This window comes from Varanus komodoensis, unplaced genomic scaffold (assembly GCF_004798865.1).
Source record: "Varanus komodoensis strain SLA01 unplaced genomic scaffold, ASM479886v1 scaffold40, whole genome shotgun sequence".
Taxonomy (NCBI): domain Eukaryota; kingdom Metazoa; phylum Chordata; class Lepidosauria; order Squamata; family Varanidae; genus Varanus; species Varanus komodoensis.
This window is the reverse complement of record NW_025335942.1, coordinates 5882981-5955069: the sequence shown is the minus strand read 5'-3', so window position 1 is coordinate 5955069 and position 72089 is coordinate 5882981.

The window sequence follows — 72089 nt, the reverse complement described above, 5'->3', positions numbered from 1 at the left end:
GGAGGGGTGGGGCGGGCGAGGGTCGCCCGTGTCCGTCCGGGGAGGCGAGCGGCCGAGCAGCCACCGGACCCCAAAACCGCCGCCGCCGCCCGGAGTGCCGCTCGCTCCACGCTCCCTGCGCGGCCGCCCTCCCTCCGGCGCGGTCTGGGCGCGCCACCGCTCCGCCGGCCGACGGGCGGGCTTGGAGCCTGCGCGCTCCGCCTCGGGAGAGCCTTCCGTGCCCCGGGGAGGGCGGCGCGCCTCTCCGCATCGGCGGAGCCCGGCGGGAACTGGCGAGCCGCGAGTTGGCACCGCCGCCACGACGGGCAGGAGGGGGGCGCCCGTCACACGGGCCGCCCCGCCCCCGGGATGTGCGCGGGCGAAGGTTTCTCTGAGCGTGGCAGAGTGCCGCTGCCGGCGCGCTCCGGAAACGCCGGCGAGCGCTCCCGGCTGTGCTCCATGGCCGTTTTGGGGCGATCGCATAACGGACTCCGCGCCGCGGGTCAAGCCTGGCCACTTGCCCGGGCGACGCGCGTGACACCCGTGGACACCCGTGTCACACCGGATCGAATGAACCTATTCAGCCTCCCCTGCCCCCTCCGTCAAAACTCCTCTTTTTCTGAGATCTCCCAAAGAGGACCGCCTAAAAGCGGCGCGCGCGCCTGCTCGCCGCTGAACTTCATTTTGGCGGATCCCTTGCGAGAGGACAGCCTTGCAGGTGCGCCCCGGGCGCGCAGCCCTGCGTAAAATGCCCGGCGGGGCTCGACTCGGATTACCCGCGAGGAGGAGAGTCGGGGCCACGGGTAGCCTTCGGGGGATGGAATCAGGCCCCCGAGCGGCGCGCGCTCCCTCCGCGCCTTGGGCCCCGGGGCCCCGACTCTCCAGGACGCGCGCACACCCTGCGCGCGTTCCGCCACCCGGAGGCTTCCCGAGCGCGGCGAAGAGCCGTGAAGCTGCCGCCCGCCTGGGGTGGCTGCAGAGGGGGGAGCGACCCTCATGGGTGGGCGGCGGGTCCCGGTTCCGCGTGGTGCTCCTTTGGCCAAGCTGCGCTTCTGGAACGGAAGCTCAGCCAGTCCTGTGGGTCGGATGCCATAATGTTCCACGATGCCCGCCCAGGATCGTACCCTGGTTTTAATTTCCACGCCGTAATTCGGTGATAAGAGTACATAATAATTCACTCTAGCTGAGTGGAATTAATACAGTTGTGTTCTGTATCAACAGATTTTCTGACATCATATCAGATATTCCATTCGGACATAATAGATATTCAACATAATTTGGTGTTTGGGTTTATAATTAAATTAGAAGTTATGAAAAGTGCCTTTCATTCAGGCAACTGAATTGGAGGGCAGATGTAAGGTTGCCCCCACCATCCCGTTCAGAATTTCATTTTTTGGAAAAGGGAGCAGGAGGTGCCGATGAGGAGTGCCGTGAGCTTCTGGCCACTGGAAAGCTATCATTTATTGCCTTTGACATCCTTCCTTTCTTCAAGGAACTCAGTATTTATCCTCACAACAACCCTGCAAGGTAGGTTAGGCTGACTGACTAAGGTGAACTTCTTAACTGAGAGGGAATTTTAATTATCTGGTATCCCCAACTTGTAGTGAAACACAGTACATACTACACCACATTATGTTACCCTCCAGGGATGGAAAATGCTTTCCCAACAAGAGTGAGCTTTTAACCCTAAGAGGCTGTTAATCAGCTTTTAATCCTATGACTCTACTTCAGTTTTTATTATGGAATTGAGATCCCTGGCCTACCTTGAGTGTTTCCTGTTTTTCCACTATATGACCTCTAGGTGGCACTATGATATAGCCGACTAGTGCAAATGCACAAAACAAAATCATACTTTCTTTTGGTTTTATAATTAAATAATTCCCTACATTAATAATAATTTCCAAAAACGTTGTATATCTTGCTGTGGAACAAATTCTAAAAAGGGGGTTTAGGGTGTTCCTGGCCATAGGAACTACCTTTGCATGCCCCGGGCTCACCTTCAGGAACCTGACCTAGGTTGCAGAAAAGCAAGAGGCCTCGGGTCGATATTCCCAGCCACTGGCACAGCTGGAGGGATCTTCCCTCCAGTGAGTGTCCATGTTGCTGTTGCATTACCTTCTTCAGGTCGTTACCGAGTGCCACCAAACCTCACTGGATCAAGTCAGTGTTCTCATATATTGCCAGCTACACTGGCTCCCGATTGAAGTCCGGGCCCAATTTAAGGTGCTGGTATTGACCTATAAAGCCCTAAACAGGTTGGAACCAGGATAGCTAAAGGAACATCTTTTTCCCGACATGCCCTCCCACCCCCTAAGATCTGCAGCAGAGACCCTGCTCGGGGAATCCTCCCTGAAGGAGGTTAGGAGAGTGAACACCCGGAGGAGGGCCTTCTCTGTGGTGATGCCCCGACCGTGGAATGTGCTCCCCAGAGAGGTTCGTCTGGTGCCGACTTTATCTGCTGTTCTGGACCAGGTAAATAACGTTTTATTTGCCCAACATTTTATGGTTTAAATCATTTTAATCTGGTTTTATTATATTCTCAGTCACATTTTGTTATTTTCTAATTGTATTTTGTTATTGTATTTTTGATTCTTGTGTATTCATTGCCTATTTATTGTAAGCTGTCCTGGGACAACTGGATTATGTAGGACAGGATAAAAATACTCTAAATAAATACCAATCAATCAATCAATAACAGTGGGCCACATCCCAGCCAGCCTGTGCACCATGTGAGGAGTACTCTGGGAACCCATCGTCTGACCTTCAGCAGAAACACTTGCTTCGGGAGCAGAGCAAGGAGCTTGCAAAAGGAAGCAAGTGCTTTTGCTTCAGACGGTTTCGGAACCCCCAGTTCCTGCCAGTGATATCATCTAGGTCCCACTTCTGTCAGACAGAGCAGTGCTGTTTTGCTTATTTTCTTTTTTAGTAAAGTTCACATTTGTTTGAAACCTCATGAAATAAGGGTCCTCCACACACAAAGACATCAGATCTCCTCTGTTCAACCCATCATTTCCAACGGCTGCAGCAAAAACCTCGCTCAGTGAAGCCACCCCTTCACCAGGAGCATCTACCAGAAGTCCATCCCACAGTGGTGATAAACTGGGCCATTGAGGCTTTGCTATGGCAGTGAGTAGAAAGGGCATCCTCGTGGGATACGGGGCTGGGAGTGCACCTCATAAAATCCAAATGAAGGGCCTCTGCCGCCGATCTCAAGGGGCGGGAGGGCAGATATGGATTGCCTGGGAGCAGAGCAGCCAGAGGAGGGAGGAGATCCTGGTCCTTGCCTGAGCATTCCAGTTGCCAGACCCACTGCTGAAGAAACCCCATGTCTAGACCCAGAGGGCCTGCCCCACCAGGCTGCAGTCCTTCCTCGCCCTTCCACTTTCTCAATCCATGGCTGACTGAGCCAAATCAATGGGAGCATCTTAGCAGGCTCCATCTTCCACACCTGGATCTGAGCCTAAAAGACCGAGGAAAAGCGGCGGGCACAAGTTGTAAATAAACCCTGCTTTTGGCATTGCTCATCCCTCTGTTAAGAGATCTCCCTTTGCTTCTGATTTCCTGGCTTTGGGAAGATTGGTCCAGCATGAGAGAACCTCAACTCTGCCCTTCTTAAACCAGCAGGGCCTTTTTAAAATGAGTAAACTCTATTGAATGTTCACAAAATAACAGTTCCTCTTACACCACAGCGGTGAAAAATAGTTCCCTGCATTTTTCTTTTGAACAACTGGGCACAGTCCAAGCTTGAAAACGATAAGTGGAAGTTATACCTCTCACATGTATAAAACAAGGTTATATCTATAGTGAACACATTCATTTAATATATAGAAATGTGTGGATTTCTACCATCGGAAAGAAGATGAAACACCTGATTTGGTTTCACAGAACCCCTGTCAGTTGCAGCCAGGTTTGCCAAGGAGTAGAAACCTGCTGATCGCCTTCCAACCTTGCACACGGTCAGTGCTTTTAATGATAGGAAGACTGCTTAGAGATGTTTTCTAGCAGAATAGAACCATCTGCTGTCTCAGTCTATATTTACTGAAAAATTCTACATAACAAGGTCGATGCATTAGGAAAGGTCTTCTATAGGTCTACAACTACTGAAAGACCTTTCCAGGAGCTGTGTAAAAGGGCCATGGGTTGGGCATCATGATGGTCTTGGATGCAGCAAAAGGCTTTGGGTTCACCGAAGACCCCACCCCGTTAGGTACGCAGGAGCGTGTGCTCAGGTGTGTCCAGAACAGGCTGCCCCCTTCTAAAAGGCTGCAATGCCTCTCCTAAGGCGTAGGTGGTAGGAGCTTTAACCTGAACAGGCTGGCACTTTGGCACTGCCCCTTTACATTTGGCCACGCCCCATTTGCCTCTGGCTCCACCCACCTTTGGAATGCGGCCCCAGGCAGAAAGAAGTTCTGTTCCCCAGCAGTTCCCTTGCTCTTCTTCTGCCAAACTGTAACTCCACCCCAACATTCTGGCTCTGCCATGCTGGTGGAGGCAGGTGGCTGACTAATCAGGTCTCCTTTCTGTATTCATAGATGCTGAAATGGAATTTGCATCCTCTCCTCTTGACCTCTGCCAGCGAGCTCGTTTTTCCATGTTGCCAGGCTGCAATGTAAAATCCACCCTGTATACACCATGCCCTTTTACAAAGAACCTGATATTTCTTAGCACATCAGCTGCCCGGTGAGTTTGAATGCATGCATATACAAAAAAGTTTCAGGAATGAGAGGAGCTGATGCTACTTTAAAGGCTTCTGTACCAGATTTGTTCTTTCTGTATATATGTGAACAAAAACTGTAGGAAGAACAGAAGTTTCTGATATACTCCCCAGAAAAGGAAGCAGACACCCTGAAACCACCTTCCAGGAGGGTAGAAGGCATGAAACAATACTATTTATTTATAATTTCTATACCAGCAACAGCCAAACTGCTGTCCAAGCAGTTCACAAAGCACATTTTAAAAACCAGTAAATGATCCACTGTATTATATTGTTTTATATTGTATGTTTTATATTATATATTTGTATTTTACTGTTTATATTTTAAAATGTTATTTTAACTTTTTGTTGTAAGCCACCCCGAGGCTTCAGCGAATGGGGCGGCATAAAAATGTTTTAATAAATAAATAAATAAATAAATAAATAATATTAAAAAAATTAAACCATCATTGAAAGCTTGTAATACAAAATTTAAAACTACATATTAAAACAGGTTAAATATATATAAAATAATAACCTGAAGAGAAGAAGAAGACTATTCAGACTACTTAGCGGCTAGCAGGCCCCAGCTGGGTGCAGTGGGATCTTTAAGATCCCCTGGAAGACTGATGCATCTGGAAAATAATTGTAAGTGATGTCTGACAACAGGATTAATCTTTCTTCTTTAAGCACTCTCATCCTTGCTCTGTCTGCCAAGCGAGCTGACGATCTTGTCTGCCTTCGGCTTTCTATTACAGCTGAAAGGCTGACAATTGAAAGAAGGGGGGAAGAAAAGCTAAGCTCCGACTGCACTTATTCGTGAAGGTGCTGGGAAATGGCGGATGGAGTCCAAGGTTCATTCTTCCTGTCCAACAGGTGTAGGGTAAGGGATGCCACAGAGTGCGAAACCACATTTTTTCCCCCCAGACACCAAGCGTTCTCTATAAAAATGTCATTGGGAAAGCAAAAGGAAAGAAAGAAGAGACAAGAACAGGGTAAAAGCCAAAAACACAAGCTGTTACCCTGTTGTGTTTGCTGCAGTGCAAACCGGCCAGGCATATAATCAGGAAAATAACAGAGAAAATAGAGGTTAGGTGACATCATTCGTGATGGAGGAGGCAGACCTGGTTTAACGGCTGTCTTGAGAAGTTTTTGTATGAAAAGGAAAATGGAACAACAGGGACAAACCCTGAAAGGAAGGGGGAATGGCCTAGTGGAAAACCCCTCGGGTTGGGACCTTGCGCCTTCTTCCTGAAGGTCCCAGCGTCCGGTAGAAAAGGATCTAAGATGCCAGGGATGGGAAAGAGCGCGTGAGTGAGAACATGAAGGGCTGCTTCTGAAGAGACGATACTGCCTTGTGCAAGGACAGGGCTTCCCTGCAGGTGTAGCCAGAGACCGGCCCTTACCCAGTTGAGCATCATCTGCCCCAGAACCTCCGGGGACTGCAGCTGTCCTTGCCTAGTCTCAGATCCTGGCTGTAAACCAGTATGAAGCCACCGCTCCCAGTTTTAGACAGAATGGGAACCTGTGTTGAAGGAAACCACAGCTCAAGCCAGCAAACCAAGGAAAAGGGGGCGGCGAGGGGAAGGTGTGTGGTCCAACATCATTTCTCACCTGGTTCGCCATTGTTGATGCAGCTGGGACGTTGTGTCCAAACAGGCCCATTTGTGCCAGTACCCAAGGACTGGTCCTACTGTGTCCAGAAGCTTCTCTGCAGTGTGAAGCAGCATTTCTCAATGCTGCCCTGAAAAGAGGGCGCGATCCACCATCATCGGGTTGTCCTGCAATGCAATCCACCTACCTTTGCAGGCCCCGTTCATTTAAACGGGAGGATGCTATGGTGAATTGCATCTGAAATCAGACTTTCTCGGTATAAGCAAACATTAAGTCAGGGTACAGCAGAACTAAATCCGCATGGCCTCTAAAATTAGCCAATTCTTGGTATTTTTTCATCAGAGTGTCTCACCTAATCCACGCAGATCAATAGGGGGTAGTTTTCAGCTCTTACCTCAGTCCTGAGCAGAGAAAAGGGTTTATCTCCACTCAGCTGCTGATAGGAGATAAGAGCTTTCCCTGCTCAAAACTGAGAAAAACTCCCTATACACAGGTTCCCAGGAGCACGACTGATCAAATCCAAAGGGACCTAATTCTGAATGAGCTGAGCAGTGTCCAGCTAAAGCCATCACAGATGGTTGCCCTGGCTTGGACCCTCTGGGCTACTAGGGTGGTCTATAAATGCAAATAATAAATAAATAATAAGGTCTTTTAGCGCATCTTTCTGGAGAAGTAAACATTCCACCCCTTTCATGGGTGAAAGAACACCTTCCTGAATTGTGGAAGAAGGCATATTTAGGACCAGAGGGTAAATGAGTGAAGATCAGGGGTTACTTTGTTCCAGTTTACTGACTGTAACGTCTTTCTTGTGTATTGTTGACATTGGTACAGTTTCGAGTGGAAACCTGGACCGAGAGAACACAAGCAGTCAAAAATATTGGGCTGGTTACAGTTACTTGTGAATAAAAGGAAAGAACGTCTCCTGTTGTTTGGAAAAAGTTTGTGCAGAAGCTCTAGGAAGAATTTGTTGGTGGTATAAAAGTATTTTTGGCAGGTATGTGCAAACTGTTGTGTGAGCAGAACATGTTCCTCATGTGGCTGCAGCCCTTGAAGCCTAGTGTGAAACAGAGTTTCTGTGAGTGGGAGACGCGATCCACACACGGCAAGACACCTTTGCATTTAACCCATTAAGGGTGCCTCCCTATGCTTGCTTAGACAGAAGAAAGGCCTACAATCCCGGCAGGCTGGAAAATGTGACTTTTTTCTGTCCAAACATACACAGGACGGTACCTTCCTTGACATCCAAGTTATCTGGATTTGGTCTCCAGATATTGCCTGCAAGACATCATAAATAGATGGAACACGTTTTGAGAGAGGTAACTGCTTGATGAAACCTGAAATGGAAAGTGTCCAACAGGCTGAATAAAAGGAAGCCATTTTCCACACGCTGTCTTACCATCCCTGCTTCTTCTGCATTTTCCATGCTGCTCAACTGCTCGTGGAAAAGGCAAGCTTTCACTGAGTCCTTTCCTGTGTTGCTTCTTTCCTAAATGAAACACAATTTTGTTCTCGCTTCAAATTAGAATCCGCAATGACATTCACTCTGTAAAGGCAGATCCCAGCTGGCTGTAGGCATGCAGGAGAAATGAGGTGGGAGCAGAGGGGAAGAGTCTGCGAGTGGCAAAATGAGCTTCCAAATTCAGGATGCACTGTAGGAGAAAAGTCAGGCCAGCTGCAAGGCAACTGCGGCCTTTCTCCCCAGGTTTTTCCAAGGGTTATTTTGAACAAAGAGAAGCTTTCAAAAGCAGCACACAGCCAGAGTCCGTGAAATGCCAGAGTCCTTCCCCACTTTGTAGCTCTCTCACCTTGTTCGGCTGCATGTCTAATGGGTGCATGCAGAGCTTTCTTCATTTACAGGAGGGCGAATAATTTCTCAGTATCGTTTACATGCACAAGAGAAATCAATAGAAATAACTAAGTGTTGGAGTGTAAGGATTCATGGTCCGGCTCAGTAGAACCAGTTTCCGAATCCATGTGGGATGCATTCAGCCCAACTGGCCCTGCATGGAACTCCATGACATGGAAGTTTTGCAGCCTGGTCATTCCTGGGCGTCAGCCAGGACTTTCTGCTTAAAAACAGATCTTGAGCCATTCCATAGAAAGGACTACTGAGCTGCATGCAGGAGAAGCCTACTGAGAAAATAGTCTTTTTCGGAGAAGGCTCTCCTGTACATGCCCCACTGGAATGACAGGGAATCATGCAGGAGAATTCGTAACATTTGGTTCTATGGTGGTCAATATCAAAATGTGGCACCTGCCAGGTGTGCAGGACCTGCCAGGTGTGCTCCCATAATCTGCCAGGCAGCATGGCTTGGGGAGCTGTAGCCCAACATCTCCAGGGGGTGCCAAGTTGAGGAAAGTTGCAATAAAGCAAGCTAGATACAGAAGCCCCAGTCAGAGACCTCAGTCGTCCACATCGGACACCCCTTTTTCCTGCTGCCCAGGCCTTGGCAAGAAGTGAATTGGTGACTTGCAAGAAGAGGAAGCTACACGAGTGAACTTATACACTTATATTGTTTTATATGGTTAATTGTGTATTTATTTATTGTTGTGAGCTGCCCTGAGGCTTCGGCGAATGGGGCGGCACAGAAGCTTGCTAAATAAATAAATACAAGCCCGGCTGGCAGAACGTATCTTGGCTAGAGAAGGTTTTCATGTGCACGTGCAGGAGATACGAGGCCATTCTGCTGAGCTGCACCATGCTGCCTTCTGGATGCATCGAACTCATGCAGCACCACAAGTCCCACCAAATGCAGAATCTGCAAAGTCCTTTCTCTCCAGCTGTACAGAGAACGGCTGCTGCTCATTCCCCATTCTTGTTGCTTCCCTTGAAGCCCTCATACAATTTACTTGAAGATAAAGTGCAAGAGGAAAAGGGTTTGCTTTAGAAGAAAATTGGTTGCTAGATGATAATTGAGTGTAATATTAGGTATGCCCACCATGTTGAGCATATTATTTGTCCAGGCCATGCTTGACCTTATTTGGGGAAAGGAGAAGTTTTCCTGTCTGCCCCATTATGGCTGGCCTTAGTACTGAGGGAGGACATGATCTCCCTCTAGAAGGACCTCCAAGGCTGCCACAAAGAGGAAGGTCAATGCTGATGCCAGAGTGCAGGACACGGAATAGCCAGTTCTAGTTGCAACAACCCAGTTTCAGGCTGGTTATCAGGAAGAGCTTCCTCACTGTCAGAGCAATACGGCAGTGGGACCAGCTGCCTGGAGAGGTGGGGGGCTCTCCCACACTGGGGACATTGAAGAAGAAACTGGGCAGCCCTCTGAGTGGGATGGTGTGACTTGGTGTCCTGCAACAGCAGGGGTGGGCCTGATGGCCTTCATGGCCCCTTCCAACTCTACCATTCTATGATTCTAGTAGGGCATTTAAAACTCCAACTAAAGATGACATCAGACTAAACTCAGCACCTGTGCTTTGTTGAAATGCCCTTGTCTGCAGAGAGCTAGGAGGGGCAGAAAAGCAGGTATCCGTCACTCTCCCTCTCAGGTTTTACAGGTTAATTGGGTACTAACTGCAAAACCGATATTCTTTCTTTTGGCTTTCAGCATGTTTCTTTTTCAATTTCTTCTTTGATGTAATTTACATGAGGTGAAAATCAATGCCTTTACTGGAAGACAACATTAGCAGACGCTTAGCACCAAGAACTCTGTACTCCATGAGGACTGTGTAAAGAACAATAAAATAGCTGTCTAAGAGGTCAGCTAGATACCGTTTTTATTGATCTCTTTTCTCTATTATTTTAAAGATAAAGATCATGGATATTCTAGCATAATGAATGCTTAGCAACAGATAGGAACCGCTACAAAACAAGAATATTAAAGGGAAACCTGCAACGCTTTGTTGCGTTTCGGAATACGGGACTCTGTTACTGCCCAGAATGGATTGTATAAACTTCGGCTTGTGCAGACTTTAGGACAGTGGTGAAAAGATCGAGGTGGAGCATAACTGAATCATTCTTAGTACCAGTTTTATTATGGTTTAGTTGAGAACATGGGGTTAACTTTCATATCAGACTAGCAGAGGGACTTTCTCCCTGTCTCCTCCCCATGGCAACCCGCACCACCCAAATTTTCTCTCTGCTGGGTTTCCCAGGCTCTGGACCTGATTTCCAGGGGATGTGGGAGGCTGCATATTTAGCTTGGCCCATTTAAATGGATCTGTCATAAGGCTGTTTACACTCAATTCCATCCCAGCAGGAGCAACGTGTCTTTGGAGGAACAATGCAATCGCTTTTTAAAAAGAATCTGGTAATTTTTCAAGTGGTTTTGGCTGCAAGCGGCACTTCAGCATCGGAGAAAATGTAGGATAGGGACCAGGTTTTTATGAGGGCATTTTGCCATTTATGATCCAAGGGAAGAGTTTAAATCTTTTGCACCCTGAACTTAAGTTATCTGCAGATGGGGAGATGATACAGTGATAATTTCCTTTTCCATTGTCTACAGAACACAATGTTAGGTTTGATGCTCAGTTCATCAGGCCCATGTGGGACGAGGCAGAGAAAGACGAGGTGCTCCTCTCCTTCAGAGTTGTGTTCTGCACCGTATTTTTTATTTATTTATTTAAAACATTTCTATGCTGCCCCATTCACAAAGAGCCTCGGGGCGGCTTACAAAACAAACAACAATACACACAATTAACTTTAAAAATCCAGAAACATCTCGGTACAATATTAAAACCCAATAAATAATCAACAATTAACAATTAAAATAACTTTTAAGTAAAAAGGTCTTGGCCTGGCGCCGAAAAACAAATAACGATGGCGCCAGGCGGACCTCTCTTTTAGCAGCTTGTAACACAGCATGTGGGTTTTGGGGTGAAAAAGGCTGCAGTCTGTTGCCATTCCATGCTATGGGCACCAAATGGCCCCCCACAAGTTGCTACAACAGGTGTTAAAATTGGCTCTTGCTTCTTTCAGCCAGACCCCTGGGGGTCCTAGCCAATGTGCCCCCGCAGTGGAACCAAAGGCTGTATTTTTAATTTCCAAATATAGTTACCCACCAGAGTAAGATAATCTCCACATGGAAATATGTGCTTTTAGCTTGCCACTTCAGCCATTCTGACGCGACAGAATGAAATCTTTCCCTGTCAAAAAATCAACAGGTCATTTAAAGCCCTGACAATTAAATTGCCAGTTCAACCATTTATACTTCACAGCCCTGGTAAGGTGCTAAAATAGTGAGAGCAGCGGGAAAGAAGAGCGGAAAGGGGGCCTCTGAAATGTAGCCCTCAGAGGCTGACCTATCGTCCTGGTTGCTGTATGAATTGGTTGTTACTAAGAGATGGTTGCTACTTGGAAACTCAAGGAGGACCAGTGGATGAAGGAGCAGACAAGAGGGAGGGAGAGATGCTTACGTGAAGCTGGGAGAGTAAGCAAGAGTCTTCCCTTTCCATCTGGAAGAGATACAAACCAGTGCCTTGCCCATCATCCAGTAATAGGGACAACCTAAAAGGAAAATAACGACAGTCCAATGTCTTTACTCACACGTGCCAACAAGGAGAGACTCCATATACATCCCTCCTCTAACTCCTTATCTTGCTCTTGTTTTAATGCACCCATAAAACCTCCTCCTTGCGGCTTGCCATATTTTGATGTCACTTTCTGCTCTCTCTTTTGTAAACAAATAAACGAAATATCCGATAAAACTATTAGCCCATAGAAAATTGCTGTTCCTGAGTACAGAAGGTGATGTTCCTGGTGCAGAAGTGGCTTTTTCCGACAGCACCCCAGCGTCGCTGGTTTCTACTGTAATTTTGCAATTTAGCAAGAGATGGTTTTCTTTTCCTGGCTGCAGAAAGATTTTAAAGGGATGATGAAAGCGCTGTACTAATGTGTGAAGTGCAAAAGCTATTTCGATATCCTAATCTACATGCATCCCTGGAAGATTTGCCATCTGCTCTTTAAATCATTATTCCTTCTCCTCCTTTGCACCGAGCCTGAAGATGTTCTATAAATGTCAGCGTGCATTTGTGCAATTACCCCACAAAGTATTTTTTCCTACCTCAAAAAAGATTTCTGGACCCTTTGCTAGCGCATCCCTGAAAATCTTTCCGTTGGAGTTATTTTGCCCCCACTGTAAGCCATGAAGCCTGGATTCTTCTTCCTGCAGAAATGGGGCTGCCAAGAACAGGAATCCAGATTTGCAGAAGTAATCCATGGGTTACGGAAAAGCAGACTAATTGAGTGGCAGGACCAATTGACTGGCAGAGAAATGGAGACGGGGGCAGTGTCTGTGGGACTGCAGGGTCAGAGCAATCCCACTAAGAACTAAAATACTCGGCACCTGCCAAGGGGCTCTTTGGAAAGAAGGTGGTAGCAAACTTTGGCTCTCTGGAGAGTGTACTTCTCCAGAGCAGGCTTCCAACTGCATGTTTGTCTCATGAGATGTTACATGTTTAGGCAGAATGCACTTGAAAAAAAGCCACCTAACAAGGCATTGTGCAAAACTTCCCACCAGTAAGTTTGGCCTGTACTCTGTGTCATGTAAGCAAACATTTTGTTGTCCAGTTTAATGAATGAGGAGGAACTTTGCAGGGACGAAAAGATTTAAGAGCAGGAAAGATCTTAACCTTCCCCTGGGCAAGTGCCACTGCTCCCCACCAGTCAGGCGAGAAATCCAGGAAGAAGTCGGGATGTTACAGCCTCCTAGATTCGGGTTGACTACTGGCTTGTGTGGTTCCCTAACGCTCTAGCCCTGCTTGGGGCTCAGAACCATGTGATAACTTGTTTGAGAATGCCCGCTTTGAGATAAAATATCCTGAAAATGTGGATCTAAATATAATTCTAAAAATGAGTTTGGGGCAAATTAAAGGGGGTTAAAAGTTAAAAGGGATTCTCCATTAAGTGCTGAAACTCAGATTAATTGGTGAATGTAGGCTGCACAGAGAGGAAGTAAACTTGATTTGCAGTTATAGCAAAAAAGACTCTCAGGGAAAGGGTGGCTGGGGGAAAGCTGCGAGCGGGCAAGAGCACACAGCTGTTGCTGGCACTTCGTTTTTCTTAAGAGCTGCCATTGTTCTTATGATGTTCCCAATATGCCACTGCAGAAAATGGTTTAGAAGGGCAGGGCCGAAGTGGTGGCGGAATTCATTCATTTGGTATTGTCTGTGGTTAATCCAGATAAGATGGAAGTCTTGTTGGTGGGCAGTTCAGCCTTCCAGGCAAGGGATTTTGGCCCTGTCCTGGCTGGGGTTGCACTCCTGCTAAAGGATAGGATACGCAGCTTGGGAGTGCTCCTCAACCCAGAGCTGTCCCTGGAGTTCCCGGTGGCGAGGAGTGCTTTCCTCCAGCTCCGGCTGATCCACCAACTGCGTCCTTACCTGGGTGAGCATCACCTTGCAACAGTGACTCATGCCCTGGTCACTTCCCGGTTGGATTTCTGCAACGTGCTCTGTGTGGGGCTGCCCTTGAAGACGGCCCAGATACCTCAATTGGTTCAGAATAGAGCTGCCAGGGTACTAATGGGGACCGGCAGGTATTCACATATAGCACCAGTCCTCTGCTGGTTACACTGGCTGCCAGTTGAAGTCCAGGCCCAATTTCAGGTGCTGCTGATGACCGATAAAGCCCTAAACGGCTTGGGTCCTGGATACCGGAAGGAGCGTCTTCTCCCCTATGTGCCCCCCTCCCCTTGAGATCTGAGGTGGAGGTCCTGCTCCGGGGCTCCTCCTCAAAGGAGATCAGGAGGGGGCTACCTGGAGTAAGGGCTTCTCTGCGGTGGCACCCCAACTATGGAATACACTCCCCAGAGAGGTTCGCCTGGCACTGACCTTATATTCTTTTTGGCATCAGGCAAACCCCTTTTTATTTTCCTGCTATTTTAACATTTAATTTATTCTAACTGGGGTTTAGTATATTAATGGTTGGGTAGTGTGGGGTTTGTTTTATTCTGCTCATTTATTACAAGCCATCCCAAGATGTTTGCAGAAACGCTTTTAATGAATAAATAAATATGGTAGCATGCTGTTCTCCTGGCCATTGGCCTTCGGTCCGTTGCATATGCTGCCACAGCAAAGTTCCATTCTTAAGACTGTCCAACTGCATCGCTTCTATATTGGAGGATAACCATGGGGAAAGTCCAAGGGAGATGCCCCTTTCCCCAAATAACCGAAACATAGCCTGTGATGCCCACGCAGAGCAATCCGGAGCACCTCCAGCAGGATAACAAGCGCTCTGCCGTCAGCAGCCACGCCAAGCAGACATGACTCAGAGGCGATGATGCTAGAGCAGGACAAACGGAGGCGAACAAGCTCGCCTGGAGGTTGCCCATGACATGGTGCTTCAGTCTGGATTTGAATGTATTTATGCGGAGGCCCCCTTGATCCTTGACGGGAGCAGCGGTATGGGTGTGGGGCACTCCTGGTCCCAGCCGCGCTTCACAAACTGTGCTCATAGCTGTCTCTCTCAACCATTCACAGAGGAGACAGGAAGGTAGGGGAAGAGAAGGCACAAGGAGAGCCCTGGGTGCCAAGGAACTGGCTAACCAAGCCTGGAGGCTTGGGATGCATGTCCAAGACCTGCTGAGAAAGTCGGGAGCTCCCAGAACCCCAGGCTGAACGGGGGCCCATGACCCTCTGAAGAGCTCTTCATAGAATAGGAGAGCTGGAAGGGGCCATGAAGACCATCAGGTCCAACCCCCTGCTGTTCAACTTGACCCAAACATACTACGGACTGATTAAACATGGAAAGCCAGTGCACATGCAACATGGAGAACAGCATGGAAAGCACCTCCTTTTCACACACAATGTGGTGCTGGATAAATGGGCCCATTTCATCAGCCGCATCGTTGACTCGAGTCGCAATGCTGCCAAAATGCGAGGGATCGGGGCCGAGGGCCGGTACCAGTGCAGTGTTATGGTGTGCTGTGGGATATCTTAGTGTGCGAAAAGGGCCAACGCACTTTTAGGTTGTGTTCATGGAAGGATCACTTCCGAACCCCATGAAGTGCTAGTTCCCCTTTACTCAATGCTGGTTAGGCGCCGTCTCAAGTCCCGTGTCCAGCTCTGGGCACTGCAGTTTAAGAAGGTGGCAGACAAGCTGGGAAGGGTTCCCAGGAGGGCAACGAGGCTGATCCAGGGACTGGAAGCAAAGCCCTGTGAGGAGAGGCTGGAAGAAGATACAGGCACGCTCCAAGTACTTGAAAGGCTGCCACAAAGAGGAAGGACTGTGTCCCTTCTTGATCATTCCAGAGGGTGGGACATGGAATACTGGGCTCAAGGTGCAGGAATCCAGGTTCTGGCTGGACATCAGGAAGAGCTTCCAGGCTGTCAGAGCAGTAAGATGATGGGTCCCATGACCGAGGGAGGCGGTGGGCTCTCCCACACCGGGGGCACTCCAGATGCAACTGGGCAGCCACCTGAGAGGGACGGTTTCACTGGGACTCCTGCCCTGAGCAGGGGGTTGGATCCAATGGCCCTCTGGCCCCTTCCAACTCCAGCAGTCTATGATTCTGTGGTATTCCTCATTTTACAATTTATAATTGCAGTTCAGCCAGCCTGGATGCCTTACTCTCTGGGAGGTCAGGACAGGCTGCAGGCAAAAGAACTAGTTTTTAATCCTGTTGTATTTAGTGGGACTTACTCCCAGGAAAAAAAGTACATGGTTAGGAATCCATTTTTGTGTTAAAGGATAGAAGAATCGATTTGTTATTTCTAATATGAGTTAAAATAAACCTTTTTTATTGTCAGAGGGAAATGGATGGATGGGTTTGATAACTGATTTAAAACAACTCTTGAGATACTGCAGGAAATAGATTATATTGATCCAGAACAATTGACTAAAATATAATTGCTTTGTGTGCATGCAAGCAATAGACGCCAATTCAAAGTGGCAGAGAAAGCTACTTAAGTATAAAATGGGCTGTGCAAAGATCAATGGTTCTGTCTGAGCTTTGTTGGCCAACTTTTGCAGAAGCTTTCTTGCTTAAGCTACAGAGCTTTTCTTGCCACTAGAGATTGGAGTTCCTAATATGGCTGCCAATTGGGAATCTGATGAGAAAACCACCCCGCATTTTCGAGTGTTAATCGAAACAGGAGACTGAAGTATGAGGGCATGAGCCTGCTATCCTGCTTCATGAGAAGGCAAACATTCCAGGAGAAGACAAGCCTGCTGGCAGAAGAAGAGGAGGAAGAGGTGGATCAATCCCATCAAGGAAGCCACAGTCTTGAGTTTGCTGTAACCAGGCAGGCTGACAAAAGCAGGACATCTTGGAGGACGTTTATTCATAGGGTGGCCATAGGTCAGAGATGATGAGACGAGGCAACAGCAACAGCTGAGGCTGCTCCGAAGCCTCAGTGAATCCATGCTGTCCATTGCTGCCAGAGCCAACAGCTGCAGAAGCAAGCTCAGCCTTGTTACCTGGTGAGGCTTTCCTCCAACTTGGTCTGAAGAGGCTTCCCCTTGAGCTTTCTGTTTGCATCCAGAGTCTGGCCCTGACTCTACTCTGCAAGGAGCCGGAGCTCTCATCCCACCATGTCCATCACCACCCACTCCTTGACCCAGCAAGGAGGCACCAGGAGAAGCAAGCAGCCCAGTTAGAGGGCCTCCAACATCCCCGCCATCTTGCTCTCTGGTAGCAAGCGCCACCCTGAGGAGCTAGCTCCACTGAAGGGGAGCGACGGAGGGGAAGGTTCAACGCTTTCCATGGGCAGGCGCTTCTCTCCCAACTTGAGCAGTTCATACTGTTCTGATACCAGTGAAGTTTCAATAAAAAAAATCACTTCAAGGAAGAGTCTTGAGCTTGATCATCAGAAGGAAAGAGGGAAAGGACCAGCTCAGAAGAGTCACCATTGACAGTCACCTCAAGCTCCTGCCTAGTCACCAAAAATGCTGCTTTGCACATTAAAAATAAAAAGTGTGTGTGTGTGTGTGGGGGGGGGGGGATAACAGACCCTGCACAGGGACTCTGAGGAGCGATGGGCAAGTTGCAGCATCAACCCTTGTCCACCTGTGCGGTTGTTCCATCGGACAAAGCATTCTATTTTAAAATCGGTATGAAATTATTCTGATGCACAAAAACAATAGGCTATTTTAAAACACAAGCACCGTGGACTAGCCAGAAATAGCTAATTGCAGCTCGTGTGTGTGTGTGCATGCTTTAAGAAAAGGCCAGCCTTGACTGAGATCCAGTTCATTGCTCTTGGGTCCCATTGGAATCACAACAACAAGCCAAGCAAGACTAACGCAAGTCCCATAAATTTCAGTGGGAAACACATGCAGCTCACTTAGGTTGTGTATATTCTATTGGAAAAATAAATGATTAATCAGACTCAGGACGTTAAAAATGCACGGCATTCTCCTTCTGGTGTCCCCGCAAAACATTTTCCAGAATGGTGTGCCTTAGAAAACCCCCATTACTGCATTTTTTTAAACAGAAGGCCAAGAGTTTCATGAGCTGGAGGCACAGCACGTCTTGGTTCAAACGGTGGGGCTTTGGGATAATCAACCTTTGTGGAGGATGGAGGAAGATGAGCCGGGGGGAATGATTTCTCCGAGGCAGCTCCTCCTTCATTCCGTGGCGGATGCTGGACTGAGTCCCAGGACGTGTTACAGGTGAAGCCGTTGCAGTTAAATGGCGAATTAAGCTATTCTGTAGGTCTCCAGTTTGTGTAATCAAACACTCCGGTGCACGAGCTGGGCCCGGATTGCCATACTGTCTTTTGTGACAGCATAGCATTAGCGAGGCGATAAAATCAGTATTAGGATATGAAATGGCCTGATTTTCAAAGGTGCCAAATAGCAGCACAAATCAGCAGATGTGTGGTTAGAAGCACAGGCTTAAACGAAAGAGAAATCTCCTCACACAGGAGGCCTTCTGTTCTCTCTTGCGGTTCTTTGTGCACCTCCCACAACTGTTATGGAGGGTCCCTCAACCTTCTGGAGAAGATATTGGAGCACACCACGAGGGCATGGAAAATGGATCCCCCAGCAAATTTGCTGTGCTGTCAGACAATCGGGATTGGATGCAACCCGTAATTAAAACAACAGTAACGACCTACAGACTTTTTGTTCAGGGTGGCAATTTCTTGCTAGCTCACATGGAGATGATCTTATATAGGTTGGAAGAAATGGTTGCTTTTTTGGACTTGAAGATGTTTTGCACGAAGGTGGTTTGAAAGAGGAGTTTAATGCGTTCACTTAAAAGAGGGCTATCTCACCTTTGGCCGGTGGCCTGATGGCAGCTTCCAATGTGGAGCAGTGAACTGAAGCAAAAATGCCAATAAAACAGCGATAAAATGATGAAGCAGCCACTCAACCTTGCGGTGTGTGTGCTCATCAGTCTCCTGCCTCAGAAACACAAGCTTTCCTGGGGCATACGGGTCAAAAGGGAGGTGAAGGCTGCATCAAACAGAAGATGGGGGACTGAATTAAGATTATAGCTTGTCTCTTCTTCCATCCATCTGGGGAAAAGGGCTTTGAGGAGAGGCTCAAGGGAGACAGGCAGCAGGAGGTGTGGGGGCAATACCATGCCTGTGGCATCGAGACACGATGCAACAAGCACCAAAACAAATCCACTAAATTAATGGCTTTAAAAAGAATACAAGCTCACGAGTGCAGTCCGAGCTCACCTCCCAGGGAGTGGGATTTACCCCTGAGTAAATGTATATAAGAAGATGCCCCTGTGTATACACTAGAAATACTGAATGATAATTATATTGGGGGACCACATAAAATGTAGTAGCTAGAAGAGCAGAGAACTGATGGGAGCCAGATGTGAAATGGAAGGGATGCTAAACAACGGAGGAAGGGTTAGCATGTGCCTCTTGCAGTTCTGCTGAGCTCAGATGAGCGCCTTCCCTGTACAAGGCCACCTTCCAATGGACGCTGAGCTCCTCACCGGAGGTGGCCCACTGCCCTCTGAGTTTAGGTTGGCAGTCCTGAGAAGCAGAGGCTTTTCAGTGATGGCACCCGCCATGTGGAACTCTCCACCTTCTCCTTTGGCCAGATCACAGAGTTTGTGCAGGAAAACAGAGAGGAAACCTCTCTGGTTCCCAAAAGCTTCTGGCTGAGGGGCTAATGCTGCTCTTGTGGTTTGCCTTTGCAGTTAGTGATGTTTTTAATCTGCTACTTATTAAAATATATGCATGCATTTTAACTCAGTTGTTCGTCACTTTGCCAATATCTCTTGGATGAAGCCGTTTCATTTAATTAGCAATGGGTAGCCTGTTAAGTCTGTAAATGCCACTCGCTTTGCATCCTTCCTATCAGAATAAATGGATGAAACTGTATGTTGCCTAGAATGGCTGCATTTGTTATGCGATGGTATAAAATGTGGTCTTGTATTTTCAAAGTCAAGGGGACAAATTAGATTAAGCAGCACATCCATCATATCCTTCACAGCTTTGCGAATACCACTCTTTTTCTATGTGTCGCTCAAAGAGAAGCTATCTTCTGACATTCTTGCAGATAGACTATTGCATGAATACAATAGCATCTTTTAAGCCTCCGGAGGGACTCTGAGAAAGTCCTCAAAATCCTCAAGTCAGGAATGCAGGAATAATCCACTTCCTTTAAGGAGAATACTCTAAAATAGGGTGGGGAAAACTTATAGTTCAGAACCATGAGCAGAAGTCTGTCTACAGAAATGCGTTGACAAAGAACTTGGTGCTTCCTGCTTTGGGCTTTCTTGGGAGTCCAGACATTAGATGCTTTTGTTTAGAGTCCTAGCAGTGACCATCTGAAGGTAGCAATTCCATCCTATCTCTTAGTAACTCTCTTTCCTTCCCCCAGAAGAGAAAATACACCAGGCAACAGAGAGTTCTTTTTTTGACACTTTACTGCAATACAGGGAGTCGGAGGGTTTCCTTCCCCTTTCCAACTCCCAAGCACATGTTCACATCCCATATTTATACCCTTTCCCCATCCACCATTTCCCTCCTCCTCTCCCTCATTGGCCAAAGTACTGGGTGGTTGCAATCTCTTCCATCCTCCTATTTGTCCCTCTCAGGTGAATTATAATGAGCTGATTTTCTATGCGGGATGCGTTAGTTAATATTCATGAGGCCATTGAGCAAGGGTGCTGCTATTTTGTCTACTGCCAATCCCTCCTGCTCTCTGATCCCAGTCCCCCTCCCCCTGTGGCTAAGGAATTTTCTTTGTTACATCTTCACTCTTCCTGCTTCCTTGTTTCAAGTCATCCTTTCATCCCTATCACTTTCTCCCAGAATGGATTTTCTGCAATACGAAGGAAAAACCTGTGGGAAGCGTGGGGAAGTTACAGGTAAGGCCAACACAACCTGGACCTTCTGTCGCATTCTGTGAATGGAGGTGCCATCAAAGCTTCGTAGGGATTCTTGCTTTGCACTGGTTACCTTTTCACGCATTCCTACCACTTCTTCCTTCTTTTTCCCCAGCACAGAAAACGTGCTGCAGATGGAACAGAGATGCACGAGGCCTTTGGCAGGTCATCTGAGCAGCCCGCCATCTGATGAGAAAAAGGGATAAGTGAGCCCCTTCGCAGAGGAATCCCAATATCTAAATTTCCTCTGAGAGCCATTCCCCACTTTGGTCCAAGAAACACCTGTTATGGGCAGGTTCTGTGGACCCTGGTGACCTTTCCATCCTGAAGCAGCTTTCTGTAGCTCTCATAAGAGGCCTCACAGACTTGGAACAGAGACAGAGAAAGTGAGATAATTGAGGTAATGCCAGGATGATAAACTTGCTATTCAAACTACTGCAGACTTAAACTTCTCTCTGTTAGTTTCTTGGGTGAACTGGTTCATATTTCTGGTGCATATGAAATGAACCAGAAATTTAAAAAGTTTCTGGTTAATCTAAAAGATCTAAAAAGTTGCCTTGAAGCACAGATAACAGTTTTGAGAATAACTCTTCTCCATGTAAAAGTCTTGAGAAATGAGGCATTTTTATTAGAAAAAGGAGGTCTCTAGCAATATTTATAATTCGTAGGGGAAAGTGATAGCAAATTGAGCATGAAATGTGTGTTATGGCTGCTGTCACCCAACAGATGTAAGTACAGACACCATGGGAAATTATAGAGTTTTAGCCTTAATTGGAGCTTTTTATAAAGCAGGTTTTTATAAAGTAGGTTTGCCAGCTGGCATCTCCACAGAATGACTTTCACACTCTGTATTGAATTTTCCCAGTGTTAGCTTGCTTTCAGAGAAGGACTGTTCAGATCTGGGAACCTATTAACAGACTTGCTGCTTCCATCTCAAATGTGGAAGAGGAGGCCAATATTCACATCTGGTACTCTTGGAGTGTTTGCAAAGTGCTTTGAAGATCTATGAATCTATAATCCTTAAGATAAAAGCAGAACGGGGAAGATGGAAGCTCTTACCTCTCCGTGGGTTTTCCTGTGGCTGCAAAAAGGATTATTAGTTGAGAAAAGTGAAGGACTCCCTTCCTAAAATGCCTTCCTTTTCCAATGCCATGTTTCTTCAAAAATCTTATTACCCTGTTAAATAGGCACAGACAACCAATGAAATGGCCACAAGCAGTTTAAGGGATTAGATAATCCCTTTCCATTTTTGTTCATGCATAGGCTAAAAATGGAAGCGGGGAGGGAAAGACTAGGACTATATTCCCATTATAAGTCCACCACTCTTGTTTCATCCTCTAGTTCACCCCAGAGCCCCGCTCGGAGGAATGATCTAAAAGGGGCACTTTAGACGGAAGATCCAAAAGGGTGCTTTTGTGGATTCTGGAGGAACTGCATCGCTATTCCATGCAATCTGCCAACTTCTCGGCTGCATGCAGGTCCCCTAGTGCATCCATTGTTGAGGATGCTGCCGGGACATGTGGCTAAAGTCCCGTCCTTCTCCACCCAGTTGTGGAGGAAGCAACCCAACTGGGCCAAACGCCAACACTCCTCCAGGCGCTTAACATGGAAACAAAACCAGAGCATAGCATGTCAGAAGGGGCCTTCCTAGCCTGACCCCCAACTCCAGCTGGCTCGGCTCATGAGAAGCCGACATGTGCATGTCAAGATCCTGACTGCAGGATGCAGGGCTCCAATGGGCCTGATTTGCACTTGACACTTGCGTGGGAGACGGAGTCTGCTCCCCATCACATGCTCATTATGTCCGCTTTGCATCGATCTTCTGGAACAACCCGGCAATGCCCCCCAATGCTTGGAGAATGTCAGGGCTGTGCTGTAGGCGGCGGTCGGAGAGGAGAGGAGAGGAGAGGAGAGGAGTGGAGAGGCAGACTGGAGCAGTGCCAGGGAGAGGAAGCCGAGAGCCAGAGCTGAGGGGGGCGGCGTGACAGGTTAGAGGTACAACGGCTTCTTCGCACAGCATCCATGCCTGATATCCGGCAATCCTTCCCTCCAGCACCGCAAAGCAACCTTCTTGCTAAACTTTTCTATTGTGGCTGAAATAAGCTTTCAAGCATTTTTATTGGGGCTGTCAGCTAAAGAATAAGTAGTTGATTAATTATCAATCAATCAACCAAAATAAATTTCCATACTACCAAAACTTTCAGCTTCAACAGAACATTTCACTCCACGTTAAAAGGAAATGCTTCCTTTAATATTTTGTTTGCCGTTTGCTACTGAAATCTGAGTCGGTGTGGTGCTGAGAATGGTGGCCCACAAGGTTGTGGTCCCTGCTCAGCCAGGGGTGATTTTGGGCCAGACATACACCCTCAGCCTGACCTTGCCCACAGCATTGTGGCAGTGAGGATAAAATGGAGCTTTGTAGGCCAACCCACGATCTTCACAAGGGAAAAAAAAGAGGAGTCGTCATCAACATCATCATCATCATCATCATCATCATCATCAAAATAACCTCCACAAAATAGTCACACGTGCCCACAATCGGTAACATCACCACTTATGAAAGCTGCGTTTCCCCGGCCCTGTGATCAATGTCCTTGTTCCATTTCTTACCCGACAGCTAGAAAGCTCACTTGCATTACTCCACAACTTTTAGCTTGTTCAACTCCTATCAAAGGTAGCTCTGCGGGAAAAGGTTTTAAGGAAGGAATAACAATCAAGGGTCAAATGGCAGGTGAGCCTAGAGCTGCAGCTAAGGTGATCTTTACCGTTCTATTTATAAAACAGCTCTTTCACTCAGCGCCCCCTTTTTAGTATAAGCTGCAATTATAATTTCATGATTTTGACACCAGCATCTTTAGTGCCATGCTGAGATAATCAAGTTTTCTGGAGCATTCCAATTGAAGGAATCGGTTGATTGTACATTGCAGAAGCCGTGCAGAATGTTACTTCCATTATTCCCCGGCTCTTGGGGTGGGGCCACTGTTTAGTGTAACACACAGAACTTAGTCATGCTGCTCTAAGTAGCTTTTGCGGGGAGCCCTGTGGCTAAACTCCGATTTGCCACATACAGGGCATATCTCCCCACTCATTAAATACAAGTCGCTCACTCAACGGGCTACGTCTTGGGATGCTATTCTGGAATTATTATCCGCATCCCGGCTGCATGTGACTGTGGGATAATAAGCGAGCACTGCTTGGCACACTACTGAGATGGTGTTGGGCATCCCTCTGTCAAGCCACGGGGTTATCAGTCGGGATCAAAATCCAGGGGTCAAAAACCTTTGGCTGAAGGCCCGGGAAGCTCAATCCTGGACAAGAACGAAAAGGCGCGGATGGTGGCAGAACCTGACTTCCGGGCAACAGGACTAGGAAGCATGTTCTGTAGGGTATTTCCAAAGTAGTGTAGCCACACGTTCCTTGCTTCTTTGAGAAGCAGTCCTTTAAAGAAGCCCTTCCTGACCTTGTACCCTCCTGATGTTTTGGAATGCAACCCTGGTTATGCCTGACTGGTGACCAGGCTTCCTGGAGCTGGAGTCTAAAAAATCTAGCTGGCACCATGTCGAAGATGGCTACTGGGACAGTTGAGGTGACAGCCACCTAAATGAACGCCAACCTTTGGTTTCCCCTGATGCCTCCAGCCTGTGAAAGAAGGGAGATGGTGCTGAAAGACCAGGAGATGCGCGGGTGCAGCATCGATTCTGAGCCGTGCGCTAGCACAAGGCAGTGTTTACACGGTGCTGAAGCTGATGCTCCGTGTCCATTGCTCTGGTGCTCAGGAATGAGTTTGCTGCAGCCTTAACTATTCTTTTCTAGCCAGTGTTTGCCTGCGATCTTTGTTTTAATTGCAAGAATATCCTTGATTTTGGCAGAGAGGCGACTCAGCTCTTGCACTTAATCATCCGCTCCGTTAGATTTGGCTGAGGGCAGAAGGACAGACTTTGGCAGGTGAGCTTGCAGTTCCAAGCTTGTCTAGTAAAGGTGCTCAGTCCAAGCATGAGAACCAGGCCACCTTGGAAAAGGAAGGGTGCATTTCAGAGTTGGTGGGAAGAAGATGGAGGGGAAGTTCCTTGACCTTGTAAAGAGATGACAGACGACGTGTGCAGGCTATTTGAAAGGGTCCGGTTTTCCTCCCCTCCAGCCCACAAGCAGTGGGATCCACCCCGAGCAGGGACTTGGAAGTTTTCCTGAAAGGGGGGGACTGTTTCCATTTGGATTTGACCCTTCACATGGGCAGACGGTTCTCCCACACCTCAAAGAAATGTTTTGAACTGGTGGAGCTTGAATGAAGGCCTGTGCTTCTAAAGTCTTTCTTGAGTCCATGGGAGAAGAAACCTGGTCATGATATCATCCAGCTGCATTTCATGGGATGCACAACATTTGGTTCACTATGCAGCAGTCCTCTGTTTTCCGCCTGTGTTTCCCTTCGCATCAAACGGCACAAATACCGCACTTGCACAACCTCTTGAAATGCACAAGGGCAAAGAATGACAAACCACAACAGAAACACCCAGGGAAGCCTCTCCAAAGCCGATGCCCTCCAGATGAGCTGGGCTACAGAACCCTCAGATGCAAAATATTCAGAGAAAAGTGATGTTGGAACCAGGGAGGAGTTGCCTCTAGAGGTGACGTGTGACTCTGCTGAAAATCTAAAAATGAGCATCTATTTAACAAAGACAAACAAAACAACCAGTGACCTGGGAAGAAACACACTGAATATAATCACCTTGTATTTCTCTTTATTATTTATTAGATTTGTATCTCACTTTTTTCTTTTGAAAGACTCAAAGCAGCTTGCATCACTCTCCACCTCCTGAGCTCCCTGTAACTCTAGAGCCCGTTGTTATTCACAAAAAAATATATATAAAGAACACCCCTCCCCCGAATTAATCTTAAACAAAAACTTTGATTAGAATTTATCTACCCTCTCAACAGCCTACAGCAATAAATTTTCAATTATTGTGTGTGTGTGGTTCATGCACACAGTGTGTGTTGTGGAGGGAGGCATTTTATTTTAAGCCTTCTGCTTCTTAATACATTCAAATGTGCTTAATTGCTTTCGAAACTTTACTGTTAGCATGAAGATATCGACGTGCTTATATATAAGCTGCACTCAGTGTTGCTATACAATCAGCATTAATAAAGAAAGTCATGCACAAATGTTATTGAGATGTTCTTGGGAAGTTAAATATGCTTGCATATTCATAAGGGTTTTTTTTAACCACAACTGGAGCAAAATCAATCCAGTGCAGAACTGGCTGTGAATTCCTGTGCGATTTCTGTAAAAGCCATCTGCTTTTTCAATCTCCTCTTCAGTGCAATGCGCCCTCCTTTCTCAGGAGAGAGAGGCCTATTTGCTGTTGACATGCTTGCAAGACACAGTCCCCGTCATTCCTTCTGGGGACGAAGAGCACTGCATGCAGCTGGACCAGCCTGCTTAGCCATCCTCCAGCCCAGTATCCAGCTTCCAGCAGTGGAGAGCCAGAAGCATCTGGAAGGCCCACTGCACCATGGGAAGGCTCCCGTCATGGTTCAGAGCCCCCTGCCACATGCTGGTTCCTGATGCTGGATCCGCTGCACCTTGCCAGGGAGCCATGCCTCGTCCTCTCTGGCCGCGTCTTGTCCCTGGCCCTGCTTTGCCTTGCTGGCCCCTGACCTCAGCTTGTGCCTGCCGCTGCCTTTGCTTCTTCCTCCCCTCGTGGGCATCACGCCTTTCGCTGCCCCCGATTCCGCCTTTGCCTTCAGACCTGCCTGGCCCTGCCGCTTGCCACTGCCGCCGCCAGTGCTGAGGTTTCCGCAGCCCGGGCGTGCTGACCCAGCCGCACCTGCCTGCCAAGCTTCGCCACCGCAGCAACCAGCACTTAAAAGGACAGGCCAACGGAAGTGGAAAGCATCTTTCAATCATCCTAGCTAGCCGCCATTATCCAGGAATTGGCTGGTGTTTGAAGTATTTCTTTTGAAAATAGCAGAGCTGTGTTCTTACATGCAGAGTTCCATGGAATGCGAACTCGGAAGTGTGTGTGTGTGCAGTTTCTACTCTACATTTACTTTCCTCTTGATGATTTCCCTGGAGGTGTTCTTGTGATGTGCGGCTTATTTGCACATACATGCATAACTAGGTCGCATCTAATGTGGCTCTAACTTATTTTCGGCAGTTTATTTATGAATGGATTACCTGATCTGTGTTGCAAAATATTCCCAAAGCATGATACATTCAGTAAAATGCAATAAAATCACACATTAACCCCCTTTCAAAAAAAAGAAAAAGCAATCAAACAGATGAGAACCATAATACAGTTGTAAGATTGTAAATAATCATTTATATAATGCTGAAAAAATCTGGAAAAAAACCAAGATGGCTGCCCCACTCAAGCTTTGATTGTGCTAAGAGAGAGGATGTTCTATCACACTCCCATGTCCTGATCTATGCAAAAGTTTAGATCCACCAGCAGAAGCCAGGCTGAGCTCGGCTGACTAGCTTGCTGACTCTCCCATTTAGTTCCATGGGCTTATTCTAGAAAAGAATAACATGGGATATAACATAGTTCGCCCAGAGGGAGATGTACTGCTTGAACTCTTTAAAAGATATGGCTTTCCTATTTGGGTCCTGGGATTCACAGAATCATACAATAGTAGAGTTGGAAGGGGCCATGAAGGCCGTCGGGTCCAGCCCCCTGCTGCTGCAGGACACCACGTTACACCATCCCACTCAGAGGGCTGCCCAGTGTCTCCTTGATGGTCCCCAGTGTGGGAGAGCCCCCCACCCCTCCAGGCAGCTGGTCCCACTGCCGTATTGCTCTGACAGTGAGGAAGCTTTTCCTGATGCCCAGCCTGAATCTGGGTTGTTGTTCCTTGAACTGATTATTCCGTGTCCTGCCTTCTGGCTTCAGCAAGAACAGACCTCGACCTTCCTCTTTCTGACAGCCTTTGAGGTACTTCTAGAGGGATACCATGCCCCCGCTCAGTCTTCTGAAGGCTGAACATGCCTAGTCTGAACATGTCTCTCCTCACAGGGCGGTGTTTCCAGTCCCTGGATCATTTTTGTTCCTCTTTTTTGGACCTGTTCCCATGTTTCTTCATCTTTCCTAAATCTTGATGCCCCAAACTGGATGCTATTTCAGATGAGGTCTGACTAGTGAGGAGTAAAGGGGAGCTACTACTTCTCATGATGTGGAAGTAATACTTTTATGAATGCATCCCAGAATAGCATTCACCCTTTTAGCAGCTGCATCGCATTGTTGGCTCATATTTAGCCCATTCTTCACAGTAACTCCGAGGTCTTTTTCAGTACTGTTAAGCCACGCATTCCCCATCTTGTATCAACACATTTGGTTTCTTCAGCTGTGATTCTCTCCCTCCAAAACTGGGGGTGAACCATTTCCTCAGACCTAATTAATTTGTGTAATTAGCCTTGCCAGATGCAGGTTCTTGCTGCGTGTGACCAAGAAAGGGTGGGGGGCTGGAGGGCAGCTGGCAAAGCAGTCAGTAGCTTGAGAACCCAGCATCACAGGGTTCACACGTAAGGACAAGCTATGCCTGCCAAGAGTGATTTGGGAACCTGGACCACACGTACCCCACCTGGGCTCTGGGAAGAGCAATGCACCTTGATATCCAGCAACAGAGACATCCCTGATTCAGAGTTGCTCTGAACATGCCGCTTGATTTTCCCTGTTCATAGCTGCCAACAAGATGCTGCTGAAAAAGCCTGCACTTCACTGTGGGATCAAACATTCCTCGTTTTAAAAAGAAACCAGCTGAAGCCTGATTTACAAACACCTGCTTCAAAATCCAGCCCAGGGCAGGGGGCTATTCTGAGTGCAAAGTGATGCAGCAGGCTGTGGGGGATTTCCAGGAAAGCCCAGGCTTTGCAAGTTAATGTAAGACGAGAAGTACTTCAAGAACAGAAGACTCCCCCTGTTTTCCTCTGCAAGGACGGTTGGAGGGTAGGGCCAGCTTCTTCCTAGGAGATGGAACTGCGTGCCATTGAATTTACGATGACAAGATCCCTGGATTTCTGTGCAGAGTTTTCATCCTTGAGGTGCAAGGCAGCAAAAAGGGAAGCAAGCACCCGCAAGGCAGAATCTTCCTGCTAGAGTCGGGGTGGGGAGCGTCCATTTTGGGGGTGAATCTGGGAGAAGTCGTGTCTGCCCTGGGCCTGTGTCTCCCAACCCTCTTTGGTTTCCCGTGCATTGAGCAAGAGGAGGAACGCCTCTCCTGGGAGTTGGAGATTCTCTCTGAGGACTGGAAGACTAACAATCCAGGGTGATATTTTTGCAGTTTTGGTTCCTTCCCTGTGCCTTCCAGCCCAACCACCGGTACAATGCAGTCCCTAAGAGGGTCTCCGAAACTTAATTTGGACTGTGTTGTTCCTAAGTTCTTTCATGTGCTTCCCATGATCTCCAGTGGAAACGCACTACGTGCTCAGATGAGGACTGAGAGGAAAGGCGTCACGCCATGCTGGAATTGTGCGTTCCCTGTCCCAGGCTTGGCCCCTGGGTGCCTGAAGGACCGCCTTCTCCTGTACATCTCTACCCATCCATGAAGATCGATTCTCAAGTCCTTCTCAAGAAGCCAACCCCTAGGGAGGTGAGGGGAAAGTTGGCTAGAAGAAGGGTCTCCTACGGAGGCACACCTGGAACCGTCGCTGTTATCGTTTTGGCACCAGGCAAAGGCATTCTTCTTTTGTGACTATTTTAATAATTGATTCTAGCAGTTGATTTTAACTGTCCCTATTATAGCCCAACAACAACAATCTTTTTTCTTGGTACCTTGCTTTTTAGACCTGTCCTTGGGGATATTTGGGGCGCTGATTCAGAAAATTGCATTGGCTAGACTGCATCGGCGACAGTTTCTTGGTCAAATCTTAGTCTTGGATAAGGTCAATTTTTTAGTCAGGTTTTGAGAAGATCTTGCTTATTTTTCCGTTACCCAGTTTGTGTGTTTTGCTTACAAGTTAGCGGATATTGTGAGAGTATTTACATACTTCCAACTGTAATTTTACATTGGAAACCTTGGATTCTAAAGGATAATTTCTAACTGTATTATAGTTATGATCATACAGGAGGTGTGTGCGTATTCCCACTCATATTGTTTCAATGTTGCCGTTCAAGCACTGTCGTATTTCACTTTCCTTTTAATTTTTAATGTGTTTCTTTCATGCTATAAGGAGATTAAATAAACACTACATTAAAATATTCTGACTTTTTATGGGTGACCAGAGTGTAGAGTGGTATAAGGGCATTTATGCCGTATCTCAAAAGCCAGAGCTAATAGGAAAAATTTGGTGCCCCTTGGGTTACCCAGGAACAGGTCTCACATTTGAGGCATAAAAATCTGTGTTGGCCAGTGTTTTATTGTTATTTGGTGGTTGATATTAATTTAAATGTGCTTATTTTAATGCATTGGTGTAATATTTTAATTCTGATATATTATGTTTTTATATTTTGATCATGTTGTTAATATGTTTAAATATGTTAATTTTATGTCAGATTTTAGAATGTTTGGTTGTTTTAATTGTCATGAGCTGCACAGAAAGCTCAAATACTGGCTATTGTTGTGGCATACAAATTGAATTAATTAATTAATTAAGAAGGGCAAATGCTCCTTGTGACGACATTTAGAACGACTGAAGAAGTCCGTCGTCAGCATTAGCTGATTCTTCTGATTGCAGTGGAGGGAGCTACTGAATTTTATCAAGTGCTTCTCCTACTTGGATTAGACCTGCTAAAATAACGTATTGACTTAAAGTCTCCACTGCTTCTTTTTCTGTGGACTAACACTTGGATAGACCCCCTTGAATGTATCAATACTGGCTCTTAAAAGTGGTTCCACTGTATTTTTATTATTATGGTGATCTACCTTGGTACCATAAAGAGAAAGGATTGCTAATGTTTATTTATGAATGTATATATTTAAAATATTTTTATCCCTCCCTCCCTTCCATCTTACATGAATACTAAGGGCAGTTCACATCATAGTGAGATAATCCTCAAAAATGTGTCAGAAACAAGCACAACGGATTTTTTTTAAAAAAACCCAACAACCTTAAAGCAGAGGTGCAGAACCTGAGGCCCCCGAGGCTGAATCTGGCCCTTGTGAAGACCTGGCCAGAGAAAAATGTCCAGAGGGTCACACCCCCTTCATTTTGACTCCCATCACCACTTGGGTGCTTTTGGCCAAAGCGCATGAATACTCCCCTCGTCCTTTGGGCAGTGCTTCCTTTTCTTTCCTTGTCCTTCTTGAAAAGCAGGTCTGTGCTCATTGACTCAGAAGTAAACCCTACCGAGTTCATGGAGTCACAGCTTTGATTCCCTTTCTGGCTTTCCTCCATGTCTTTGCTGTGTTTGCTCAGGCATTTTCCCCCTCTTTGAAAGCATCTGAAAATATGGGAAAGTGTGGATTTTGGGTATTCAGACCTCACTTATTCCATGCAGATGTTTGATTTCTTAAATGCATGGAGAGGAGTTTTGGGGGCAGAGAATGATCCTGTAAAGCTGGGTATTTTGGGGTGCTCAGAACTTGGTGGAAGTAGTTGGAGCATTCCAGGTGCTGTGTGTGTGTGTGATTATTTTCTCAGTTTTCTTCTTGCAGTGGGTCACTTCTGGGTTCCAAAGACTGATGTTCGGTGTGGCCCCATCAACATTACCATTCAGTGTGGAGACACGGATCCCCTCCCACACTCTTGCAGCCACGGCTTTCGAGTCACTGGATTGTCTGCGCACAGGAATGATTCACGGAACAGGGCGATGCAGGTCCAGAGGAGTATTGTTGTGTGAATCCTTTGCACACGTGATTTGAAAAGTCCTTCGCCCTGGTCTCCTCCATCTGTGGAATGGGTTGCTGGTGACCGGAGCTTTGAAAGCCTGCATCTGCTGATTGCTTGGCTGCGCCTGCTGCTGCCGCGGACTCTTTTCCACTTGGGGTCGTTGGGAATATATGACTCTGCATTTTCTGTTCGCTGCCTGCAGTGTTTGCACATTGTTCCAGGAATCCAGCCCAGGGAGGCTCCAACAGACTCTTCCCCTCTTTCGCAGGCCAAAGCAAGCGGGGATTGTTAGTGCTACCATCGCCCTGCCCCAGCTGACCCCCATCGCTCTCCCCCGTTCCTTCCAATCCAGGCCGCAGCTCGAAAACATCTTCCTCAGCTGTGCAGATCCCGAAAGACGACGCTCCATTCAAGCAGTGCCAGAAGACGTCTCAGGCTTTATCGATCACCTTCTCTTAAGACACCCCCTCCCCAAGCAGGCTGCTTCGCCCAGTTGCAAGGCATTAGGGTGGGGTGGCCCCGTGTCCTCTTTATAGGGGACAGTCCTCCGTTTGGAGAACCGCCAGAGAACAGTTCCCTATTATTTTCATGCTGGGTTTTAATTGTGTTTTCGATGTATCTGTTCATGAATATTTGAATCATGTTCTTAATTTAAAAGTTGCCTTGCAAACCTTGAAGAATACTTTGCCTAAAGGGTGATAAATCATTATCATTGGAACTAAAATAAATCATTATCATTGTATTATTAGTATTACTACTACTACTAATACTATTCCTGCTATAAATGTGGGACCTAAATACCTAACCACATAAATACAGAAATAGACTAAGGGGGGGACCCTCTATTTGAAGGGCTTCAAGTCCTGTTTAAAATCAAGCCCTAGCCACTTTTTCTATTTAAAGTCTAATTGTTTCTGAATTTTCATCTTGAATTAGCATATACATATTTTATGCAAATCAGGCATCTTTTGTCCCCTGGGCTGGTGAAGCATAAGCGGCCAGTCTTGCTGAATTCAGGGGCAGTCCTTCAGCCATTCTCCTACCATCGTCACCATTTGCCCGGGCTTGGGTGGCCGCTGCTTTCTTACCCTACATCTTGCTTCGGGGCAGTCCTCTGCTGCCCAGTTGCTATTTGCTGTGCTGCTCAAGTGAATGGGAGGGTATGAAGAGGGACTAGAGGGAGAGAAACAGGAGCAGCGGGGCTTGAGCAGAGCAGGGTGGGAGCAAAGAGAGCCCCCAGCATGCTGGCGAGATGAGTGACCGACTTTCTCTCTGTGTCCACTGATCCAGCAGCCACCCTGGCTGTCGTAATGAGAAAAGCTGTGGATTTCAAACCCCTGACAAGCGAGCTGATTCAGAGTGAAATTTTGCAGGAAATGAAATGATTGCCTTAAGCGAGACCTTCCTCTCTCCCAGCAGAAGGAGTGGCCATCTGCGGCAAGCCAAGACGATATGAGAGCTCCTTGTACAAACGATGTCAGGAAACCCTCCCGAGGAAAGTGATTGCACCAGTGTAAAACCCTCACGCACCCAGGCAGAAATGAGAGGCGAATGGGAATAACAAATAAGAATGGAAAGGTTCTCCTTTAGATCAGTCCCAGGTCAGATCAGGAATGCTTAACCCTTTCCCGCACACCATGTCCCCAAGGGAGTTTCCCCTTCTGCCACAGCGCTCTGCCCCTTCACGTCCCTCTAATGGGGAGAAGAGCTCCAGAAAGCCGTGTGGGTGTGTTCAGGCGCAGGGGGAAATTTCTGCTGTGGCAGTGACTGGCTTTGCAAGGCATGGCATGACACGCCAACCTTCCATGGCTGCAGAACTGTTGCCCACAGCTGGCATTGTGAAGCCTCCTCAGAAAGCCCATCTCGTTGGGTTTGCCTAACCTTCCGTGACTTTGCATGTCATCCACACACCACAGGTAAGGTGGAGAGCTCTCCTCAGCACCCTGAAAGTAGTCGCTGGCCAACGTGATCACCTGGAAAGGGAGCGGGGTATCCATCCTGCCACTGACTGCATGATGATGCATCTGGAGCAACGAGCGGTGAGTGTGGGGTGGTTGGACAAGCACACCTGTTGTTGGGCCTTGGATAGGGGCGACAAGATCCCTGCACATATTCGCTAGCACCTCAATGAACCAGGAATTCACTGAGGCCGAACCTCACCCCATCCCACAGTCCATATCGATAAATATCTATTCTCGGTGAATTAGGATGATAATGTGCCGATGTTCCTCTTTCTCCCCAGTCAGTGGATTGCTTCTGTTTCTGAAGGCTTAACAAAACCTCAGGTTCTATTTCATTCATCAAAAATGGACGCTGCAAGTCTATTGGATGCCGCAGCATCTTTTTGATGAGTGGAGCTAGAATGCAGCGAATTAGCCCCAAAGGATTGCCGTGCCACATGAAGAGGTCTCAACAAGGAAATCAAAACCTGGCTTGAGCGAGCCAGGCAGCCAAGTGGCTGTGACATTCCCACCACAGCGCACTTCAGGGCCCGAGTAGACACGGTGTTCCATCAAGCAGTTTGTTCTTGCTGGCAGCACACTTGATTCTTGTTTAATAGCAGCCCATGAGGACAGCTTGGCAACTCTCCTGCACCGACAGAAAAATTAACAAGTGAGTCCGAGAGCAAATCAAGCCAGAACTTTCCTTGGAAGCAGAAATGACAAAGCTGAAGCTGTCAAACCTTGGACGCATCAGGAGAAGGCAAGACTCCCTGGAGAAGACAACCATGCTGGCGAAGAAGACAAGGAAGACCAAGTGAGATGGATGGACTCCCTCAAGGAAGCCACAGCCTTGAACCTGCAGGAGCTGAGCAGGGCTTCATGGAGGGCGCCATCAGTAGCACATGGCTTGACGGAGGTTCAGGACCAAGGGAAGTGGCTTCAGCCCTTTCCTGCAGCTGCGGTCCTGGGAAAGACTATTCTGGGTTGGTTTATTTTTGTTCAAGGGGGATGTGCCACTTCAAAGAGCAGACGGTCACAGTGGGCTCTTCTCCATAAGGCTGAGCCCAACAGCCTCAGCTGGATTTCCAGACATCCACGGATCAGGTTGACTATTGCACAGGACTGGCCACTCTGGTTGTGAATCAGCAGACTAAGCCTCTCTCCCTCCACACACACTTTTAAAAGGGGAATATAAATCCTTGATATACCCTTCACTTACTAAACAGACACACACCGACACAGAGGACCCCCAAATATTGTGATGTTATAGATGTACTGGGGGATTCAGGGGAGGGGACTTTGCAAGCAGCAACCCCTCGGCACCTCCCACAATTAGCTCTCCCCCATCCAAGCTGCCCCATGCCAAAATCCTAGCAGAATAGCTGCTGATACTGTATGCATTTTGGTGAGGCTCAGAATGCCCAAGCCCTCTGTAAGCATCACCAGCAGTCGAAATGACCAATGCAAAGAAGACTTCAACAAACACTCTTGGGAGAGGAATGCCAAACCCGAGGGAGTCTTTTCTGGTGTTAACTTGCACATTTGCAATTTGAGAATTTCCTGCAATTTGCTTCAGGGGATAGTACCCACACCAAGGTGTGTGGGTTTTATTTTAGAATTACTCATCTTTCAAAGAAGGCCGCTTCAAAAGAAAGCAAAACCCCCTTGCCACAGCCACGGCCCTGTGTCTGTCCCACTTTCTGCCACATGCCTCCCCCTCCCCTTTCACGTACAACGTACTTCGCTCTTTTCATGGATTCAGTCGGCACTGATCTCCCACACACTGTCTCCGTCCTATGGGCTGTTAAGCACCAGAAGGATCTCTCTCTGCAGAAAAAGCCTTCCTTAAACTAGCTGCCGATGCCACAGCTGAGCCTCATTATCGTCGCCAAGCGGAACAAATCTTCATCAACCTGTCTGCTGGATCGCCCTGCGCAACGTAATGCGCACCAGAGGGGAATTGCATGCATCGCTGTGCTCCTCAAACACTGCAGCAGGAGCACAGAAACAGAAATGTCGGGGGTGGGTGGGGGGCAATTTCTGAGGTGTGAGTGAATAATCACAGTTGTGAAGTGGTAACGTAACTGTAAATCCACTTAGCCTGTAACGCCTGCTGCACAGTGAGGACAACCTTGGCCGCCTGTTTGTATCCTGCCGTTTTCAATCAGCTGGTTGGATTCTTCGTGGCACTTGGCAAACAGTGCAGAAGACTCGTTCTGCACATGGTTAATGCTCATCATGTTCAGTCACCATATGGCCAGTGGTTGATTGTCTTTACTTATCATTTCTAGATAAATTATGTAACATTGAAGAGGAAACTTTTTTTTAAAGGAAATTTTATTAAACTTTTAAACTAATACTAAAAACATCAATCATCACATACATCGGACTTACTGGGTCAACTCCCTGCTACATATTTTTTAACATTCTATAATCATATTCAAATCAGTTTATCATAACTTAAAAACATCTTTAAATCTAAGCCAAGTCCCGTTTCTCCAGCCATTCATAGAAAAAATCCCAAGTTTGATAGAAGTCAGTGTCTTCTTTCTCCTTCAGTGATAAAGTCAATCTATCCATTTCTGCACAGTCCAGAATCTTTCTTAGAATCAGTTCCTCACTTTTCCAGTGTTGAAGAGGAAATTTATGATGGAGAAGGCTTTATTGTACAATGACTGAATTCACAGACTTTTGCAGAAGATCCGGACAATTTCAGTTTTACCGGAGCTCGGGGCAATATCGGTTCTCCTGGATTTTTCTGCTACTTCGGCTGTTCTGCTTACCACAAAAAATCTATTCAGGAAGAAAAGATGGGAGGCCTTTCAATTGGTAGAGCTAGGACTTGTCCCTCTGGAAGCACCTCATGGTAGTAGCCTAGTCTCCTGAGTTTTACTTTTTCTAGTGTAGGCCCTGTGATAAACTGAGCTTCGTTCAGGAACCTGCCTGCTCACATGGGCGCGTTCACATGAATGCTTGTGCAGTTCCAGGTTCTGTCTGGCTTTCCTATTGTGCCACCTGATCCATATGGTAGGCTGCATTTGACTTATCCAACACAGGCAAGGTTTGCCTGGATTTAGCTTCTGTATAGCCTGAAGTGCTTGATTCTGCCTATTCTTGGAAGCTAAGCAGGATCAGGCCTAGCTGAAATTGGGATGGGTGACTTAATGTTGTGAAGCACCCAGAGAACTTTGGCTACAGGAGGTATAGAAATAACAACACTGATAAATAATAAACTGTCAAACATTGCAATGTGTAAATAACATATAAGAACGAGAAGTTACGTGCTTATGTTTCAGCAGTGAAACAGGACGGAGCACAAAGTAAAGTGGCAAAGTTTGGGTGTTGGGGAGATTTATAAGGGATGGGATATTTTGAAGAAAAAAAGATGTACAGACAAAAACCAAAGTGCAAAGGCTATACCAAGTAATCACTATCTCCAGCAATGACCTTGAATATTGGAACAATCATTAATCTGGAAGTCAAATGGGACCACCTCCTGAAAAGGATTTGTTTCTGCAAAATCGGGGTCTCCCCTCTACTAGGCATGCAGAAGTATCTAAATGTGTAAAACCAAAATAGTCCTGTGAGCTTCCAGGATGTAGCATGCCAACACCTACATCTAGAAGAAAAGACTGGAATAACTCCTCTCCTTGTCTTGAGGGGAATCCCTTTGTTATCATTGCTTTTGTTATCATTGTGGGGGATCGGATCTAAAGTGACTCCTACATTGTTTTCTGTAAGCAATTCTCATTTCTAGCCTGGAGGAGAGAAAAAAGAGTGTCTAAAGCACTTTCCCAAATTTTTCTCCACCCTAGCTGGTCGCTGAAGCCACTGGGTGGCCTGGCCCTGCCGGTTCCTCCTGGGTCCCTCAGGCCTGGGCTTCATTTCTCTGGAGGTCGGGTGGACACCAATGCTGTGTCAGTAGGGATGACATTTAATGGCAGCCTGAGGGCCCCCTTCCCTCTCAGGCATCCTGGCAGTATCCCATGGATCACCTGTGGTGCTCTGCTTCCCGCCTGGGCATCCCTGTGCAGCACAGAGAAGCGGGGCTGGGATTCAGGAGCCTTCCATGCGGCTTCTAACCTGGCACGAGGAACCTGTCCCTTCCTGTGCCTGGCCATGGAGGGGTACGGCTGTGGCTGGGCACTGGGGTGCTCCTCAACTTGGGGAGCAATGTGGAGGGGGAGGGGACTTCCCCATGTCATCTCTGAGCTTGTCCCTCCAGATGTTTTGGAAGACATCTTCTACCATCTCCCACTGAAATGGCCATTATCTATCACGGTTATAGTCCAACACCTGGAGGACACTAGTTTGGAGAACCCTGGTCCATCTCCAGTATTCTATGCATCACATGGGACTGGCATATCCATCAAATTCTTGCAATATTATTGCTCTCAGTTGCACCCAGTGCTTTTATTCTCCCAGCTCCAAGTTTCTGTCAGCAGCAGAAACTTGTTCCCATCTGTGTGCAAGTATCAAATTCCGCACATCGATTCTGTTTGCAGAAGCTGTTTCACAGCAGTTGTGACTTCTGTTGCTTGCACCAGTTGTGCTCATTTTTCCACTAGTGTATGCACCATTGTGATGAACACCACCACCTCTTGCTCCTTTTATACTAGCGTGATCTTGTATGCAACCCTATGACTCTAAATCATCATATAGAAGTAGGGAAAAGCAATGAAAAGGCAGGTTGAAAATAAGTTGCTGTGAGAGGGAACATTTGAGTCAGCTTCTCTCAACATATGGAGGGCTGTGCTGGAAATCTTTGTGTATGTGTAGCGTGTATGTGTGTGTGTGTGATTGCAAGTCTGATTGGTGGCGGGCCTATAAATAGGCACACTTTAGGGCTTCCCCAAAATGGATTGTAACACCACTGAAGCCACTAAAAGCAAAGAGCAGCGTTGCAAGGTTAGCCCTCCTCATGCATTTCACACTGGTTCCCCTTGACTGAATCTCAGGCTCTTCCGGTGAGTTTTAAAAAATGGGATCCGATGGAACTGGTGGAGCATGTGAGATATTTCTGTGTCTTGGGGAAGAAAAATTGAAATTGAAAATGCAAAAGGTGCAGTCTCCTCTGCAGAAGGAATGTGGGTGGCAAAACCTGGCTCCAAGACTAGCTTAGTCGTAGGCACTTGCCGACCAGAATGCTCAGGATGATCTCGAGGAGGGAAATGAAACCAGGGAGGCCTCCAAACAAGGAAAGGCTATAAAAATGGGTGACTTCAGCTAGCTCAGCTTTGACTAGAGAACTGTGTGCTCCGGTTTTGACAAAGAGGTAACATTTCTAAAAGTCCTGCCTGACATGCCCTAGAACAGTTGGTCAGCGAACCAACCAAAGCAGAGGCTATCCATCCATCCATCCATCCATCTGTCCATCTGTCCATCCATCCATCCGTCCATCCATCCAAAGCATTTGTATGCTGCCCGCTGTGCCACGGCACCTCTGGATTTAATCCAGGGAGCGAGGGCATGTTTCCAGAACCTATTATAGGATGTAAGTGTCATTGAACAAATTGGAAACAGGGGTGGCTCTTCACTGGATCTTTCTCCCTCCTTCTGAACCAAAAGGTGTCAGCTCCCCACTAAAGGAGGCTGCTGCTTCTTGTGGGCCAGATGGCAGGATCAGGAGATGCTATTGAGTTGGTTTGTCCTTTTGACCCGATTTCAGATAATGGGAGAGATGTGGTATATCCACTCACCTCTGACCCTGCCTGTTCAGCAAAGAGCTGCACAGAACCAGCTTCTTGGTCTTGGCATTTCAGCTAAGAATTTCCACCCCACCTCTTCTTCCAGTTGTTATTCTGATTCTGAGGTAACAGCTTTGGAAGGCCATATTTTGGGAGATGCAGGACTAGTCCCTCTAGTCCCCTTATGGATCAGAAATGAGTTATTTTATTTATTAGATTTTTTATCCCACCCATTAACCATATGGGTCTCTTATCAAAGAACAGAAGACAGAGGTGGGAATAAATGACAATTTCTTCCCATGGAGAGAGGTCATCAATGGAATCCCACCTGGTTCTATATTAGGACCAGTACTTTTCAACCTATTCATAAATTATCTGAATTAGAAATGAAGAGTCCACGTTTGTAGGGGACACCAAATGACCCAGGGTGGTTAAAGCCCAAGGGGATTGTGAGGAGCTTTGAAGGGGCTGCTCCAACCGGAAAGGGTGGGCATCGAAATGGCAAATGTGGTTTAATAAAAGCAATACAGTAGTACACACTGGGGGAAAAAAGTCCTACCTTCAAGTATAAGCTGATGCTGGCTGTGGCCAAGAAAGGGACCTGGAGTACCTTGATAAAAATGTCCATGTGGAGGGCAGCTGTTGTGGAAATGACAAACTCCTTTTTGTCAGGGATAATTTAGGAAGGCAATCAAAACAGAAGTGCCGATATCACAGTGTGGTTATTCACATCTCTGGTGCAACTGTGCTTAGAATATTGTGTTTAGATCTCGTTGCTACACCTGAAAGGGGTATTGCAGAGACGGAAAAAGTACTGAGAAGATCAAGGGGCTGGATCAACTCCCCAGTGAGGAAATATTGCAAGAGTTGAGACAGCTTCACTTAGAAAAAGGGTGAGGAATGGGAGATGGGATGGGGTGTCCAGAATCATCTGTGGTATGGAGAAGGTGGATAGGGAGACACTGTTTCCCTCTTCCATAATATCAGGATGTTGAGCTGATTGGTAGGACTGAGATAAGGAAGTCCTTCTTCACATAGCACTTCATGAGAATATGGAATTCACTTCCACAAGATGGAGTGGTGGCCACCCATTTGGATGGCTTTAACTGAACGGATTCATGGTGGAGAGAGCTCTCAGTGGATGCTAATCCTGGTAGCTAAGTGTTACTTCCAGTATCGAAGGCAGGATATCGATGCACACCAGTTACTGGGGAACTTAAGCACTTAAGCTCACAGACAACTGTGCAATCCTGAAGGCAGTAGGTCTGCCATTGTGTGAACAGACTGCTGGACTCAGTGGGTCACTGGTCCATCTGACGCACCATTGATCTAGAATGGTTCTTATGTAAGGGAAAGTGGAAAGAAACTGCTGGAGGGGATGCATCCTCACACCTGAAAAAACAGAAGGTGCTTGTGCTCAGAAATGGTGATAGTGGTGGACCCTCTCCATAAACACATGCACGCCCCCTTCCAGGAAGAAGCCATCCATTCTGACAAGACGTTGAACACAGAGTGGCTTGTACTGAAGCCTCTCTTTTGCTTCTGGTAGCTTTGGGGCAATCCCTAGTTGGAGGTTCAGGTTCACCACGCTTGTTTTGCAAGCAGGGATGGTCAAGGTCAAAGGAAAGATGCAGGCACGGTCAAAAATAGATTCACTGGCAAATAATGCTCAGGCAGCGAAAACAACATAAAGCCAGGGGAAAGAGTGTTCCACAGAGATTATCCCTGTCTGGAAATAAGAACACTGCGATACTTCTTGGAAGGAAAAGAGGAAGGTACAAAAATCCATTAGGACTTACAATTTACCAGAAGCTGATCAAGCTTCTGGAACTGAAAGAAAATTGCTGGCAGCTCAGACATAATTTAAGCACCCTAAATTGAGAAGAAGAAAAAATTCTTTCAGAACTAGGTTGTCTTCCAGGTTTCTGGCTCTTCAGGAGCTAGCGAGTATAATCTTCTTATTCTTTAATAAGACCATTTTCTGTGAGCTGGGAAGGATTATAGATCTGTTTCTAGAGGCCCCAACTAAACAATATTGAGGTTCTATGGATCTTTCCAATTCATGTGCGTCCTTTTCCACATGGGCATTTTCAGCCCAACCACATTTACACAAAATAAATCCTTCAGTATCCAGCAAACTCTATGAAGGAACAGGAATTTCATGCAATTTTCATGACATTATCTTTTTCCAAACATTGTTGGGGGAAAATAGGGATGTGGTGTTAAGTTGCTGACAGTGCTTCTTAGAGAAATGCATTAATATTGGGATGTTGCATTTATATCCCACTGGTTTTTTTCCTCTTTCCCAAGAGAGCAACAATAGCTCCCTCTTACCCTCACAACAACAGCCCTGTGAGGTAGGCTAGGCTGAGAGTAGGTGACTGGCTCAAAGTGTCCCAGTTTGCCATCAATAATTAAATGGGTTTTTTTTTGGGGGGGGGGGAGTTCTGTGGCCTACAGTGGAAAATCACAGATGACAAGCGTAGCCTAGAAAATGTAACGAAAACTGTCAAAAGTTTAGCAAGTCATACATGCATAAAATATGTGCATTATTAACCTATGTTATCATTTGCTACCACAAATATGTACAGTACACAATTTTATTATAAAAACTGAAATTTTGTAAAAAGTTCCAGTACGCTAAAGAACTGTGGCCTACGTACCCTGTTTGTGGACACCACACTCTTTGCCTTAGTAGTAACTAGACTTGCTCACTTGTTTTGTCTCTCAGCGTGTGGTGTATCTTGCGTCTCTCACAAATTTTTGCACCTCTGAAGCACACAGTTTGCTCCCCAGAGAGGTTCGCCTGGCACCGTCACTTTATTCTTTTCAGCGCCAGGCTAAAACCTTTTCATTTCCCCAATGTTTTAAGACATGACTGCTTTAATTGGAGTTTTATTGTCAGTTGGAACTTTTAGGACACTGTGTTTTTTTTACATTGTTGTACTGTTAAACTGTCCTGAGACCTCAGTAAGGGATGGTCTAGGAAGGATGGACGGACAGATGGACAGACAATAAAATATCAATTGTAACCACAGGTCTGTTCCATATAAGCATAACGTGAGTGGTTATTTTAAAGGATAAGTGAGTGATTCTTTTAAAAATTAAAAATGCTTCTCAATTCACTGTTAGGTGTGCATATCAACAGTTTAGGTTAACACCCACACACAAAGAGAGAGATTGTGGGAGAAGCAATCCTGTACACGTGTGGTAAGCAGTTTTACGTGTTATGATTTGCAGGAGGCGTAGAAATATTTGTGGTTTTTCCACCTTTGCGAGGGTCCTGTGCCCTTAACTTCCACAAACATGGGTGTTTGATTGTACTGTTATTAACCAAAACATGAGATTTCACAGGCTTCTCTGCTCAGACATTACCACTCACACAGTGAAGGGGAGGCAAGGATGCCCCTCTGTTGTGATGAGTTGTGGGTCCTGCCACTGTGTTTGTGCTGGAGAGGGAAGGTCTGCGGTGGAGGGATGCCCACGTGGCTTAAGCTTCCTACGCAGCCCAGAAACCTGCTTTGGATCTTGGGGGACCCTCCAACAATGCTGTCCTTCGCATTCCAGCAGCATGCAGGGTAGCAGGAATGGTCCATCGTGATGCTCCAGGGGGAGATTCCCCACTCTCTCATCAAGCATTTCTCACTCTGTGAGGCCACAGGAGGAAAGCTTTCTCGTGGACAGATCCATCTGTGGTCACTTCAGTGTGCGCCCCTTCAGAAATCCACTCTGCTCTATTCCTGCATTTGTCAGAAAATTCATGTTTAAATGTGGCTTCCAATGCACATTCCAAGAGATTCACTGCACAGTGTCGATCGTAAATGTATTTCTCCTCAAAGCACACATTTCTAGCTGTGCTTGATTGCAAATTTCCTCAACAATTAATGAATTTACAATGCAGGGTCATTTTGCATTCTAAGGTTTCCCCCAGCTGTTCCCCAGATGTGTGTGTGTGTGTGTGTGTGTGTGTGTGTGTGTGTGTGGAGATCTTCTCTAGGTAGAAAAGTAGGTTGAAAATTTCCATCATTAAAATGACCTGTAGAGAAAGGGCTGATTCTTCTCAATCTCTCGTGCTGAATTGCTATGATTAACTTTGCTACCTCCTTTCCTTCTGTCCCAAAAACGAAACAGATATGAAATTACAATGCCCAGGCAAAAAAAAAAAAAAAAAACCATTGACTAATAACTTTGACCTACATGGAAAGACAAAGTACCACATTTTCCTTTTAGCATCACCTCTAACCTACAGTAGGATTATTGATGGACTGCATTTATATTTGAATTAGCAGGACAATATTTAAATGTTTGGAAGTTTAAGAATCACATTTTTCTGACAAAGCAATATTTAAATTAAAAAGATACATGATGCATTGCCTCTTTGTTTTGCCATTTTGTTTCCTGGGGAGAAGTGGCTGGGTAGTTGTAACTATGAAAACCATTCATAGTTTCCTGTGTCTTCTTCATTGGGGAATACAAAACAAAAGTGTTATACGGGAGCTAGAAGCCAGAGGTCAACTTCTGAGCAAGTCGAGAAGTTTGGTAGGGTTCTGGTGGTACCAGGTGACCACTTTGTCCTTTGACTCTGGCTGGTTTCTCTCTGCTGCTTTCCTTCAGTGCAGAGCAGCCTTTCCCAATCGAGTCCTCTGCAGATGTTGTGAACTTCAACTTGCAGAGCCCAGGCAGTGAGGGATGCTGGAGCCTGTCGTTCAAAACACCTGCAGGACATCTGGTTGGTGAACGCCAGGGTATAGACGGAATCTTTGCATGGAGGTAAGGAATGCAGGTTTGGGGTTCTGGAAGCATCCTGGGTTCAAGTCAGAAGTGCAGTAGATCAGAAATTAAATGGGGTTCCAGGTCTACCCAATCCCCAAAATGCAGCACTGGTTCTTGGGCAGTGCCAATCTCTGGGAACAGAGAAGCAAGTATCCTGGTGCTTGTCGCAATGGGGGGAAAAGATGGTGGACTTGGCAGGAGCTGGACAAATGACTGTAGAAGTGAAATAAGTCATGGAGGGAAGGGCTTCATGCTAGGAAGCTTTTTTGGCCAATGAGATGGGAAATAAACCAAATTTTAAAAAATAGAGTACTCTATGCAAGGGATGACCAGGAAAAAAAAATGGTGTTTTAGCAACAGCAAGCAAAAGAGTGAGATTCTGAAAAAGGCAACTTACCAGTTGTGCGGCTGATGAACTCCAAGTTCTGTTAGAACATCATCATGTGCTTGAAAGTGGGAGATCAAAGGACAAAGAAGAACAAGACTTCATTCAGGGTCTATCCTAGCAAAGAAGTAGCCCATCAGTACAAATGTGGAATTGCTCTTTGCTCTTGACCGTTTCTTGTGATGTGTGATGTGGCTCTTGGAAGGAGATGCACCACATCCAGAACAGGAAACGGAGAAGCCATGATTAGAAGATCTGCCTTCTGACCAAACTGAAACATACCAGAAGCAAATGACTCTCAAGAATTAAATAGAATATTAGAACTTAGGATGGTGTCAGTGATTATGGCAATGATTACAATAAAGATGGAGAAAGCCATGAATAAAATCATCCCAAGTGAAAGCCAGTAGAAAGCAGGAGCTGAAGAGAAATTCTTGTGGATTCTTCAGAAGAAGACCTTTGGCTTATAAGAAGGTCTCTTAGATTGAATGTTGCTTGTATTCTGTTATTGCTGCATTTTGAATTGTGGCTAATGCATTGTTTTATTATTGGCTTCATCACATTGTTCTTGGAAGCCACTTGAATGCCATTTTTAATTGCAAGAAAGGTGGCTGCAAATCAATCAATAATTTGACAAGATGTCTGAAAAGTAACAAGATTGGCTCTGAGCAAGAATGTGAAGAGGCCTCATAACCTGGCAAGCAAGAAAATACCAGAAATCTTGAGAAGCCCTCTTGGCATGTCTACATTTCTGATCTCCATAGCCATGGTTGCCCCAACCAATCCACTCGGTTGTCATGAGCCATCTTTTGCAATTGATCCTTGCTTGCCAAGCACCATCCGAGATCGGTTTGCCTGTCCTGCATGCTCTCTCCTGCCCCCGAAGCAAGGATTCTTGAATACTGGGTTCAACAAGAAGAAAACTTGCCAAGAACTTCTCCTTGGAGTGGAGTGCAGCAGTCCCCCAACTGATTGGCTACCCAGACGACAGACCCAGGTTTACAGACTATTTCAAGGATTACTTGTGCGTATGTGCATGGAAATGGCAGAGTGAATGCCTATAGCTCAAGTGGAATATCCATCAGGCTGGAACCCACTCTGTACTAGGTCAGGAACTAAGCTGGCTTTGGTGGGGCTCCCCTCCTGTCCAGGAATGGCGGGTCACACCAGCCCTCACCTGCATCTCTAGACGCCTCCAGAGTGATGTAGAATGGATGCTGCGACCATCAACTGTTCCATTTTGTGCGTGATGTTTGGGCTACAGCCTGGCTCATCATGAATTTCCCAAATGAGAAACAGCTTATTCATGCTGCCTTCCTCGGCAGAAGCCGACTGCTCCATTCATCACTGATTTCCATTTATAGCTGCATCTGAAGATGGGGATATCCATTTATTCATGATAGCTGTTCCTTGTGCATTTCTTATAAGTGTTCAGAATAATAAAGTCCTACAGCTCCAGTCTTGGCTTTGGCTCCACTATGTTCCAAATATGCTTGGGGGGAAAATCTATGCTATCCTTCAATTATACATATTTTCAGAGGGCACCCAATGCCAAAGGATAACCACAAAGTTAAAAAGCATCAGCCAGCAGCTAAAAACACGTGAATTATTCGATTCACTGAACTGCCCTAGGGGTTAAAATACCTGGTGAAAAACTAATAAATTACAGCAAACAAACTTATCTAACATATCTAACAATGACGCCATGTTTTTCCTGGTCAACTCAAAAATGGGTGGAAAGATCAAGAAAGATGTTTATGATCTGGAAATTAGAAAACACATACTTTTTTTTTTTTTTTACTAAAGCCATTTTTACTAAAACTTTTCAGTGTTCCAAAGGTTTTCATATTGCATTCTATTTTGTATTTTGCTCTCCATTTGAAAAAGAATGCAGGAGTTGAGCTAGAATTGTGCCCTAAACATGTGATCCAGGATCTATCAATGTTCAGTGAAGTTGTCACATCACAAATAACAAGTCTGAGCAAACAAGCAAACTTAGAAACAGGCGAGTTAGGAATGAATTGGTTTTTCCAACAAAGCAGCAACCAACGTGTTAATGGACATTGAATAGATTTGTACAGAATTACTCACACTGAATATCAGAGGTATGAAGCCTTGGGGAAGCTTTAATAATAAGAGTTTCTTCAGTAGAAGGAAGATGTCCAAGACCATGTTATAAACATGACATCTAGCATACAGATGCCCCAGTATGTGAATATAATCCTCCACGTTTCTGGTTCTGAAAACCAAGCTCCTCAAATAGCAGAAGTTTGGGGAACAAAAGTTTGGGGAGCTGGTGCCCCATTGGTTCTGTACTTCCAGTCTTCTTCCTTGGGTTCTGCATGTCGCTTCCATTAAAAAATAAATAAAATAAACTTAAAGGAGCCCGCATGTGGGTGAGTAGCGCATGGGCTCTTCCAGAAACCGCAGTAACCCCTACTTCCTTAGGTGACCCCTTTCTGTAGATCTAATGACTAATTCTCATTTGCTGGGGCACTTTTCACTTTCTGCTGTGTCCCTGAACTATGTTCATTTGAAGTCAGAATGATTGTTTTACCTTTGTGATATAGAAGATCTTTCCGGGTACTTCAAGGCTTTGATAGAATACTCTAAATTTCTAAAAGTTTATTTCCATGAAAGTAACCTTGGAAAGCAGCAGCTCATTTTAATTCTGAAACATTAGCTACCGCACCTTAGTATAATTGCAAGATGCAGCTAAAACGACTTTTTCATTTTCTGCCTAAGTTTCTTTCACTGAAGTAGATCACATGCTGATGATGTTTTCTTTTCTACACACAGCTCTAATTTAATCTTGTTTTAGCTTCTGCTCCTTGTGTGGTGTCCTAGCCCAGAAGTGTGTCAATGTAATTGGAGGTAATTGAACCTAATCTGCCAAAAAGTACATTTTATCTGGCAAATTGAAGAACAGGTGCCAGGGATTCATGCAACTTTTCTCCGTATTCCTCTGGGCACAGAGAACTGGCTGCAAAGGCAACTGCTCATTTTGCAGAAAACAGTCCCAGCATCTAGTAGGTCAAGTCATGAAGACCTCCAGTCAGGCTTCAGAAAAGGCACAAGTAGGCGACCAGGGAAGGAGATGGCACACACATGAGAAGACGTGGAAGAGGGAATACCTAGTGGAAAAGAAAATTGGGACAGAACTTGGACCGAGGAGTGGTGGTTGTGAGCAGAACCTACAGCTGTGAGGAGGACCAGCTTCATGCATTGATTGGAAATAACCAGCCAATTCCAAGAAGAAGGTCAAGAGCTCTTCTTGCTGATGCCAGAGTGTTGGACATGGAAGAATGCATTCAAGTTGTGACAACCCCAATTCAGGCTGGACATCGGGAAAAGCTTCCTCACTGTCAGAGCAATACGGCAGTGGAACCAGGTGCCAGGAGAGGTGGGGGGCTCTCCCACACTGGAGACAGTCAAGGCGAGACTGGAAGCCATCTGAGTGGGATGGTGTGACTTGGTGTCCTGCAACAGCAGGGGGTAGGACTTGATGGCCTTCATGGCCCCTTCCAACTCAACTATTTTAGATTCTATGATTCTAGTTTATTGTAAGAACACCTATTGCTGTGTGATAATTTCTCAGCATGAAAATGACTCCATTTAGAGTTTGAAAACATGTGCAACATCAACAGTCCTTGTGGCACTCCTTTTCTGAGGCTCCTTCCATAAAGATAAAAGCATGGGAGCCGAGCATCATCTTGTGTATTAGTTCAGAGAATTACATTAGGATTTCTAGAGGTCAAGAACCAGCTGGACAGTGGACCCGGTACCAGGTTCCAACAGCACATCAAGGGATAATGGCCTCTCAGGGAGCTGCATCCCGTGCCGAGCTGCCCTTGTGAATATGCAGCCCCTGACAACTGAGTGTGCATCACACAATGGCCAGTCCTCCGGTAAGTCCTCTTGGGGTGGTCAGCATTTGCAACCTGGTGGTCAGGGCTTCCTGCAGCTTCTCGGGAATCCTCATTCCTGATGGGCTGGTGATGCAAACCAGACAAAAGAAGCTGCCGTTATTGTGAGCGCAACTTCCTAGTTCACCGACTGCTTTAATCTGGTTCCTGAAAATGGGCACTTGCTTGGGGAACCTGGCATGGATTCAATGCAGCTTGGATGTTTTCAGTCACAGCCAGTTCCTTTGCTTAATGATAATGGATTTTTGCACAGGAGTGCTAATTGAAGTCTGCCTCTTCCTCTTATTGTCTGCTTGCTTTTCCTTGAGTTCAGGCCAAGATATTCAAATGTGGCCAGTGAAGAGGGGTAGCAAGAAGAGCGTCTCTCAGCCTTTCTTTGGCCTCTTCACAACAAGGTGAGCGCATGGTCCTATGCTTTTCTCAGTGCCTTCCAAAAAGACCTTTAAAAACATTTTCTTCATACATTTGCTGCAGTTGAAGGTGAGGGTCATTTAACAGCATGGCCCTTTTTGCAAGAGTGGGCAAAATAAATCCGGAGAATAACGTACAATCGAATCCACTGCCCTCATTCCAGCTTTGTTCTGCACTGTGTTAGATGCAGAAGGACACATTGCAGCAAACAAAAGAGAGAACCACCATCGGCAAATTGACCGTGCAGCTACTGTCCATTAAAAAAAGGTTTCTGCAATTTTTGGCATTCATTGGTCATTAGTTGCGATTAGCTGGCAACGGCAAGTTGGACGTTCAAATGGTACCAGTCTCCTCACAATTGACAGTGGGCTTTAAAGGAAAATGCACCCCCTTGTCCAACATGGCTACATCCTTTCTGAAAATAGTCTCTGAGGTTTTTTTCTGTTTAATCGCATTCAGCGATGATGTGGAATGTACCCCAGAAGTGCAGTGAGACAGCAGTTGCAGTTGGAAAATTCTGAGTAACTCTAGCTCTGAGATTACACAACTCTAATCATTTCCTTCTCCTATTCTTTTCTTGAAAACGAAACCCAGAAAACAAATAGAAGTTGAGTAGGGAATAAAGCTGCGCTGAATTTTGCCTGCAAAAGCATTCTTCAGCGAATCTGGATCACTCCAGTTTGGTGGAAGGATCCAAGGATTTCTGTGAGCAACTTCTCTGAAGAGCAGTGGTGGATGAATTTGCACAGTGCTTTAAAAAATAAAAAAGGTGCCGGAACTCACGTCTTGGGGTCACACTTTTACACTAAAAAAGATTTTCAATTCACCAACTTTTTTTTGAAATAAAGGACTTATTTACCTTTTGCACGTAGCCAGTCACTCTACACACACATAAACATAATGGTTGCCGCCGGCAGTAAGCACTCAGCGCGCGGCCACACGACCGATCCCAAGCCAAGCGGCGTCCCAAGCGAGCAGCGCCCTCACAATCAGCGCTCACACACAAGCAGCCCGCAGGCACTGCTACGCCCAACAGGGCGAGTCACAATCACTTGGAAAAATCCCTTGGAAAAATCCTTCAAAAAATGGTGCCGGAACGCCATTCTGGTGCGTTCTATGACAAAAAAGCCCTGTTTTTAGCTGACTGACTGCAAAGTAATCGGAGATAGCGAAGAAGGGTAGAATCCCCCATTTAAGACCCTCAAAAGGATTTTTGCTCCCTTTTTGGATTTGTGGGTCAGTTTCAATGATAAAATTTAACAGCACTTAATTTAGGATTAAGCTCTCATAACTCTTTGTATAACATAATCTCAAAAATCATCCACACAAATTCCTGTGCAGGACAGATAATCTTGTATAATAGATTAATAAAAGAGAAAGAGAGAAGGCCGTTTTAACTCAAGTTGCTATGGAGTGAGATTGAGAGAGAATTTGAACCTGGAGCTTTCATGAGCTTAAGCTCCCCTAGCTTTTCCTATTAAAAAGTTTGATTGGGAAATTGTTCTACTAAATGGAGAAGCAAAGGATGAAAGAGTACCTCTGAGGAAACCTGAAGACTAGGGATGCGTAAGGAGACCACTTTGGGTGGAAAATCTGCCGGATTCCCTTGTTCTGGCTTCCTGGACTTCGGTTCACATTGCACCAGCCGAGGGAGTAAGTTCCTGGCATGCACACCCGGGGTCCACGGGGTGCCCACCATGAATCGAGCCCAAGTCCCGAGGAAGCAGCGCCATGCTTGGCCCTTGGGAATGACGGCCTGTGTGCCCGCTTGCCACATCCCTTCTCCCAGTTGGCACCAACGGCGGTGAGCACGGGAGACGGTTGGCTGCTGGGAACAGCACGCTGACTCCCTGAGGCCCTGGTCCTGCTCCCGGCCACTGCGAGGGTAGCAGGCGGGAAGGGACACGGGCTGTCAGGAAGGGCAGCTTGCGAAGGTCCCTGGCGGTGCCTCCAGGAGTTGGAGACTTCATCCTGGCTCAGCCTGCCTCCCTCGAGAGGGACAAACTCTAGAAGTCGGATGGGCAGTGCAACCAGGCTCTGGAGAGCCTATTGCTATTACGTTGAAACAGCATGCAAACAAAAGAGCTTGGTTTGTGTGTGTGTGTGTGAGAGAGAGAGAGAGAGAGAGAGTGAGAGTGTTAGACAAGAGCCTTCATCATTAGCCTATTAACTAGTGGAAGCAAGGTGAAATCAATGGCATGCATTGAACTGAGCCTTTCTAATTCTCCTGCATGTTGTCAGGTTTTGGTGCATTTGCTCAACACGCTTTGTTCTCGCCATCGATTTCTAAAGAAGTTCCAACCAAGGACAGGCTATTGTGCAGTTCATCACGCTGATGTCAGCATCCGTCCACATTTCCTGTGCCGAGGTGAAGGAGGACAAAGCTCTGACGTGGATGCAAGCACATTTCCGAGAGTTTTCCGGGGCCACGTGAGCGGTGATGAGGAGCTAAGCAGCCGTCACTGGGAAGAATGTTTTTGTCAGGGGAATCTGGATGATATTTAAATAATTTGAGGATTGACTGCACCCCTGTAATCTCTTCTATCAACTCCTATTTGTATTAGGTATTTGAAACACAGCTTCCTCAGAGAGGGACACAAATAAACCCAAATAAACCTTGTTATTTTCCCAACATTGTAATACTAAGGTTTTAGATGTGTGCTACATTTTATATGGTTTTCATTCTGGTTTGCTGTTGCCCTCAGGCTTATCTGTCATGCGCATAATGTGTGTTTAATGTAGACAAGGTATATGTGCCTGGCCTATAGGGTCTGTTCTTATTATTTATTTGGGTATTTATGTAAATATTTCAGCAATGGGTGTTCTGTAAATTTGTAATGCTTTGTGAACTATTTCAGAGAGCTTCTGGCTATTGAACAGGATAGAAATATTTAAAATAAATAAAAATATTAATAAGTAGGCAGTGGCGTTTAATCCATATGCCAATGTTACATGGCATGGGTGCAGAACCTCATGGTTCCCAGTCAGGTCCTCCCAGGGTCTCCAGAAGGCTGTGAGATCTTCCTTAGTCTTAGATGCAAGTGGCAAGCCTTCTAAACTAGAATATGCCATATTTGGGAGATTTGGGGACCCTTGAGATCAGCAGGAGAGGCCCTTCTCCGGGAACCCTCCGTGAAGGAAATTAGGAGGGTAAGTACTTGGAGGAGGGCTTTCTCTGCGGTGGCGCCCAACCTATGGAATGCGCTCCCCAGAGAGGTCCGCCTGGTGCCATCATTATTTGTTTTTTGGCACCAGGCCAAGTCCTTTTTATTCAAACATTATTTTAATTGTTAATATTATTTATTCATTTTATTCTTTGGCCAGGGTGACTTAATTTATACTGTTAAATTATATTGTTTTATATGGTGTTATTTATTTATGTTTGTGAGCCGCCCTGAGGCTTCGGCGAATGGGGCGGCATAGAAGTTCCCTAAATAAATAAAATAAATAAATTCCTTTTTGCCCTTGGGTCCCTCTGTCTCCTAGAGTTTGTCCCCAAATCATCAAAATAACTTAAGGTTTTATCCAGGTTGCAGAAATCGGGTTGATCACAGAGAATTATTTTAGCCCAGGACTGCAAGCTGAGAGACAGGTAAAACTTATAACAGGGGCTTTAAAAAACCCTGTTATTTCTCAGGTAGCCCATTAAGTAAATGCATTCTTTCCTACATCTGAGGTCAAACATTTTCTTCCAGTTCCTTTTTCTTCCAGCATTTCAGCTAGGCTGGGTGGAGACTGCTGCCTTAAAAGCTCTATTCGCTTTTGTCCCAGTTTAGCAAAACGAACCAGGGAACTATCAAAAGGTCCCTGGATTACTCAATTAGACATCCAGCACTCTAAAGCTTCCAAGCTATATTCCATTGTCTTTCCGCCATTTACCGCCACTTCTGATCTCTCCTATTTTCATGTATTGAAGACTGAAGGCTTGTTTTGCTTCATTTCTCTCCTCTTAATTTAGAGAACCTACAATCCCCACATCCAGAAAGCCTTTGGATAATTACATGTAGTTACTCTGTGATTATCAAGTGATGCTCAACTGCTGTTGCTTAATGGGTTTGTTTTTCCTGCTGGTCTGCATACTTCAAAGAGACAATGGTACTTGGACCTAGAATGTTTTAATGGAGAGGAGAAGAAAAGAATAGGATATGCAGACACAATGTACAAGATCTCACACAGAGGAAGGTGTCCATTTCAGATCTAGGTTTCTATTCATGCATTTTTAATTGAATGTTATGATTAAAGCCTGCTCAAACTGGTTTAATCAGCAGATAAATCAACTGAAGTTTTCATTGATTAATGAGTTTGGTCGGTTTTAATAGTGGGAGTGAGAGTTATTTGTTTCTCTAAATGAGGCTATTTTAGTTCTTGCATGTTTCTTGTAATCAGGAATAACAGAAGAATATTAAAGATAGGTGTTCCTTCTGCCAGCAACAGATAAGTTTGGTTGATTAACTGAGTTGGCACATACTTCCTCAAGTTTTTCAAAAAGGCATATATGTCTGGTTTTCTAAATGTACGAGTTTTTATTCAAATCTAAATCAAGTGTGTGACAATAAAGGGCAGGTGGTTGATAGGTTACAAGCACTTGATAGGTTACAAGTGTGAGATAATAAAGGGCAGGTGATTGATAGGTTAGAAGATTATGTTGATGGATGTATAATCCTCTCCCAGTCCAACCCCAGGGGAAGCTAGACGAGAGTGTTCCAAAACTAGTAGGACCATGGACAGGGCTTGGAGGCATTGCTTTTGGGGAATGTCCCAGGCAGCAGAAACAGTCTATTAAAGCTGCTTTGGGCTAGACTGATGACCTGCAGAGGCAGGAACACAAGGCTGACCTGGGTGGACATGCAGCAGTGTCTGTACCCCTGGGTTACGAAGAGGAGCTCCGGGGCCTTTTCAGGTTTGTTTCATGCACAAGGGGATCCTTCTGGCTTCCAAATTCTTCAGCATATGAGACAGCAAGAGAAAAAAATCTTCTCCAGCGCATTTCCCTTACCTGCCAGGACAACATATTTTGAAGTAGGAGCAGTGAGAAAATCAGCCACTCCCCTCTGGCTTCCCCGTCCCTGAATTTACAACGGCGGTCCCTTAACAATTGTGGGGAAATGCCTTTTCCAAGCGATGTACACGCCCCATGTTTTTACACGCCCAGTCACAATTGCGGGGTTTGAATGCTGGACAGGGGAGAAAGCTGCCAGGAAGAAAAATGGTGTCTTTGAAACATGGTTCTGGAGGAGAGCTTGGAAAATTCCCTGCACCAAGAGAAAGAGGAACAAGGGAGTCTGAGGTCGAATCAAGCCACAACCTTTCCTCAAGCAAAAAAGGACAAAACTGAGGCTGTTACACTGTGGGCACATCATGAGAAGGCAGGACCCCCTGGAGGAAAGCCTCATGCCAGGGAAAATGGAAGGCGGAAGAAGAAAAGGAAGGCCAGCTCTGGGAGGGATCAACTGTGAAGAAAGCCACAGCTGTGAATTTGCAGGAGCTGAGTGGGCCTGTCAAGGTAAGGATATTTCGGGGGGCTTTCACTCACACGGCTGCCAAAAGTGAGAGAAGAGGTAACAACAAATGTCTGTTCCAATGTAAAATATTAAGGATGACTTCTTTACTAACAGGTAGCTAAGACCCTCAGGATTACAAAATGCCTTCTCCTTATGGAGCTGCAAACAGCTGCTGGTCTGACTGAAAAAAAGAGGTCTGTCTTGGTACTGAGCAAAGGAACGCCAACAGAATCTTGAGCAGTCCTTCTTACATTCCCTTGGGAATGCTCTGCCTCCCTCTCCTTCCCTTTCCGATGCCCTGCTGAATCTTCTCCCTTCCCATGGTGGGGTGGATCTAACATCTCTTGATGTATCAGCATCCCAATCAGTCCACCACCTGCCCTCAAAACAGGAGGCGTCCAACCAGTTTTTAACAAAGCTACATAATTATCCCCAAATCTCCCAGTGGTGTGTTTCTAGACCCATAGATACGGCACCAACCCCCTGGCTTATTCCTGGCTTTAAGCATGCGAAACTAATTGCAATTTAACCAAAAATAATTCCGCAAACAGTTCTTGCATGTAGCATCTCACTTTATTTTATGATTTATATTTGTTCAAACTGAACTGATAATAATTATTTATTAATAATAAATTATTGTTTGTTTTATTGTTTATTTAAAGTGGCTTTGTTTAATTATTTATACTCACTTAAATTGATAATAATTATTCATTAATAATAAATTATTATTTATTTTATTGTTTGTTTAAAGCGACTTCATAAGGGTAATGTCTGGCATGACATCAAGTCTGATTGGTTTCATTCTGATGTTTGCAATTAAGCTTCTTCTCCACCAGTTTCTTCTATGCTTTCCTTGGACATTTCTTTCTCAAGACACTTTGTCATTGCTGTCAAAATCTCAGATGTGGAAAGTTGTATTATCCCAGAAAAATGGAACGCTGGGTTTTTTGCAACCACCAACTAGAGCAACCAGCATGAGATGAGGCTGCTAATATGCAACAGGTTTTTCATTGACATGCATGTTGTTTTTCCAGTTAGTGCTGAAAAAAACCCCAGAGTTTTTTCAGAGTGGCGCTTTTGTAATGCATCCTATGTCCTTTCTTCCGTTTGCTATTTTGCATCTATAAAGTTCCCTCCGAAAGCTCCCCATGTTAGTGAAAATAGATGCTGCTGTACTTTCACATGATCCCCGAGTTGGAACATTTGGAAGTAAGCAATCCCGTTTAATTAAACGCAGGTTTCCCTGTAAATCCAAGCCAAGGGAAGGAAGAGTATCAAACAGAGCTGCCTCACCAAAATGCGATAATCCCCAATTAAGTAAGGAAAGATTTTACTTGATGTTATTTATATAAATCCAGATTTAGATACTTAAATGATGAGCACTGTCAAGAGGAGACAAACCAATTCATACTTGACATAGAAGACAAATGGTTTTGCCACACGCTGAATCTGTATAATGCAGGTAACATACCCAGGTTCAGCTTCCGTATTTATTAGATAGTTTAATGGAGAACATTTCCAGTACCGTGTCACACAAATACGAGTTATTATTCCTTCTTCTCTCGCATACCCATGAGTTCCACCTCTACCAATCAGGCCTGTTGCATGTGACTGTTGCATGTGATAATTTCTCTATATTTAGAGAAAATGTCATGGCACTTAGTTTGTTCAACGTTTTCCAGTCGCTTGTGGCTTTGGGAATGGGAGCTCAGTCGTCTAAACTTCCAGGGATCCATGGTGCAGGCTTCTTGTAATCGATGTGGCTATGAAATAGGGACATGCCTTTTGGTTTCATTCCTCAAGAAGTTATACAAATAAAAATTCTGGTGTGAGCTTTTAATCATAAGTTTGCTTCTATTCTCTTTGTTATTTCACAAAAGGACTTATTGATGGTGAGGTTTTGGGCAATATTTGTGCCTTGATAATGACATATTTTTTAAATATATTAGTAAGCCTCCAGAGTTACTTAAATGCAAATCAAGCAAGTTAAAATGCTGATGGATCGACTAAGAATTCTTTGAACCAGTTGATGGCCTGTTTCTGATTACAGTTAATTACCTTGAAGGTGTATTCGCAAAGTACTTTCTGGGATGCAGAGAATGAATTCTGACCCGTCCAATGCCATGTGTGCAAAGAGGGAACTCCTCACAACCACTGCTTAATAGCCAGCTCTTGCCTCCCCGTTATTAGAAACACAGAAACATAGAAACAGAGCGAGTCAAAGGTGATCCCTGGGGTCACCTAGTCTGACCCCCGGCTCCACTCAAGACATTACTGTTATCTGATTTTTCAAAAGCAGTTTGACATGCAACATGGAAGGCACACAGGACTGGTTCCCAAAGGGCCCTCTGCCCAGTTTTGAGGGATTCTCTGTCCCAGCTCAGCCCGTTTCTGGACTCTCTGCATGTAACATTTTCAGGGGACTCAAGCAGCTGTTATTGGAAGGAGTAAACAGAAAGATCCATTTCTGTCTGCACAGCTGAAGATCCTGCAAATCTGAGTCCACCCCAAATTTCCCATAATATTATACTTTCCTTTTTGCAGGCAGGGGGCTTAAGGCCAGTTTTCATGCCGAATGTACTGCTTGCAACAACCTCAGGCTCTCAGCCTAGGCTCCCTCACAGGGTTGTTGTGAGGATGAGAGGAGGAGGGCAATGATGGAAGCAACCCTGAGCTGACTTAAAGGGAAAAAGTGGGATAGAAATGTAATAAATAGATAAAAACACAACACAACAAGAACAAAGCACAGGGGTGGCCATTTGTTTCTGGACTGCAGAATGGGGTCACATTCACACAGGCAAGGCATCCCCGAGTGGACCTTTGTGTGAGCAGCATGAAAGCATGAAGGGCGGGACCCCGGAGCTTTGCCCACCAAGCCCCAACATCTAGCCAAGCAACAAACACCTCTGCAAGACAAGGGGACCTATTCACTGCAACGTCCCCCATCTTTCTGTCACTCATTTAGGAGGCACCTGGTGCCAGGAATTAATTAGAAGAACTATATTTATTCTTCGACCGTCATCACTTTGCCCGGTTCAGTGATTTAGACAAAATGCCACGTGACACCAATTTAATCCTTGGCAGGGTTCGCTTGTTATCAGCAGGCATGAAAATTATTCATTTTAGCAAGCAAACTATCCGGTGAAAATAAAGTGAGAAATGGGTGATTCAGACACTTGCTTCACCCGGTCATGGGTGAAGAATAAGTCCCAGAGTTGGCTCTGGATTGCTTTCTAGAAAGGTGACAGTATCCTCCACTCCATGGAAGGAATGGAAGATACTGGTCCTTCCCATTCAGGGAAGGATGCCTCCATGGGGGATACCCCTCCCTACACTTATATCACAGCTCACCCCATTCGCCAAAGTCTCCCGGAAGCATTTTCAGGGGCTGGAGGAACTCCTCAGGCAAGGAATAGTGGAGAAATCAAAGCTGATCTGGCATAAAACGGGTTTTGAAGTAGGAAAACCAAGCAACCATACGAAGTAGTTGTGTTGCTGCAAACTTTAAAGATACCCTTTCTGCAGCTGCCATCATTCCCTTGTTCCGTCTGAGTGAGAATGAAGGAATATGGATTTCTGCAGCAAGGCCTGCAATCTAAAGCCCAAAGAATGCAAACAGCCATGAGGCAGCGTGGGAGGAAGGGGGAAAGCAATGGCAGGAGGGGATTAGCAATACTTGGAGGGGAAGGAAGGATAAATAGAAAATATTTGGGCTCATGATAACTCTAGAGCATATGTCTATTTAATCGGAGAAAGGCAGAACAAGGGCGCTTCCTGCCAGAAGGAAGTCGCTTCGATAGAGAAATTGGTCATTTCCAAATGGGGATGAGGCACCAGTAGATTTGGGTCCTGAGGGTGTTTGAGGAACATCGGGGCAAAAATAAGCCCTGCTGGGTCCATCTTGTTCAGTTGCAAAGTCGTGCCCGACTCTTCGTGACCCCATGGACAACCTTCCTCCAGGTCCTCCTGTCCTCCACCATCCCCCGGAGTCCACCCCATCCAGCCACCTCATCCTCTGCTGCCCCCTTCTCCTTTTCCGTCGATCATTCCCAGCATTAGACTCTTCTCCAGGGAGTCCTTCCTTCCCATTAGGTGGCCCAAGCATTTGCGCTTCAGCGGTAGTACATGACCTTCTCAAGGGTTGGTTTGCTAAGATCCACCTAGCCTAGCACTAACCCAGTGCCCACAGGATCCCCCAAGCAGGAGGGGCGTGAGGCCTCCCCCTGCCCAGCTCCTCAGCAACTGCTGTTTCAGGCATGGCACCTCTGGAGAAGGAGGGGGCATGGAGCCCTTGTTCCCCGGCCAGTCCAGCACGCCTTGCCTGGGCCTTCTGCACTGGTCTTCTTGGACCACTGCCCAGCCTGGCCTGCACAAGGCGGACTCTCGCCAAGCCATGTAGCTGGACTGGGGCGACGCTGTATAGTCTCCGGTCCTCGGCCTGTGCCTTGTAAGCTCCTGTGTTTGGAGGCAATGCCTCAAGCGCCTCTCAGCCACCACAAGAAGCCTGTGCAAACACATCTTTGCAAGTAGCTGCATGTTTTCTGCCTGGCCACCATCCTGGGTCCTGCCTGCAAGCTCACACCTCTCACTTTCCCATTTGCCTTTTACGGTCAGGGGCTCACCTGAGAGAACGAAGCATATGAGAAGCTGTCTGGAACCATGTGAGATGAGAGGTCTGGCTATAGAGAGCCCTACATTTTGGCTACTCCAAGAGGCCGCCAAGGTTGTCCAAGGTTGCCAGCAGGTATTTTCCAAGGCTGTACCTTCTGAGTTCCTTCTAGAATGCATTTGCAGAAGCCAAGACCTGCTTTGTCACTGGCTTTGCGCAAAGAGTAGGAGCACTTGATGCCTTGCGCAGGCATCCCAAACTGAGTTAGGGACTTTTCTCATTTGGAGTGTAAATTGCGCTGCTAGAATGGAATGTCTCTTGCGCTTTCTGATGGAGGACAGGGCTGTCTTCCTGGAGCCCAACTCCTAATCTAGGGCAAGTGCTTGATCAACCCTGGAATGCTCGTAATAAATCCCAAGGGTGGAGGAAACTTTGCTTTTGGTTGTGCAAAGGATTTCAGGGATGGATGGATGGATGGATGGATGGATGGGTGAATGGGAGAGTGATAGGCGAGGTGAGGCAAGGCAGCGAGATCAGCATTTCATAAGCTTCACTGAAATAAATAAACTGGAAGGAAAAACCATTGGAGACCGTTCCAGATGTTGCCAAATGTGGTGGCAGAAATAACCTTGAAATACCGAAAAGCATCTTTTCACTTTTCAGTGCCAGGCAAAACCATTTTTTTCTTCTCTCAGCATTTTAATGGTTAAACAATTTTTAAATAAAAAATTTTACCATTCCTGATCTTGCCAGGTCACTCTGATGTATTTATGTAGTAGTTTATGCTCATTTTATTAATTATTTAGTTGAAATGTGTTGCTATTGAAATGTATTCTGTTTTATCACTATATTGTATTTTTTAACTTTGTAAAGCATTGAGAGAGTCAAATTGGCTACGGAGAAGAATATAGCAAAGCATGTATAACAAAGAACCCACCAAGCAAAATATCTCTCCCTTTCTCTCTCTCCTCTCTCTTTCCATCCCTCCCGTCCGCTCTTGTAATTGTTGGATAGCAGTTCTGAGGTCCTGCCCATTGCCTCAAGCAACCCAAGACAGCGGAACGAAATGCCCCCTATTTTAAACACCCCTCTGCTTGCCTCCTTGCCCTGGAAGCGGCTCCCCAAATTTATTTCTCAGCGTGTGCGTGGGATGGGAAAGCAGAGAAAAGCCTGCGCTGTGTGGTCTCCAGGCCCGCTGCCATGAGAAAGGAGACAAAATTATTACCCTCTGTTCCCATCGCAAATGCAGAGCCCTCACGCTTGATCTCCTGGAGCAGGGGAGATGCGCAAGGGAGCTTGACCGCCCTTGGCTAGGAGGACGCAGCCGCTTCGGCCCCCTCTGCCTTTTCGCTTCTTTTCCCCACCAAGAGGCTGCTTTGGAAAGTCAGGGGGGGTCCGGTTGCAAGTGAATCGGAAAACCCAGTTTTTTCCCTGCTCACGCATAGGCCTTTCAGGTTCCAGATGAAGCAACAAAGTGCTTAATTACTAGCATGCTAATTGAGGAGTGCATATCATTGAGTTTAGAACAGCATAAACGCCTTTGGGATTTTGCTGCCCAAATAATCCAAGCACCGGACGAAAGGAATGGAAGCCTCCTGCTTTAATCACAACTTGTTTTGACAAGGACAAAAAGTGTGCAAATGGGGGCATTTTGTGCATTTTAGTGTAAGAGAAACAGGTCGTATTTTGAAGGCGGGGCTTGCAATAATTCGTCCTTCTGGGGATAGTCGTTCCTAGCTGGAAGGGAATGTTTGTCACCATGCAAGTCCAGTGTGAACAGGGAAAAGTTCAGCTCTGCACAAGGTAGTTCAGGAGCTAAAGCTGAAATCACATGCAGGAAGAGGCTTACTCCCTGACGTGAAGCTGGTTTGCCAGCACATTGTGCCAGATTAGAGGTTTGGCTCTCCTGTCGCCAAGCAGTGGAAAGGTGTGAACAGTGTGTAGAGTCCTTATTCTGTCCCTTAGCGGATTCTGGATGCTGTGCTAGGAAGAAATTCAATAGGTGAGCACTTCCCATCTGCATACTGGGGAAATTGTACCTGTTGAGTGTCGGCCTGCCACCTCAATGCTAAGGCGACAGATCTCATTCCAGGAAAGAGGTGCTGATGCATGTGCTTCATCCTAGATTTCAGTCCTGGGCCTTTTCAAGCCGGTTTGCCCCTGCTTGGCCTAAAAAGGCATCACTCCACCCAACCTCCCGGAGGGTCTTCCTTGTTCCTTTAAATGTTTCCCTGCACAAAATCGCCCCTCCAACCATCTTTTGCCTTATTCCTGTGCAGCATTTGGCTTTCAGATGCCAAGAAAAGACCTGGAAGGGGGGAAGGGGAGAAAATGGAGGTCCCTGGGTCAGGGAAAAATGTGGGATGAAAGTATAACGAGGGTTAGCAAAGCTTGGCTGAAGAGGAGCTGAGGATGTGCACGTGAGAATCGCAGGTGTGCTCATAATCCTGACAAATGGATGTGAGCACATGCTATTGATTCCCGTTCAGCTAGTCCACAATCTCTCTCTTGAAGAAGATAATGGCTGGGAGACGACCTGCCTGCAGACTCCGGAGGAGCACGGAGGTGGGAGACAGGCGACGGAGAAGAGGGGATCCAGCAATCGCATTCCATTTGTCAGAGCTGCCAAATGTGGCGTCGTCCCTGAGTACCATGCCTTGCAAAGCCCCCTGAGCTATTAATAGCCCCTGAGCTGTCACCTGCTGATTTCTGCAGCTCAAGATGCCCGTAAAGTGAGAGGCCGAATGATTTCCCTTGTTAGAGACAGATCATTGCTTGGTTCAGTTTAGACTAGTGAAAACTGCACGGGTGGATGTGGATCCTGCTAAGACAGGACACTCCACAAAGAGCTATTTGGGCTTCTGTTCTCTCTCTCCCCCCCCCCCCCCCGCCCCAGTTGTTGGAGAAGATTTGGGGGCTGCTTTACATGGTAGTTCTCCTGACTAGCTGGCCAATCTCTGGAAAGCAAAGCTATTCCAGGAGCTTCAGACAATCACTCCTCAGTAGTTTCTTCCCCTTCACACAGTTCCCGGGATTCTGGGGGAACTGAGAGCGATGAAGAAAAAGTCAGGCAATGAGCAGAGCAAAACCCCCAGACCAGATGTAGCTAAGAGCCCATTTCTGTGTCTCTTCTGAATAAATTGTATTTTTTACTACCATTGCATCTGCCAGGTGTTGTCCGGGGGAGCACTCTATGCTGTGAAGGACCTGTTAAGACTTTAGTGCCAAAAAGAAATAGTGCTCAGAACCCTGTGGTGAGCCATTTACAGTGAAAGGTACTCAGATCTGATTTCTCTTTAGCTCTTCAGTAACAGGCCTGGAGAATACCAAGGTTACCGCTTGATCCGCTTCACTGAATATCTTTCAGCTTATGTGCCCCAGTAAGGCGGCCAGGTTCCTTGGAAATATGTGGGTGACCTCCTCTTTATCTGAGCCCTCCCCATGCTGGCTTATAACATCAGGCGGATACACCTGGGTTGTGGCTAGATCTTCTAGAGAGATCCTGGAAAAGGTGGCAGCGTGGGGTGGATTGGATGCTCCAACTTGAATCATCGGCATGCCATTGATACCATTGGCCATGGTATAGCTTCTGGGATACCTAGCAAGATGCGGAGAGTCCTCAGTTAAGTTAGTCCTGTTCAGTCTCTCAGGAGGCAGGTGCTGGACACGCTCTGCCCTGCTTCTTGGCCCATGGCCCACGGGGCTCCACAAGGATCCACCTGTCCACCATGCCATTAACATCTACATGAACTTGGTGGAGCCACTGGTTCTTTGGCGATCTGGGTTGCGGAATCATGAGTATCCAGACAAAAGCCAGCTCTGTTTCTCAGTTGCATCTGATTCTAGGGAGGTGGTGTAAATGTTGAGCTGCTGTTAACTTCCATTTTGGATGCTGTTTGAAGGTCTTATCATTTGATATTATACTTCCCGTATATTGTATGCTATGGTTTTATTTAAGCCACATTTAATTCACTTTGTGAATTTATTTCTTAATAAATAAATGTTTTTAAAATGCCTAAAGCAGATCAGCATGTTTTTTCTGGTCAGTTGACAAGACTACCCACGTTGTCTTTTGCCTCAGTTTTGCCTCTAGCCAGACAGATTTTTCTAACCATGTAACTATTTCACAGAGGAAAAATGAGATGGAACATCAGTAGTGATTCTTCAGACCAGCTCCAAAATGCTGCCAATTCATAAATAAAATTCTGTTTCCAGTGAGAAAAGTCTGTTTCCAACATCTGTTTCCATGTAGAGAGACTTGATCTCCATGGCTGAGCTAGAAACTTGATGGCAAAAATCTGAGAGGGACCCTGCCCAGAACGTGTATCGGCTGTACTCTCTCTTCTCCAACTTGGTGCTCTCCAGATGTTTTGACATACAACTTCCAGGAGTCCTGACCATTGACCATGTTGTTTGACACTGATGGGAATACAAATTCATGACAGCTGGAGGAAACCAGGTTGGGAAAGTGGCTTGGAATATTAAAATCTCACCGAGGAACCACGGCTAATGGGGAGTTCCATGGAGACGAGTGAGTGGGGTACAAAAGAGGGATGGATTACTCTGCCCTTCCTCTACCTGCAGACTTGTTTCCTTTGCTACCCATGGTAGAAGAAAAGTCACTTCCTGCACAATAAACGCAGGAGGAAAAAACAGGTCTTCCATGGCTGGGCAAATTATGTTTTCCCAGATCTGGTGAAACGGAGAACCTTCCCCATCCACCTGCCACCTACGCTTCTGTACACAGGAAAGGTTAAATGGAAAAGGGGCAGAAGACTCACACAATCCACCAGTTGTCTAAATGCACACAAGGGCTAAAGTAAGATAGTAAATCCGTCTTCCTTGGATGGCTCTCCGCCAGATTAAAAAAACTGATACAGACACATTTATGATAACATTTGCAGTTTTTTACCCATGCATGGCAACAGCAAGAGAGACGCTCAAATGTACTTTCAGTGGGGCATGATATATCTGTACACTTCGGTAAATACATCTGTAGAAAGAGGCAGAAAGCAATATATTCTGGGATTGGGAGAAACCTGAAATTCAGAAGTTGAAAGGTAATTCAGAAGAAAACTGGATTTTAGAAACTGGAATTGTATCCTTTGCTCGTAAAATACCAAATGTCAAGCTACCAGAACCCCAAACAGTGTACAGTCTACACCTTATCTTCACAGAATCCTGGCAGTTCTTTTACCTATATCTTTTGCTTTGTGAAGTAAAGTAATAATTGACTCATCAGCAGACTGCCATCTGTCAAGAGCTCCCGACTGGGAAGTGATCCAAGACTGGGTTTCCCCATGTGCTTATAGTCTGAGACGGAGCTTTCTGACTTGCCCTGGAAGTCCATGGAATATTCATCTTTGTGATACGGATATTTAGTGTTTATTGGTGTGTGTCTGTTGGGTGGGGAACACAAAACGGCTGGGCCATGGACTTCTCCACAGCCCAGTGCCCTTTCAGCAAGATGGCCTTAAGCATCGAGAAAGGGCAGCGTTTTCTGTAGGCCAAAGGCCACCTCGAGATCGCTCAAGAACCTTCATGTGCTGCCAATGATGGGCATCATCTGTTGGGGTCACCTGGAATTGGTTGCTGGTTTGACTGAGAACATGGGACTGAGGTTCTGGGACTCCTGCTCCCCAGCTCCCGATGTCTTTATTGAATTTCTGCACCACCCGTTAGCCAATAGGGCTCTCCCCTCTGAAAGGTGGTGTGCAAAATCCTTCTCTAACTTGTGCATCCATTCTGCCTCTGTGCACTGAGTCAAAGTGATACCTGCTGTACATGACGAATTTACAGAGAGGGATGAAACAAAACAGCTAATGCGGTGAACCAGCCGCTGTTCCTCGTGAAACATTTGCAGCGCTGATTTGCCGTGCCACCTGTCTAAATATACCGAAGGCTTTGGCAGGGCAATTCATGGGTGCACCCAATGGCTGAGGTCAATATATACCAGGTGTGAAAGGAAGCGAAATGCATGCCAAACTGTATGTGTTACTCCGCCAGTAGCAGAGCTATTGAGAATATATGACACTTCTTCTTCGAATGCAGATCCAAAATAGCTATTTCACCAGGGCAAAGCACCCTCATCCCCTCAAAAAACACCAGTGATGTGCGTATTCAACTTTTAAGAATCCTATCCGATACAGCTGTTTTTCCTGGAACAGTGAGGCCCTGAATCAGTGACATGAATGATTGTAACTCCTATCTTACAATGAATGGGATGACATCATAATGCTCTGTAGCCAATCAAATCTGGCAGGGCAACTGAAGATGAATGCAAATGAAGTTAATGTAAATGAGGAGGTGAATTTTTTGGCAAGATAAACTGGATGAAATATGTGTTTGTGTGCATGTGCTCCATTTTCTGCACTGCTGGGGAAAAAACATGAGAAGCTGGGGAATAATTTTGGCTTGACTCTAGAATTCAATACTCTTTTTATTTAAGCAGATGTGATCTAGAAATCCATGATCACCTATTATGGAAAGGAAAATGAGGCTGATGGAATACACCCCCTCCCCACCTTCTTGGACATGAGGGAGAAGTCTGTTTTCAGACCAATCACTCAACATATTTTTGGGCTAATTTTATCCTGCTACGTGGATATAAAAGGCTAACCTAGAATCCTGGAGCCATAGCTTTAATTTTCAAGTCATTAATTGCTTCTATTCTGTATGCCCCATACCACATGCTATCAACCCTCTTTTAAGTTTTGCATCCATAAATGGAATGTATAAGTATAAAACGCACTTCAAAGTTATAGATGCCTTAATGTTTCACAGGCATTAGAAGTGTGAAGCACGATGAATTCTGCTCCACCCACTCATCCCAGATTCATTTTGGGTAAGTATTTTGCATTCGGATCTACTGATCCTCAAATGACAGAATGTCTTACAATGCTATTTTTAAAAGAATGTTAAATTTTCTCAAAATCCAGAATGAGCAGGGCATGGGTAGATCGGTTCCACCGTATTGATATCCTTCCCAAAGGCTTTCTTAGTCCACATTCCGAGAAGGCTGAAACAAGTTCTATGGGGTTCTTAATAGGGTGGTCACACAGAAGCACATAAAAGCCCCTGAACCTGTGATATTTGTGCAGAACAGAGAGTGAAGATGAAGATGAAGACAAAAATGAAGAACCTCAAAGGCTGTCACAAAGAGGAAGGTCAAGATCTCTTCTTATTGATGCCAGATTGTAGGACACAGAATAACCAATTCAAGTTGTGACAACCCAGATTCAGGCTGGGCATCAGGAAAAGCTTCCTCACTGTCAGAGCAATATGGCAGTGGGACCAGCTGCCTGGAGAGGTGGGGGGCTCTCCCACACTGGAGACATACAGGAAGAACCTGGGCAGCCATCTGAGTGGGATGGTGTGAATTGGTGTCCTGCAACAGCTGGGGGTTGGACTTGATGGCCTTCATGGCCCCTTCCAACTCTACTATTCCATGATTCTATGATGATTCTAAGACACTTCTGCTCCACAAAGGTTTAGCCTCACCATAATTTACATGGCTGAACAGAAGGGGGCTCTCGTTTCTCTCCCTTTCCATTGTCCCTAGCTAGACTTTCAAGGGAGAAATGGAATCCCTTTTTCCGTCCATCGCACCATCCAATGGAAAACTGTCAGATGTCTCTGAGGACTCAGAAGACAGGGGAGGGCTAGGGCTGGTGAACTCCACGTGCATTGCTTGGGCATCCGCTGCAGCCAACGTGGTCCCCTAAGATAAAATTTCACACCAAGAGACTCCAGACCTAAAGAACTCCATGCAAAAGAGCCAAACTTGCAATGGCATCCACCAAACCCTCTCTTTCAACCTGAGGATCAGCTCCTCTCACAGTACCTGTCTGGCTTCCACCTTGCCATGTCTCTGCAACTTAATGATTTGCATCGTGTAATTAGCACTCCGTTATCTGTTGGCAGCATCTTTCCTTCTTCCTGGTTAGCTTCTTTCGACATGAAAGTGTCCCATTTGAGATGGTCGCTGAAGTCGACCCTTTTGCATGTCTAATTATGAGGGGAACGAGGGGGCACTTTAAGTCTTGGTGTTTGCAAGCCAGATTTCTGCCTTACCAAGCCAGCAGCTATTATGGACTGTACTTCACTCACTCGCCTATTGTTGCAAGTCTTAGGCAGACCTTGTTAATTTGGAATGAATGAATTCTTACATAGTTCAAGGCCATACCAAGAAACCCAGGAACAATACTTTGACGGCTCTTTTATACCTTTTACATATTATATCCGTGAGCAAAAAAAAATCCCACTCACCATTGTTACCAGAACAGACAATATTCATATTCAGCTGGGTGAGTAAAAAAATAATCTGTGTGGGAAAGAGACAGAAATGTGAATCAGAGCAGTTCTTTAGCAAACGATGGCTTTACTGCTACTTCCTGGGAAAGAACACGTTGATAAAATGGTGATATAGGACTGGATCAGGTGGGAAATGCATGATGGGATGGATGAAATAAAATGTAGCTTTGCCTTCAGTTCTCGATCACGTGCTTGAAGCTTGTGGTGTAAATTCCTTGGAGGGGGGAATGATCCGTTCTCCAGGCTGGTGTGAGAAAGGCATCCCACGAAGGGTTAAGTCCATTCTTGGGCCAGAAGGTCACCCTTGCTTTTTGCCCAGAATGCAGCACCTTTGGTAGCTATTACATCCCCCTATATTATTCTATCTCCACGCTTTAACTGTTCACACCGCATGGGCTCTCCTCCTATACTATTCCCCAGTCCTGCCCTACAAGAACAAGGGACAAAGGGTTTTCTCTGGCTTTCCCCCCATTGCGTTCATCCGCTCCTTTCCTATGTCTCCGACTAGGAAGAAAACCCACAAGCAGAACAAGTCCAGGTCATGGGAGACAAGAAAACTGCCCAACATGGATGCAGCCCCTGCTTCCAATCGGAGACGGATTTTGCCACTGTGGAAGAAGCCTGGAACCAGGAGATTTCTGGCCGTTGCACCAGAAAATGGACATTACTGCATTTTACAAACTGCAGAGATTGCAGCTAAAATGTTGAAGGCATTGGGGCAAATCTCCAGTGAGGAACAGTTATAACAGCTGAGATGGGCTAGGTTAGGAAAAAGAGTGAGTGAGGGAGACGTGATAGAGGTGCTTAGAATTATCCATGTTTGGTGAAAGTGGAGATGGAGACGTCCTCTTAACCCATATTATTAGAAACCAGGAGTCGAGGACGGCACGGCTGATCCATAGCATGGCTTTTCTTATATTCTTAGACCAAACAAACAACCCACTGCTGTCTTTGCCTCTGAGGCACCACTGAAGGATGGAGTTCCCTGAGTTCATGGCCTTCACTCACACTGCCATGCTCATGGCACAATGGACAAATGTCAGTTATGTTCTATAAGCAAATAATATTTTAACAACAAAGGGAGAAACCCAGTAACTCCACCACCCCCCACACACACAAAAATCAAGCCAGAAACCAGAAAGTTTCTGACTCAACGAAGAGGGTCAAGGAAGTTTAAATGGGAAGAACATGGGCCATTTTGTGAGAAAGATGCATGAAAAATACAATCGTCGCCTAGTAAAGATAGTACATATAGAACTAAGGCGAGCTCTGCTATTCGGGAGCGACTGTGTTGCGTCTTGTGTCTTATAAGCCACCTGCATTCTGAAGTCCATTTAGAAGGTGGCGCATTTCCCCCGCACCCTTGACCAGCTGGACGGCTGCTCAACGAAGTCTGCGGTTCAGAGAGGCTGTCGTGGTTTCATCTGGAGCGGCTCAGATAGCTACGCAGACACAACTGCACAGCACAACACCTTAGAGCAAATGAATTTCCACAGTAGCTTTCTACACATTTGCAGGAAGTATGTGTCCATTTTCCCCTTCCTAGCTCAGCCTGAAACTTGAAATACAAACAATAAAGAGCACTTTTTTCATATAACTGTCGTGTTTTTTGCTGTATAAGACACACTTTGTTCCCCCTCAAAAGTAAGAGGAAATGTCTGTGCGTCTTATAGAGCGAATGTGCGTGTGCCCGACGCCCAGGACGCTGCTGGCCCGCCTGCACCACGTGGCACCACCTGGCCGGCACGCGCTCGGCGAGGGCTGCTCCACCGCCCCCCTCCGGTGCAGGTGAGAGCTGTGCTGCTCAGGGGGAGGCGTGTGGAGGAGGTGCCGTGGGCTTTAACCCGCCGGCCGCACGGATAGACGGACTGCTCACCCCCACCGCCTGGGAAGACCTGCCGCCGCTGCCGTGCCATCCGGAAGACCACCGCCGGCATGCTGCCGGCCCGGCTGCACCACACCTGGCCAGCACGCACTCGGCGCACCCTGCTCCACCCCCCTCCTCCAGCACAGGTGAGAGCTGTTAATCACAGGTCGGTGTGTGTTTTCAAATGGCGACCAGTCTTTTAATGAAGCCCATGGGGAAGTGATGGGGAATGTGCCTGTGATTATCAGGAAGCTTTCCATGGATCCCTCCCCTAAAAACTAGATGTGTCTTATGGTCAGGTGCGTCTTATAGAGCGGAAAATACAATAAGTGCAACATCCGCATGGCCTTGCTCCCGAAGCTACATTAAAATGTATGCTGCGAGTTTTCTGCCTCCCCATTCAACCCCTGCATGCGGAGGATCTTACTGGTGTTTGAACTTCAGACGGAGAGTTGCTTCAAACGCATACATTCCGCGTTTCATTGGGAGAACGCAATTCTCAAGGTTGGTATCTCATTATAATGGATTTCTCTTCTTGGCAACCTTGAAAATGGTGCAGAGATCAACACTCAAACCTGAAATATGAAATTATGTCCGGAATATATACATAGCAAATGAGTTGCTGTTATCGCAAATTCAGGAGAGATTTTGTGTTGTGAGCAAATGTACACAGAGGTGTAAAGGTGCAGAATGCAGATCAGGTGAATTAAACCAACCAGCTGACTTTGCTTCAATGGGTAGTTCACTCAATATTTATTTATTTGGTGGCTTGGTTGTTTGTTTGTTTTATCATGCAATAGCAGAAACATCTACTTCTGCTTCACTGACTACGCTAAAGCCTTTGATTGTGTGGATCACAACAAATTGTGGCAAGTTCTTAAAGAGATGCGAGTACCTGACCATCTTATTTGTCTCTTGAGAAACCTATATGCGGGTCAAGAAGCAACAGTGAGAACTGGACACGGAACCACTGATTGGTTCAAAATTGAGAAAGGAGTTCGGCAAGGCTGTATACTGTCGCCCTGCCTATTTAACTTATATGCAGAGCACATCATGAGAAAGGTGGGGCTAGATGAACCACAAATTGGAATTAAGATTGCCTGGAGAAATATCAACAACCTCAGATTTGCAGATGATACCACTCTCCTGGCAGAAAGTGAAGAGGAACTAAAGAGCCTCTTGATGCAGGTGAAGGAGGAGAGCGCAAAAGTTGGGTTGAAACTTGACATTAAGAAAACTAAGATCATGGCATCCGGTCCTCTCACTTCCTGGCAAATAGATGGGGAAGACATGGTGGTAGTGGCAGATTTTATTTTCCTGGGCTCCAAGATCACCGCAGACGGGGACTGCAGCCACAAAATTAAAAGACGCTCCTTGGGAGGAAAGCTATGGCAAATCTAGATAGCATACTAAAAAACAGAGAAATCACCCTGCCAACAAAAGTGCATAGCAGTCAAGGCGATGGTTTTCCCAGTTGCAATATATGGCTGTGAAAGCTGGACCATAAGGAAGGCTGAGCGCCAAAGGATTGAGGCCTTTGAGTTGAGGTGCTGGAGGAGATGCCTGCGAGTCCCCTGGACCACAAGGAGATCAAACCGGTCAGTCCTAGAGGAGATCAACTCTGATTGCTCTTTAGAAGGCCAGATCCTGAAGATGAAGCTCAAATACTTTGGCCACCTTTTGAGAAGGAAGGACTCCCTGGAGAAGAGCCTAATGCTGGAAACAATAGATGGCAAAAGAAGAAGGGGATGGCAGAGGATGAGGTGGCTGGATGGAGTCCCTGAAGCAGTTGGCATGAGCTTGAGTGGACTCCGGGGGAAGGTGGAGGACAGGAAGGCCTGGAGGAAAGTTGTTCATGGGGTCGCAATGGGTCGGACACGACTTTGCGACTAACAACAACAACAGCAGAGGCAGTCCGGTATTTCATGCTCAGTTAAATACATTGTTTGCTGCTAATAATGTGTTTCATCTCAATATTTTTCTTCTTTATTCAAAAGTGAAGGGGTTTAGAATTTGGTTTCCTTTTTCATTTCTGTGACCCAGGTGGGATGGCCACCTACAGGGCTGGCCTCTGTATTTGGGGCTATTCATCCTGGAGTAACAGCAGTTCCCAACCTTTTCTATGCCCCACAGCCCTAGGAAATGTTAATTTCTGTTTGCACCCCCTCCCAAAGTTATTTCACTTCTGAAGCTGAAGAAGTCAAATTTCTAATGTTTGAACCACAGATTGAAACCACACACAGGACTGCAAGTGAACAAATTGAGCTAAGAAAGATAATAAGCTTTTAACTCAGCACATAAAATTCATGAATCGTTTAGCATGGACATCACGTTAGTATTATTGGTCCTGGACATGGTTAGCTGGTCTGTTCTATATTTCATGCTCAGTGAGGCTTTTGATGCTTACGGTGAATTGTAACAGGTGATTGAGTGTCGTGTGGTGTAAGGGGACCCAGTGTGGTGTGGATGATTGGACTGGGAGACCCGGGTTCTAATCCCCACTCAGCCCTGGAGCTTGTAGGGTGACCTTGGGCCAGTCACTCACTCTCAGCCTGGCCTACCTCACAGGGTTGTTGCTGTGAGGGTACAAAAGGGGTGCAGGAGAACTGTGTAAGCCACTTTATGTTCTTCCCAAGAGGAAAAAGGCAAGCTATTATATGAAGTAATGATAAAAATGTCAGTTCTTACTGTGAACCAGTTTGAGCCCAATGCACTGTGTGTGTAATTCTGTGCAAGCCTAGCGTAGCGACTAGATGATCCTCTGAGGATCCAGCCCTCTTCTGTAGACCGGGCTTCTTCTTGTGTCCAGTCCTGGCTTAGGAAGCGAGCTGAGCCAAAGGGAGTCTGGAGGTGCTTGTGAACTCCACCCGTACCTTCTTCTGCACCATGCTCAGCACAAGCAAAGACTGCATACTCGGTGCAAAGACTGCATCCTACAATTTGGATGCTCGGTGCAAAGACTGCACCAGCAAAGACTGCATCCTACAGTTTGGATGCTCAGTGCAAAGACTGCACCGGCAAAGACTGCATCCTGCAATTTGGATTCACTGCCATAGGAAAGCAGGCCGGAGTCTGGGGAGCTGCGTCGAAGGAAGCTGCACCCCCAAAGTGGAATTCTCATGCAACCCGAGTCTCAGCTGACCAGCTACAACTACCTTCCTCTGCGTAGGAGCCACAGAGTGGATGGGCAATCCATTTCCTTGACCTGCTCACTTAAGGAAAGAAATTGAGAGAATTCCCACTGATAAGCACTGAGTTTTCTTTTATTTCATTCAAGCAAAGCTTTTGATTTTTTAAAACACTAGAAACATGGAAACACAGGGAGTCAGAAGGGGTCTCCCGGGCCATCTAGTCTGACCCCCGGCTCCAGCCGGCTCTGC